The sequence below is a fragment of the Perca flavescens genome, chromosome 1, assembly GCF_004354835.1.
Source record: "Perca flavescens isolate YP-PL-M2 chromosome 1, PFLA_1.0, whole genome shotgun sequence".
In the NCBI taxonomy this organism is placed as follows: Eukaryota; Metazoa; Chordata; class Actinopteri; order Perciformes; family Percidae; genus Perca; species Perca flavescens.
In genome coordinates this window covers 10,402,917-10,475,005 of record NC_041331.1, presented here as the reverse complement: position 1 = coordinate 10,475,005, position 72,089 = coordinate 10,402,917, and the positions used below count along the sequence as shown (strand labels likewise).

The 72,089-nt window shown below is 41.2% G+C and overlaps 4 protein-coding genes and 1 long non-coding RNA gene across 5 annotated transcripts in view; 3 read left to right on the top strand and 2 right to left on the bottom strand.

Annotated features, from left to right (window-relative positions):
* The window catches only part of LOC114555321 (uncharacterized), a 4,716-nt gene extending 4,357 nt beyond the window's left edge, over nucleotides 1-359 (bottom strand). The window contains exon 1 of the mRNA XM_028577639.1: nucleotides 65-359. The gene's annotated coding sequence lies outside the window, so the exon portion shown is untranslated. The remainder of the gene's footprint in view (nucleotides 1-64) is intronic.
* Nucleotides 360-7,758: 7,399 nt separating this feature from the next.
* On the bottom strand, nucleotides 7,759-8,541 carry LOC114561465 (uncharacterized). The gene is made up of 4 exons (XR_003693364.1): nucleotides 8,492-8,541; nucleotides 8,075-8,142; nucleotides 7,935-7,983; nucleotides 7,759-7,901 (listed from the first exon to the last, which is right to left on the bottom strand). It is a non-coding gene; the product is annotated as an uncharacterized LOC114561465 (long non-coding RNA).
* An 8,714-nt stretch (nucleotides 8,542-17,255) lies between these two features.
* On the top strand, nucleotides 17,256-22,891 carry fgf3 (fibroblast growth factor 3). The gene is made up of 5 exons (XM_028577606.1): nucleotides 17,256-17,362; nucleotides 20,810-20,992; nucleotides 21,095-21,288; nucleotides 22,074-22,177; nucleotides 22,508-22,891. Exons 1-5 carry the CDS (start codon nucleotides 17,256-17,258, stop codon nucleotides 22,889-22,891), a joined length of 972 nt encoding a protein of 323 aa, XP_028433407.1.
* A 12,178-nt stretch (nucleotides 22,892-35,069) lies between these two features.
* Nucleotides 35,070-38,612, top strand: fgf4 (fibroblast growth factor 4). The gene is made up of 3 exons (XM_028584281.1): nucleotides 35,070-35,505; nucleotides 36,991-37,094; nucleotides 38,420-38,612. The coding sequence occupies exons 1-3, from the start codon at nucleotides 35,109-35,111 to the stop codon at nucleotides 38,594-38,596; spliced, it is 678 nt and encodes a 225-aa protein (XP_028440082.1). The 5' UTR covers nucleotides 35,070-35,108; the 3' UTR covers nucleotides 38,597-38,612.
* A 31,955-nt stretch (nucleotides 38,613-70,567) lies between these two features.
* fgf19 (fibroblast growth factor 19) overlaps nucleotides 70,568-72,089 on the top strand; it is a 9,068-nt gene continuing 7,546 nt past the window's right edge. Inside the window, exons 1-2 of the mRNA XM_028587528.1 lie at nucleotides 70,568-70,778; nucleotides 70,904-71,007. Of these exons, the coding sequence (XP_028443329.1) occupies nucleotides 70,568-70,778; nucleotides 70,904-71,007 (315 nt within the window). The remainder of the gene's footprint in view (nucleotides 70,779-70,903; nucleotides 71,008-72,089) is intronic.

Sequence of the window (72,089 nt, the reverse complement as noted above, 5' to 3'; positions counted from 1 at the left end):
CCAGGTAACAACCTAGGTAACTATATGCAGTGAAGCAAAAAAAATATGGCGTTAGTTGACTTACCTGACCGAGGTTTGTAGCTGAGCCACAAAGAGTTGGTACTGCACCAGGCTTTAACCTCAGACGATCAGCAAGGCCAGCTTTGTATTGGCCCAAGTTGAGGAAACTGTCGCACACTAAGAGAACTTTCGGGATTTCTGTCGTCGTATTTACAGATGTTTGGGTTCTTCTGAACATCCTAACACTGAGCAAATGTTATGCTTCCCTCGTTTAGCATGATGTTTCTCGATGAAAAACAATGGCGCGCGTACGGTACGGTGACTATCTCTTTACCCCATGCTCTACCCTGGAAATTCTAATGGGCGGGGCCCAAATGCTCTAGGCGGGCAAAGCAGAGAAAGGGGAGGTAACCTCGCTCGTTATTACGACATATCGAGCGGATTCCTGAATGGCTCATCTAAGCTTACTTTTTTTCAAAGGCAGAGCAGGATACCCAGGGCTCGGTTTACACATATCACCATTTTAAACCAATTGGGGACCATATAGGCTGGGGGAACTCATATTAATGTTAAAAAACCTCATAAAATGAAATTTTCATGCCATGGGACCTTTAAGGTAGTTAGGAGCAGTGCAAGATGCTAGTGACCGTGCAAAACAACGTTGTCCGCAAACCACCGTTCATGTATCAAACTTTTTCTTGTAGCTCTTCAGCAGCAGCCGCCTCTAGTCCGGTTTGCTTCTAACAGGAAGAGCAAGGCCCAGTAACGTTACCAAGCTCCAGTCATGAGCCCAGCACACCAGAATGGGCAGGTAGGATTGTCACTCAGAAGAACTAATAGTAATGAAGAGCCCTGCTCAATGAAAAATGCCCTGAGATAATTAATGATACCTGATGATTCAGCAATACATTAATGAAACTGACTTGACTTGATTTGTAAAAAGGGGATATTTGTGGTGACAAATAAATGTAAAAAATTTAATTTAGTGTCAGAAACATAGCCAGGACCCAGTTGTGAAGAGACTATAATGTGAAGACACAGGTAAGCTGCTGTTGTACCAAAGTGTGTGAATAAGCAAACATTATCACTGAAAGAAAATGCTTTTCTTACTTAGTATCTTATTTGTTTCCAGTTCAAATATCAAAATATTCTTAATTCAAGATACATTTACTAGACAAGTGAAATGGCATAAGAAATGATGTCTTGTTCTCTGAAAAAAAAAGAAATTAAGTGATTTTGTTTTTTTGTTGTTGCTTAAAACAAGCTATATCTAAATCAATAATTTTTTTTTCTTACCCCATTGGCAGACAATGTAGCTTGTTTTAAGCAAAGAATCACTTAATATTGAGGTGTTTTTTCATACTTGTTTCGGAAAAATGCAAATAGACTTATATTCTGAGGTTTTAATTACATTATTTTAATATAGTCAGTCGTGAACTAAAGTATGCCGGTCTAAGGCATGAAACTCCAGGGCTGAAAATGAGTCCCAATCCGGCCCTGCTGGTATCCCTAAAAATAAGGTTCACATTGGACACATCTGCAATGCACAATTTACAACCAGTGCCAATGTTCAGTGCTAATTAAAATTAAATGCAAGTAGCGTGTACTTTTTGTAGCGAAGTGGGAAGCAAGGGCGTGGAGGTCGGTTGGTTGATAGGTGTGGGAAGCATATGACTTTCGTGCAGGAGACCAGAGTTTGTGTTCTGTCACAGACCTGCGTTTTGCTTTTTAAAATGACGGTACCATGATCTTTCCCTACCATAAGTGTTGTTGCCAATAATCATACCATAGCTGCTATGTGCAATTACTGTAGAAATAACTAATAAAGACATGGAAAGGCATGGAAGATTAAACAATGTTGTCATTAAAAGCAATCAGGGATTTTTCAGAACCATCAAACATTCTCCTTTGACGATAGGTTTAAGAGGTGGTTGCAAGTTACATTTGAGCATAATTCCAGGCTTTTTAAGTAACTACTGCCAAGCAGATGTCAACATATGTCTGCCGTCTGTCCATATTTTTCTTTTTGTCCTTCTTACTTTTAAAGTAGCAATGCACAACGTAACACTGGCTTTATGTTTTTTGTCAATGTTTTTTGAAGATGCACATCTTCCATCCATCTTCGTCCGCTTATCCGGTGTCGGGTCGCGGGGGGAGCAGCTCCAGCAGGGGACCCCAAACTTCCCTTTCCCGAGCAACATTAACCAGCTCCGACTGGGGATCCCGAGGTTCCCAGGCCAGGTTGGAGATATAATCCCTCCACCTAGTCCTGGGTCTTCCCGAGGCCTCCTCCCAGCTGGGCGTGCCTGGAACACCTCCCTAGGGAGGCGCCCAGGGACATCCTTACCAGATGCCCGAACCACCTCAACTGGCTCCTTTTCGACGCAAAGGAGCAGCGGCTCTCTCGAGCTCCTCACGGATGACTGAGCTTCTCACCCTATCTCTAAGGGAGACGCCAGCCACCCTCCTGAGGAAACCCATTTCGCCGCTTGTACCCTGGATCTCGTTCTTTCGGTCATGACCCAGCCTTCATGACCATAGGTGAGGGTAGGAACGAAAACTGACCGGTAGATCGAGAGCTTTGCCTTCTGGCTCAGCTCTCTTTTCGTCCAACGGTGCGATAGATTGAATGCAATACCGCACCCGCTGCGCCGATTCTCCGACCAATCTCCCGCTCCATTGTCCCCTCACTCGCGAACACAACCCCAAGGTACTTGAACTCCTTCACTTGGGGTAAGGACTCATTCCCTACCTGGAGAAGGCATTCCATCGGTTTCCTGCTGAGAACCATGGCCTCCGATTTAGAGGTGCTGATCCTCATCCCAACCGCTTCACACTCGGTTGCGAACCGATCCAGTGAGTGCTGAAGGTCGCAGGCCGATGATGCCATCAGGACCACATCATCTGCAAAGAGCAGCGATGAGATCCCCAGCCCACCAAACTGCAACCCCTCCCCACCCCGACTACGCCTCGATATCCTGTCCATAAATATTACAAACAGGATTGGTGACAAAGCGCAGCCCTGGCGGAGGCCAACCCTCACCTGAAACGAGTCCGACTTACTACCGAGAACCCGGACACAGCTCTCACTTTGGTCATACAGAGATTGGATGGCCCTGGTAGAGACCCCCTCACCCCATACTCCCGCAGCACCTCCCACAGTATCTCCCGGGGACCCGGTCATACGCCTTCTCCAAATCCACAAAACACATGTAGACCGGTTGGGCATACTCCCAGGCTCCCTCCAGGATCCTTGCGAGTGAAGAGCTGGTCCGTTGTTCCACGACCAGGGCGGAATCCGCATTGTTCCTCCTCAACCCGAGGTTCGACTATCGGCCGAACCCTCATTTCCAGCACCTTGGAGTAGACTTTACCAGGGAGGCTGAGAAGTGTGATACCCCTATAATTGGCACACACCCTCTGGTCCCCCTTTTTAAAAAGGGGAACCACCACCCCAGTCTGCCACTCCTTTGGCACCGTCCCAGACTTCCACGCAATGTTGAAGAGGCGTGTCAACCAGGACAGCCCCTCCACACCCAGAGCCTTGAGCATTTCTGGACGGATCTCATCAATCCCGGGGCTTTGCCACTGTGTAGTTGTTTGACTACATCAGTGACTTCCGCCTGGGAAATCGGCGACAATCCCCGTTATCCTCCAGCTCTGCCTCTAACATAGAGGGCGTATTAGTCGGATTCAGGAGTTCCTCAAAGTGCTCCTTCCACCGCCCTATTACCTCCTCAGTTGAGGTCAACAGTGTCCCATCCTTACTGTACACAGCTTGGATGGTTCCCCGCTTCCCCCTCCTGAGGTGGCGAACAGTTTTCCAGAAGCACTTTGGTGCCGACCGAAAGTCCTTCTCCATGTCTTCTCCAAACTTCTCCCACACCCGCTGCTTTGCCTCTTTCACGGCAGAGGCTGCAGCCCTTCGGCCCTTCGGTGCCCTGCAACTGCCTCCGAGTCCTCCGGGATAACATATCCCGGAAAGACTCCTTCTTCAGTCGGACGGCTTCCCTGACCACCGGTGTCCACCACGGTGTTCGTGGGTTACCGCCCCTTGAGGCACCTAAGACCACAGCTCCTCGCCGCAGCTTCAGCAATGGAAACTTTGAACATTGTCCACTCGGGTTCAATGCCCCCAGCCTCCACAGGGATGCACGAAAAGCTCCGCCGGAGGTGTGAGTTGAAAGTCTGTCGGACAGGGGCCTCCTCCAGACGTTCCCAATTTACCCGCATCTACACGTTTGGGCTTACCAGGTCTGTCCAGAGTCTTCCCCCACCCCCTGACCCAACTCACCACCAGATGGTGATCGGTTGACAGCTCTGCCCCTCTCTTCACCCGAGTGTCCAAAACATACGGCCTCAGATCAGATGAAACGATTACGAAATCGATCATTGACCTTCGGCCTAGGGTGCTCTGGTACCAGGTACACTTATGAGCATCCCTATGTTCGAACATGGTGTTCGTTATAGACAATCCATGACTAGCACAGAAGTCCAACAACAAACAACCACTCTGGTTTAGATCAGGGAGGCCGTTCCTCCCAATCACGCTTCTCCAGGTGTCTCCATCATTGCCCACGTGTGCGTTGAAGTCCCCCAGCAGAACAATGGAGTCCCCCAATGGAGCCCCATGCAGGACTCCAGTCAAGGTCTCCAAGAAGGCCGAATACTCCGAACTCCTGTTTGGTGCATATGCACAAACAACAGTCAGAGTTTTCCCCCACAACCCGCAGGCGTGGGGAGGCGACCCTCTCGTCCACCGGGTAACTCCAACACAGCGCGCCAGCCGGGGCTTGTGAGTATCCCCACACCCGCCCGGCGCCTCACACCCTGGGCAACTCCGGAGAAGAAAAGAGTCCAACCCCTATCCAGGAGTATGGTTCCAGAACCGAGACTGTGCGTAGAGGTAAGCCCCACCAGATCTAACCGGTAGCGCTCCACCTCCCGCACCAGTTCCGGCTCCTTCCCCCACAGAGAGGTGACGTTCCACGTCCCCAGAGCCAGCGTCTGCCGCCTGGGTCTGGTCCGTCGAGGCCCCTGACCTTCACTGCCACCAGTGTGGCATCGCACCCGACCCCAACGGTTCCTCCCACAGGTGGTGGGCCCATGGGCTGGAGAGATGGGAGCCACGTAGCTTGTTCGGGCTGTGCCCGGCCGGGCTCCGTGGCAAACCCGCCACCAGGCGCTCGCCCGACGAGCCCGCCGTCTGGGCCTGGCTCCAGACGGGGGCCCCGGGCTTCCTCCGGGCAGGGTCACTCCATCTCTACCAGTGTCCCATCCTTACTGTACACAGCTTGGATGGTTCCCCGCTTCCCCCTCCTGAGGTGGCGAACAGTTTTCCAGAAGCACTTTGGTGCCGACCGAAAGTCCTTCTCCATGTCTTCTCCAAACTTCTCCCACACCCGCTGCTTTGCCTCTTTCACGGCAGAGGCTGCAGCCCTTCGGGCCCTTCGGTACCCTGCAACTGCACATCTTGTTTGAATGAAACATTTTTGGTACTGCAATTGGCAAAACCAGCTGGGTGTGTATATGTTGAGTTTGTGCACCCACATCATGACTGGTTGAGCAAACCGTACAGTGAAAGCATAAAAGTTGCATATTTAAGCCGTGCAGGAAGGACAATTCAGAAGTGTAGTATACAATGTCTGCTTATCTTTCTTTATTAGTGCTACACTATTTTGGATTACAATGTTAACACATCTCACAAAATAAGATATTTTCAGAGGAAGCCACGTCGCTTTACTTCTTCTTCTTGGCCCTAATTTGAGATCCTGCTATCTGCCCTGACTGCTTCACTATGTCACCTCATGTCAAGTGTCATTAGACACAACATTACCCCTCTAGCTTAGAAAGCACACCTTTATTGAATTACACACAACTCCCAAACCACTGGCTTAGTGTATGTGTGTGAGTTAGGGAATGGTTCTGGAAAACGGATGTAAGCTTGAGAGTTAAGGGTGAAGGAAGCATAAGTGACCTTTTCTTAACTTTATAGCAAAGTTATTGCACTTGAAATTAAATTTACTATATTTCTTCTACATGTTTCTTAGGTAACATTTATATTTCTAGCAAGAAAATGCAAATAGGAAGCCTTTAACCTCAGCTGATTTTATGAAGGAAACAGTGAATACATGGAAACGGTCCAATTTAAAAAGCATCATGCAGCTATCAGTAGCTTCAGTCTAAAGCATATTAAACCCTATACTGCTCCAACCCTCCATGAGATTAGTTCTTGCTGTGTTCAGACCACAGGTTTTCTCCCACGCTGCCTCCCTCCTCTCTGCTCACTCATTGTTCCTCCCTCTCCGCCCAGCTCCTTTGAATCCCCCTCAACCTCACCATCACCGATACGTGCCTCCTCCCCAACCTGTTCTCCCTTACCCTAACCCCCCCTTTTCATCCCAGCGTGAAGCTAGTAGTGTTTCAGTGTCACAAGCTGCAGCATTCAGGTGGATATGGTCTTGGACTAATACTGGCCGTTAAATATCATTAGTCAGCCATCACAGCTACACGAAAACAGCTAGTTAAATCTGAAATGACACCTGATACCCTTCTCATATTTCAGTTCATTTTAAGTTTAACTGAAATTTTACATTTCAAAAGAGGATCAAACTATTTCTGGAGCTATTTGTGGCCTGGGACCTCTGAGTGGCCATGTCCCATGACAGCATGCTGGATGTGCTGTTATCTCCAGTGGTGCACAACTACCCTCTGAGATCTACCTTTTCAACACACAGATCTTTTTATTCATGGCCAGGCTGTTGAAGTTGTAGCAGTACAAATATCTGGGTACAATTGTAGACCATAACCTGATATTTGATGCCAACGTAGTAGCAGTTTGTGCTAAGGCCCATCAGCGTATGCACTTTTATCTGAAGTTAAGAAGCATTGTGAAAATGTGTAACAAAGTTGCGGGGATACATTTTGAAGAGTTATTCCTCCTATACAGAGCCAGAGCCATGAGGAAAGCCAAATCTTTCATGGCTGACCCACTTGTCCTATGAATACAGGCTGCTGCCATCTGGTCACAGGTACATTGTACCGAGGTGTACGATTAAGAGATTTAAAAACTAATTTGTCCCTGTTACCATTGGTCTCATTAATACATTGATGTGATTTGTCCCGTATGATTCTGAATATTAGTATTTGTACATTTGTATGTTATGTTGTCTATGAACTCTTTTTATGCTCTGCTGGCTGTAAAACAAATTGCCCCCCACAGGGATAATAAAGTTTACTTAACCTTAATAAAGTTTACTTAACCTTAATTGACTGGTGAGCATCATACTGTCTAGCCTATAAACGTCGAAACAAGCAAATTAATTATTAATAATTAAGGACATTCTACTTTGAGAAGTCTATATCTACGACGTTCCACTTCCAATTTCACTCTTTTTGGCCGGATGTTACCTTCCCATGGGCGTAAATCCGATCTAACAGTAGGGGGGGGGGACAAGAAACATAAAATTTCTGAAGAGCAATTTTTGAAGGGGACACAAATACTACAGCCACAATTATACTTGTAGAGGACATGTGTACACAGAGGAAAGCCTTAATACTATCATTAGTGTAGCATGGAGACTGTACCTTATCCTTCTTTTCAGTGTTTCTCTTGATTCAATGAAAATGCTGACTAAATTGACCAAAATATTCTTCTTTAAAACCATGTATTTATTTTTAAGTTGTTTACAATCAAGCCACAAAAATACCTTAAAACATAATGACTTATTTTGAAAAAGTGTCCCCATATAAAAGAAATACAATACTTTTGTACACTTGTTAAATTAGCTGATCATAATGTAAATTAGTGAGCCACTAGTAAAGCTCATCTGCTAACCCTGACAGCCACACACCTCCAACAATATGAACTAAGCTCAACACACTTACCTGAGACTCTCCACCTGACTGTCCCTGGTCTCCCTGAGACTCTCCACCTGACTGTCCCTGCTCTACCTGTTCCTCAGTTCTTTCTGTCTCCTTTGCCTGTGACATGGTGATGTTAGTATTTCCATAAGCACCCATTCTTATAAAGATGTTACCAAATTGTCTTGATATGAGGACTTATTGTACTTACTTGGCGTTTTGGTGTAGGCTTACTGAAAAAGGATCTTATGTCTGTTTTTCCTTCCTCTGTCATTTTATCTGGGCAACAACAACACAAATCTTTAAGGTCACATGTCTAAATATGAGTTAGTTTCATAGGTTCTTCATATTGAGCAAAACGCAACTGTAGATCTTCAATATTAACCCTAATATCAGTTCACACACATAACATTAGGTTTATTGCCGTGGTAACGTTAGTTGTAGTGGGTGCATTTCTATCCAACAAGCTATTAAACAAGCTAGGTAACGTTAGATTATATTACACTAACATAGCAAACTTTTTTGTCATGACTAATTCATTAATTACTCAGCGTCATATTTATTTGAGAAAAGAAAAACTTAATCTGATGTTTAATGTGAATAAAATAGCCTTGAACCGCCTACTTACTACATTCCTGTCACTACCCGATGTGACTGTGTGTCAGTGCAGATCCTACTAACGTACAGCAGGCAGTGGACCAAACCACTGTGAAGCAAGGGAGGGGGGACTCAAAATGTTTCTAAACTTTTTGGGGGTTTGTATTGTTTTACTACTTACACAGATATTTAAAGTATACATCATTATGGTATTTACAATACACAGCATTGTTTTAATGATATTTCTAGGGGGGGACAACTCTTAGATGGGGGGTCCTAACCCCCCAGACCCCCCTGGGATTTACGCCCTTGTACCTTCCTCTTTCTTTGAGTTGGCATTCTAAACTGCTGTGGATTTATGAGGACTATGGGTTTCTCGGCAACGTCATCACTTCTTGCGCACGCAACCGGGGGGCAGAAAGAAGACGTGTTTTGTGTAGCTAGCTAGCTAGTAGCGGCATAGCGTAAGTCAAAATGCCAAGGAGTTGTTGCGTAGTTAATTGTACAAACAGAGCTAGTGATGGGTGCCTGATGTTTAACATACCTAGGGGGAAGCATTCTTTTGCCAAAAAAAAAGGTTATGGCTTCAAGCCGTAAGAGGGACAGATTGGGGTCATATGCAAGAGTCAAGCTCCCATTGTATCAATCAGAAAAGTTGCAGCTTGTGGTTGTTCAGCTAAGTGATATCTACCTGTCAGGGCTGTGGTACTCAAGTCCGGACCATAGACAATTAAAGGTCCGGACTCGAGACAAGTTTAGACAGCTAGCTAAAGCTACGCCGATGTTTTGCTAACGTTAGCGCAACAGTGTTAGCCTAGCCTACTAGGTAAATATTACGACTGCCTTCGGAGTTTACTATATCGATATAGTAAACTCCAAAGGCAGTCGTCTGCGTCCACGTTGCCAACATAGGACCTGTGGCGTTAGTGCTCCTTTTGTACATAACTTTATTGAATGAAATATTAAGGTTCGCTCCTCTGAGATGGGTGGGTTTTTGTTACGTTACATACAAAGCTAACTGGCTATAGTTAGCTTACATTAGCTAGCGGACATTAGCTAACGTTGCCGAGACAGTGGCAGTAGAGCTTCGGCGAGCTAACCAAGACAGTGTTGTCGCCCTCTCGCCCACAATCAACCTCTGCTGCGAAAAACAATCAACCTGCAGTGATGTTTTGAAACTAACATATCGTACCTTTTCCCAGAAATCCTGGCCATTATTTTAAGACATAAACCAACCATAAGGGTACACTTAGGAGTAACCCTGCTGCTAACACGGGCTATTACATTAGCCTAAAATGATAATTATAGCCATACATATATATTACAGTAACACTGCAAAATTAAAGACCGACAAACAGATCCAACTAAAATCATGTTTTATTGAGTCAGCAGTTATATACAAACAATAAGGAAAGCTTAAAGGAATACGCCACCGGAATGCATGTCGAAATTCTAGCAGTGATGTTTCCCCATTGGAATGAATGGCAAACAGAGCTATAGCTAGCTTCTCATAACGAGAGCTCTCCAGCTCACAAAAAATGATTAAATTGTAATAGGTCAAAAACATTAGCTTTGTAAGACCATAGAGTATGTGTTATATAAATACCATGATGAAATTCAAAGTGTAAATATATGCAATGTATGTCGAAAGTCTAGCCGCGAGGTTTCCCCATTGGAATGAATGGCAAACAGAGCTATAGCTAGCTTCTCATAATGAGAGCTCTCCAGCTCCCAAAAAATGATTAAATTGTAATCGGTCAAAAACGTTAGCTTTGTAAGACCATAGAATATGTGTTATATAAATGCCATGATGAAATGAAGGGACTAAGACAATGTGCACTGAGACAAAAATGCGTTTGCATTATTGGACCAGCTCACCAATCTGGCTTTCTGCCCCTGGTATGCGCACGCACCCTGTAATGTTTGTAAACAGGAAACACGTCTATAGTTAACTGCTCCTCAGATCTCTGCAGGGTAAATCCAGACAGCTAGCTAGAGTATCTGTCCAATCTGAGTTTTCTTTTGCACCACTAAAACAACTTTTGAACGTACACATGTTCTATCAAACAAGTTCCTTCCCGAGGCTATTCTGCAGAGACACCGTGGCTCCGTCCGGCACTGAGCACTGCCCAAGATGATTGTGATTGGTTTATAGAAATGACAATAAACCGGATAACATTTTTCTCCCATCCAGGAATCACCTTCTCTTCCCCTCCCAGACTTTTAAACCGCTGCACTTTGTTGCTCATACAGTATCTCACAAAAGTGAGTACACCCCTCACATTTTAATAAATATTTCATTATATCTTTTAATGGGACAACACTGAAGAAATTACACTTTGCTACAATGTAAAGTATTAAGTTTACAGCTTGTATAACAGTGTAAATGTGCAGTCCCCTGAAAATAACTCAACATACAGCCATTAATGTCTAAACCGCTGGCAACAAAAGTCAGTACACCCCTATGTTAAATTCCCATACAGGCAGGCAGATTTTTATTTTTAAAGGCCAGTTATTTCATGGATACTATGCATCCTGATAAAGTTCCCTTGGCCTTTGGAATTAAAATAGCCCCACATCATCACATGCCCTTCACCATACCTAGAGATTGGCATGGGGTACTTTCCATAAAATCATGTCTCAATGCAAATCAAACTAGCTATTAGGCTAACTGACATAAAACCATGCCAATCTCTAGGTATGGTGAAGGGTATGTGATGATGTGGGGCTATTTTAATTCCAAAGACCAAGGGAACTTTATCAGGATGCATAGTATCCAGGCATACTATGCATCCTGATAAAGTTCCCTTGCAGTTCCATGATAAAGAGATGATAGAGAGATGATTTTATGGAAAGTACCCCATGCCAATCTCTAGTGTCAAAAAGTGTCATTTCTTCAGTGTTGTCCCACTAAAAGATATAATGAAATAATTACTAAAATGTCAGGGGTGTACTCACTTTTGTGAGATACTGTATGTGTGTATGTGTGTGCGCTTGTGTGAGAATCTGCCTGATTGCAAGGTAGCGGTGAAAACCTGGTACATTACGGAATATCATTGATTTGGGCATTCTCTCAATAAGCAAGCACAATGATTTTGATAATGAAGCACTGACATACCCTCTGAAAAGAGTGAGTTGATATGACTGATGCTCTAAAAGTGGGGCGAAATTAATAATTTTAATTCCATCCCATTTAATGTAAAGTACAAGTACCTCAAATGTTAAGTACAGTACTTTGATAAATGTATTCACTTTCCACCACTGGTAACTGAGTTGAGAAGTTAGCTAATGTTACCTAGTTTAGCTAACATTACATATGAGGAAGTTGCCTTCAAACCGTCCGAAAAGAGTTTTACTTTGCATTGTTCTGTAAGGCAGCAGCTACTGTGCTGCCACTTTAAATGTTGGTTGCAGGTTAGGTAGGCTGCAGGTAATCAAACCTGACTCACGGCAAATTTTCGCATGCCATGGACAATCATTCTCATGTAATTCACTTTAGTCTGAGCAACAGTGCAACAACAATGCATGTTAATATTCGCTACGAAAATAAAAGCTAGACACATTCTCCAAGGTCAAGGGTGGAGGGTTTCTTCTAGCGAATGTCACATAGCAGACAAGATAAAAGTTCTGATTTGACCATAAAAATGCCACAGAAATGGTATTTATTGGCTCCAATAAGGTTAACGCTAGCTGAGTACTCAACACTTGAATGCAGGTGAGAAAAACACTTTGGCAAACTGCTTGGAGAGCCAGCAGAGAGGCCTTAGAGAGGCATTAACATAGCTGCAGCATGTAAGCTGAAAGACGAAGGTGAACAGATCGCTCCCATGAGTGCCTTCAAGACAGGCGTCTGTCATCTGGAGAACTAGCTCGCTGAGTGATAACAGCCTCGTCTGACAGGCAGAGAGTCTGAGAGTAACCTGGTGGAAAACGCTCACTGACTGTGTTCTTATGTTGTGCAACCCAAGCTGCATCTAATTCACTCACACTCACCTCCAATGGTAGCATGAATCTCTCTCAAGTGAAGAACTTGCGTAAAACCACCTCATCCATCTTCCACTCACTCAGCCAGCAGCTATTTCACGCAGCGCCCCCTGCGGAGCAGCCAGGGTTTGTCCTCAATAGTCCAAAGGAAACACCATTCAGTTTCAAATGAGCTCCTTACAGCAGCTCCTTCATCACTGTCAGCTGGAGGGAGCATCCACCCATCCATCACTCGCTCCTACTGTTTGCTACATCCTGAGGAAAAGAGATATGCAGGTTGTATGTGAGTGTTTCTATGTGTTAACATCAGCTGTGAGTCCACTGGTCTTAACAAAAATGTAAGAAAGGAATGCAATTAATATACTGCAGACAGCATGATCAAAACTGAGAATGTCAATTAAAATGTGTATGTAACTTGCAGGTATATTAGGGCTGGAAACTAATCATTATTTTCATTATTGGTTAACCTCTCAACTATTTTTCAATTGATCGTTTAGTCTATAAAATATCAGAAAATAGCAAAACTTTCATCTCAGAATTTCCTGATTAATCAATAATCAAAATAGTTTTCAGTCAATGAAAGAAGGTGATGCGTATTTTTTTCTGGCTTTTCCATAAATCTGAGCTCTTACTTGAGAGATTTCCCTCTTCAGGACTCTTAAAAACTATAACATCTGAGAAGGGAGCATCAAACACATCAAACCTCAGTGTATTTGTATTCCATGTTGCACATGATTACATAATATTTTAAAAACTGTAAATGTGTCTTCACAATTACAGCATAATAGATGGAGAGTTGCTACATTCTGCTAAACCACTAATTAGACAACAAGTCTGAGTGATATTTATCATTTTGATTGATAACCAATTTAATAATGAACTAATAATTGTTTCTGGGGAAAGAAAAGCTTCAAAAAGAGCCTGCCACATATAAACTGCTATTTAAATACTTAACACCACAACTAATTTACTGTTCTCCACAGTGACCGTCCCACCCCAACACTCACATCGATTGTGTGTGTGTGTGTGTGTGTGTGTGTGTGTGTGTGTGTGTGTGTGTGTGTGTGTGTCTATCACAGCCATTGATGGCCTCTAGAGTTTCATCCTTCCACAATCATTTGCCTGTTGGAAGGTGCAGCCACTCTGCAGGCATCTGAAACCTGCAGCTAACAATCAAAGAGCTGTAGGAGTATAGGACAGACCTATCTGGTTACAGAGGGAGAGCGAGTGAATGAGAGACAAAGAGTGACAGTGCGAGAATGAGAGAGAGAGAAGCGAGAAAGAGAAAGCGTGTAAGAAAGAGAAAGGGAGAAAAACATTACCATGGTTGTTATTTTCATCCTCTTCTCCAGCTATTTCAGCATTTATCTGCTCACTCACATTTCTTCTATTCTGCATGACAATCGATTTATTCCACAATGAATACATGGGAGGCACAGACTAGTCCCACTGTTTGCCTTTCTCCCCCATCCTCATAAAGAGATTCCTTTGACTTTGATGTGGCAGAGAAGCCATGTCTGCTACTGTCATGCTACTATTCAAATATGTTACAGTGTTAACTCCAATATCACTGTTAATATACACATTGTTGGGACCTAAATCAATCATGTATTGCCAGTTCAGTTAACCTGCACCAATGTGACAGTTGTGGGTATTTGGCTCTGCCGACCCAGTGACTTCAGAAGAGCTCTAAAAATGGAAGTGAATTAAATTAAAGATCCCAGTTGTTGTTTTTTTTTTTTTTTACAATTGCTAACTCCAATTTTTCTTTTTCAAAAGACACAGACATTCAATTCAATTTTATTTATAGTGTTAAATCATAACAGAATTCATCTCGGGACACTTTACAGATAGATTAGGTCTAGACCACACTCTATAATTTACAGAGCCCGAACAATTCCCCCAAGAGCAAGCATTTGGTGTGACAGTGGAGAGGAAAAAACAGGCAGAAACCTCAGATCCTGGCTCTTGGTGAGTGGAGAGAGAGAGAGAGAGAGAAAGAGAGAAAGAGAGAGAGAGAGAGAGAGAGAGAGAGAGAGAGAGAGAGAGAGAGAGGGATAATAGAATGATGAACAGTGGCAATTAACAATAAAGATAATAGAACTATGACTAGTAATAATAGTAGTAGCAGTGCAGGGCGTAGTAGGGTGTAGCAGGGCGCTGAGCAGGACCACAGCAGCAGCTGCAAACACAATCCAGGTGCCACCACAATCCAAGGAACCCTGTGATTTTGGATGGGAGATTAACTGTTGTGCTGGGCTGCATCAGTCACTATTAACAATATTAATCTGAGCCTGTCTGGGGCAAAACAGAACTTTTGTGAAGGTAAATACAAGCTGGACAATTGCCCTATTAACTTACATTGCAGCTTGTGTCACCGCCGCCGACTGCAGTGTTCTTGTTTAATACTGGACCAATGTCAAAGAGTTGTTCCCATCAGTCACTTAGACACAAAAACATAGGAAAATAGGGTTGAGGGTCACATGAATAGTGTGACCAGCAGAGCTAGCACTATTGTTTGTAACTTTTCCACTGGCTCTGATTAGCTTGTTACAATATAATGTTAGTGTAGTTAGCAAGGCTACCAAAAAGTAGCCTCCAGATGCCTTCATCTGTCTCTGTCTTTAATGTGTAGCAGTCCCTCAAGATTATCCTACATGTTTGATGACAAGTTCATCATATTGAGGTCCAATAAATATGGGCAGAATCAAGATATGGAGAACATTTCTACTACAAAGGCCCCATAATCAGATGTCATTATTTGGATCATAACAGATCACATGGTCTAATGTGGTCAAAATGGCATCCTTCAGAAAGAGAGAATTCCAAAGAATTCCTTATTAAATTAACAAACTTTTTTAATTTAATTTTAAATTAATAGAATAGAAACATAACAATGGAATTGGCACTCTTTCATAAGATATTCTATCATTTCTAACAACTGCTCAAAAAGATACTGAGTATCAGTGCATTCACAGTGCCCTTTACTGTGAGAAACTGAGAAAGAGGTCAGCTTTAAGATTTAAAATGCCAGCATAGCTAAATGTCTGCTGCTGAGTGACCATCAACACAAATCTGAACTTATTCTACCAAATTGACAGTGGCATTAACAAATATTTCATCCCAAAAAATGACCAAGGGTTTCTGTGTGAAATTTTATTTTGTATTTTCATTGCAAAAACAGGGTTGCACAGTGAAATGCAGTCCCTTTATGCTACACTAGAAAACAAAAGACAAAACAAAAACAGTACTGCATTCCTGTAGGGAATCTTCTCAATTTGCATCAGGAGAAATGTAAACCGCAGCAACACCAACACTGATGAATTCTCTGGGCAAATAAAATGGTCTTAACAATAAAAAATCAACATCAGAGAAAAATTTTTCATCAACTTCGACTACGTTTGAGCGTGAAGCATCATTGATGTAAACAGAGTCCGCCTCCCCTTGTCCCACCGGAGTCCTGTACTGTTGGCGGGGAACACGCCAACACGGGATGCCACAATGGAGCCAGGTCTCTGCAAGATGTGGGCACAACAGTCTCCGATTTCCAGAGTTAGGCTAGCCTGAGTCCTATTTCATCCATTCCACTTTCCTGTGACCGGACATCAGCCAGGAGCAGGCTGGGTACTGGAACAGCCTTAGATCAAAGCTGGGCCAGCCTAGCTCTGTTCCCAGCTCTCTTCCCGGGGCGGTCACACTGCCCTCGGTGACGCTTGGTCCAGCCGCTCTGGCTGGGTGGTCGGAAGATGCTGTGGGAAGTGTTCGTCTCAAGGTCCGCTGCTCTTAATCCAAACCCTGTGCTTCCTTTTCAGATGTTGATGAGTGTATGTCTGTCATACAGCCGTACGTACTCCAGTAACAAAGGCCACAAGACAATAAATTAAAACAAAAATGTATCAAAGTCCATGGGAGCTCCTGGCCACCTCATCTACATGCACCGCCTTCACTGTGGTAACTGTTGTTGATTCTCTTGTTAAGACTGTGCTGTGGCAGTGTTCAGGGAAATGTGATTTCTGGCAGGATGACATTCACCTGCAACATCTTTTTCAGACCAGAAAGTGTGGCACTCTATACCTAGTCATAGAGAGATGGTTGGGGTGAAGATTGGGGTTCAAGTCTTGCATCCCACTTTAGATTTAACCTCTTGGTTAAAGTTAGTGAAAGGTTGAGGGTTTTAGTTACAACAACACATAATTTCTTCTGCTTCAAGTCAGCATTAGACCACGTCCTTTCACGAACCTTAACCAAGTGCTTTGAGTTGCCAGTTGGTATGAAGGGTTGTGTGACTTTGCAGACTTTCAATAAATGTTCTCTTTATGCAGTTTTTTTAGAGTCAAGCAAGAATAGCAAAGACAACAGTAGCCATACCTTTACACTTTTAATGGCAAAAAAAGATCTGTAGATAGTGTTTTCCCTCCTCCACTAAATTTAGAATTTTTTTCTGTTCTTTTTAACTGTAATAACAGACACTGAACATCACATGCCAATTTTTGTTCATCCCAGGAAAGCTTAAATCTCAACCTTAAGTCAAATGAATTTTTACCTTTTCTTTTTACACCGGTGGGATTTTTTTTATGATATTGTCCAACTGAATTATTCTAAACTGTGATTTTCAGTTGTATTTGGAAGCTTTGGAAACACCATTCACCACACCAACATGCCAATATTGAAGACTGAACAAGGTGGAACAGAAATAAAAGAGAGGGAGAAAGAGGGAAGCAGAATAAAATAGTTGCCAATTTGTTTGCTGTGTGCTGGAACTGTACTAGACTTCTTTCTGAAGCGCCTGACAAGCAGGTGAGATCAAAGTCATGGGGACAAAAGAGGCTCAGCAGCGATTTGTCAGGAGACGAGAGGCAGCGGCTGGGTTCAGCCCTCTGATCACCGCCTCACTAAAGAAATCTGTCCATGAGAAAAAGTACAGCAGAAAGGGTTCAAAGGTCATTTTGATTTGCTCTGGATTACTGGTACCTCCTTTTTCCTCTGCTAAAAGTGGGGTGGGGGGGGGGAAGAAAAGGACCTGGCTAATAACCTTTGTATTATTGCAGAAAAGAAACCCTTTTGTACCAAGAGGGTTTTTTGGGGTAGCGGTGGGGGAAGAATTTTGGGGAGGTCAATTAAAAAAGGAGCCCTGAAATTCTTGCTTTCATTCATGGCTGGAGGAGAGAAAAGGGGGAAAGTTAAAATGTATGCTTTTGGGTTTTGTCTCAGAGCACTTCATGTGGCTGGGTTTGGATTCATTTGTCAAGTGGATGATGGCAAAAGGAATGGTTGGAATCTGAAATATAATAATCACCAATAATCAAGAGTTGGCCAAGCTTCTTTCTTGAAGCTAAAGCATTTATCATTGTTTATTCTAAACACAGGTGTAAATACATCCAAAATGCATTGAGGTCTTGATCACTCCAGCCACATTGGGAGGCGGTCAGGAATGCAAGTGTGCAGTGTAATGTGAACTCGAATGGCTCCCTGACCACATTGAAGGACCAATTAGTCAACTTTGTATTGTGTAGATAGCAGAACAAAGCTCCCAAACACAGTTGATTTGCCTCTGCCAAATAACTCGGACAAGGTTCTGAAGTCTGTACCCGAGCCGAGGCATCAAACAACTGCTACAACCCTCTTACAGCCGATGGCTGAGCACAAATGTGTATTTTTTTTCTGTTTAGCTGCAGATGAAGTTTCCCCACATTCAAAAGTGAGCAAGGAAGCAAAATCTAAAAGTGCCCTAACCCTAACCTGACCCCAATGGAGGTCTTCAAGGGTCCACTTTGTTCTCAGTAATCGAGACCCAACCAGGGACTCTTGTCCAATTGGGTTGGTAGGGTCTTGTTTCACTGCCACAGGTCTCAGGTCTGTGTGTCAATATGTTTAATACTCGAGTGGATCAGAACAGTCCTGAGTGGGTTCCACATGAGCTCTGATAACATGGCAACGTCCATGGTACGGGAGAAAATGTTTTAGGAAATCAATGCTTTGCAATCACTTTCTATGAAGATTCGTTCTAGGACAATATTATTATGCTATATTGCTGCTGTGGCAATGTTGGATTGAACGCTGGTCTCAGCCCAGACAAACATTTTATCAAAAAGTAAACTTCTGTGAAAACGTGAAGATACATTTGAAGATGCAACCCACTGCTGAAAATATGCAGATTAGACTTTTCCACTAAGGTTAGTGTAGGGAAGTGTCAAGACTCTGAGTAACCCGAAGCCTGCAATCCTGCTCAATCTGAAAATAAGATCAGAATGAGGCCAAAAGCTTGGATTCTGTTTCATAATTGACATTTTAACTTTCAAAACTTTAAAACAACAAACGTATTCTAACGTAAAGACGAAGAAGTGTGTGTGTGTGTGTGTGTGTGTGTGTGTGTGTGTGTGTGTGTGTGTGTGTGCTTATTGCTGGGATGCTTTGTGGGCGGCGTGGAGGGGAGCGTAATTAAAATAGTTTCTGAGAGAAACAGCAAGCCACATCAGAGGTTCCACCCTCTTCCAGCATTTAACCACATCAAGAGCGTCTCACTTAGAATTGGCCACCAGAGCAACCGCTGATACACACGGCCCGGCTGATGTTTTGGTGTGCTGTCTGACTTGGTCTTGGAGGCATAATGTGCACACATTTGTAATTAAAAGAGAGCTGCCTTTTCTGATCATCGGGGTAAATAAAGTGACAGAGGCAGCTAGCTGGGTGATGTATGGGAGGGGAAGACAAATTAACCGTTGACTCTCTGGGGGATTCTCAGCAGAGGCCTTCATAGCAGCAGTGGAGCAGCGCCAAAGGGCAGAGAGATTTGTAGATGATGGTGCTAATTACCAGAATGCAAACCATAATGTGACCAAGATGGAAGCAATTTAGGCAGTAGTCATTTAGCCTGCTGCTCTTCCGCCCACCGGCTGCTGCCTAGCCAGAGCCGGGACATTAGGATGGGAAAAGTCTGGGACAATCCATTGCTCGGGTGAAGGAGGAAGAATTAACGCACAGCAGAAAGGCTCTGTGGCAGGAGGAGCACATGGAGAGAGCCCTGGGACAGAACATTCATTTGTCTTGTCTTTCGTAAGCTAACATCAACAGAAGCTACCCTTAACATTAGCGGGCAATGCTTGCAGGTCAGGAGGAGGAAGGAGCATCAAATACTTGAGAACAAAGTAGGCTGCAAACTTTGAACTGCTGAGAGAAGAGGTTGGGTTTGATTAACCTGCAGTAGCAGCCTGTCACCACCTCTGGAAGACCTCTGTGGATTTCCGCATCACGTGCTGGACTGTGTGGCCATCATGGAGCTGTAATTATGTAAGTATTTAGATCATTTATTTAAGTAAAATTACCATTACCACACTGTAAAAATACTCTGTTACAAGTAAAAGTCCTGCATTGAAAATGTTTCTTAAGTAAAAGTGTGTAAGTATCATCAGAAAAATTTACTTAAAGTATTAAAAGTAAAAGTACTCAATGCAGAAAAATCCTCATGTTTTAGAAACTGGAAAAGATCAAAACAGTTGTGTGTTTAATGGTCTAATCATTTCAGCTGATCAGCAGTTATATTGGTGGGCAGGTTCATTTATGCTAAAACATCAGATTTTGTGTGCAAAAATCTTGATTTAAAGTAACTAGTAACTAAAGCTGTCAGATGAATGTAGTGGAGTAAAAAGTACAATATTTCTCTCTGAAATGTAGCGTAGTAGAAGTAGAAAGTGGCATGAAAAGAAAAGACTAAAGTAAAGTACAAGTACCTCAAATGTGTGCTTAAGTACAGTACTGGAGTTAATGTACTTAGTTACATTCCACCCCTGTATGCCAGTACCTGTTCAATTGGGACAAATGTATCTATACTTCATGTAAGATGTGGACCATCCAAAAGTCAGTTCTTAACATTTTTGTTACTTCAAAATGCTTCCTAAAATGTCACAGATTTGGAAGATAAAGTTGTGTCTGAGTGGCCAAATGAAATCCTCAGTGTGATGGATATGAGGGATACAGCCTCAGGTTATAATCTAAATATCTGAATTCAACAGAGAAATGAATTCAGTAGAAAAAGCAGTAGTAGGCCTATGTTCAGTTTTGTGAAGGTTATGGTAGCTCAATGATTCATCAGGACATCCAGCAACAGTCTTATTCCTCACCTGTTGCAGTGGCTGCCAGGCTCAGGCCGCCTGTATAATTTGCGATGTCTAATTGCTCTTTCAGGATATTTCACAAGAGGAGTTCAGAGGAGAGAGCTGTTCCGCACTCAGCCACTGTGTAATTTTATCCACGCCGCAGTCTCTCACTTCACACAGAGCTGATACCTTTTGCCTCCCCCTTTCCTTGGTATCAATTGGTCGGAGTTCAGCCTATTGTCGCCACAAGCTTCTTTTATATGTGCGCTCAGTCTGAGCACAGGCTCTCAGTCAGATCCGCAGGAGGGATTTCAGCTGCTGCAGCAGAGGCGAGGAACGGATCCCAGCTCGGGGGCGGCTGTGCTGTCAGCGGTGTCTCTCGGGCTTGGATGTGCGCAAGGCTGGCCCTCTCGAGCGTTGGGGCCCCGACAGTTTAATGGGACCCCGAGAGTCGGGTAGGAGTTCTCCATTTTTCCCCCACAATCGTTGCTCCTCGGCCATGCCACAATGCTGATGATACCTGTGCTGGTGTTGCTGAGCCTGTTGGATCCCGTTAGTCCCCAGGCCCGCTGCGCCCCGGGCCAGGCTTGCGACCCCCGGCAGCGGAGGGACGCCGGGGGCCGCGGAGGAGTGTATGAACACCTCGGTGGAGCGCCGAGACGCAGGAAACTCTACTGCGCTACTAAATATCATTTACAAATCCATCCAAACGGGAAAATAGATGGATCACTGGAAGAAAACAACCCGTTAAGTGAGTATTTATTGGGTTTTACGCACAGAGAACTGCACCAACAAACAGACTAATATAATATATGTATATGTATGTATACGTATGTTTTTTTTTGTTTTTTTTTTATCAGTGCCTTAGTGCACATTTTGATTACAAATGTGGGGTCAACTTGTTTAATGATAGGGGTTTTAAAATACAGATTTGTGGAATGAAATGAAATACTTTAAGTTGTACTTAAATTAAATATATGCCTGAAATGTATTCAAATGTGCAGTATTTAATATATGTGTAAATGGTGTTATTTATTTGTCTATTTTAGTATATGATTAATCTGATCAGTTTCACCATCAGTTACTCAGTGAACGCGTCCGTCCGTGTGTGTGTGTGTGTGTGTGTGTGTGTGTGTGTGTGTGTGTGTGTGTGTGTATGTGACATTAGAAGTATTAACATCCAGGCGGGACAAAGGCGCTGACCTGACGGATGTATTTATCTAATCAGCGACCATAAGAGGCTTTCTACAGCGCTGAATAGGCCATTGACTAATCAAGCACTGATTCAAAAAAAAGCCAATAAACATCCTGAATGGGGCGGCAGGAGGTGGCAAACACAACCGGAAATTAAGTGACAAAGGAGTTTTTGTGTGCTTTTCATGTTTTATAATTGAGTCCACCTTCCAAGATATATTGGTGGGGTGATCAATAAATCTACAGAGCAAAAAAAAAAAGATCTTAAAAAAGAAAAATTGACTAATTTTTCTCTTAAACCAGCCATACGTCATTAACGCTTGTATATTTCTCTGTGTCCAGGCATCATGGAGATCACAGCAGTGGATGTGGGTGTTGTGGCCATAAAAGGGCTTTTCTCTGGCAGATACCTGGCCATGAATGATAAAGGCCGGCTGTATGCTTCGGTGGGTACAGATGTCATCTCATCATCTAATGTGTCACTATTGTGTCTCGTCAACACACAAGGCAGCTCCTGATTCGCCTACAGGCAGCAGGTTAAAGGCCTCCAATATGACAATGCAGAAAGAGTTTCACATGCTGTAATGTTTACCTGCTGTAACATGACATGTTTCTCTGGAATAAATGGTATTATTGTATGACTGATAGAAGTGGCAGAGGGTGTCATGGGAGGCCACACAGAGCTGAGCGGAATGAGGTTGTCCTGTAAATCAAAAACATACGGCAAGCTGCAAGACAAATGTGGCTCACTGTTTCCTTCCTTCTCATCTCCCCAGGAAGTGTTCAACAAAGAGTGTGAGTTTCTGGAGCGGATCCATGAGTTGGGGTACAACACGTACGCGTCCCGCCACCACTCCACCGAGCAGCCGCTGCCACCAGGGGGCGTCAGCAGCAGCAAGCGCCGCGCCAGCGCCAAGCGCCAGTGGTACGTTTCCATTAACGGCAAAGGGCGGCCACGTCGAGGCTTTAAGACCCGAAGCACGGACAAAGCCTCACTTTTCCTGCCTCGGGTGCTGGGCAACAAGGATCATGAGATGGTGAGGCGGCTGAGAGACAGTCAGAGTGCACAGCACCAAACGCATCACCATGGCAGCCGAGGAGACCGCAGCAGACGCCAGCATCGTGCCAGGAAAGGCCGGGGCAGACGGCCAGATGACTGAGCAGCTGACCCCTATGGCCCTCTAACTCATTCAAACATGGACCCCTGATCTGGGGCCAACTGTAGCCTAATGACAGTGGAGGATGTGGAAACGCGGTCAGGCACCTGCACTCTGGATTAGCACAAGGTTTTGTTGTTGATGCACAGAGAGAGAAAAAAATCCATAGAAGAAGGAAAGACAGAGTGTTGGGGAACATTTATTAAATCTTTCACTTTCAGGAGACTTTGACACACACACACACACACACACACACACACACACACACACACACACACACACACACACACACACACACACACACACAGCTGTATAATCTTCAAAATGCTACTGTCCTGTAAACAAATGTATTAATATAGTTGAAGACTTCCATCTTACTTTGTAAAAAGTTATACTTTTGTATGAAAAATCATTTACTATCAACTTCACACAAAGCAAAAAGCCTTTCAAAAGTGGTTCTATTATTGTAAATACAGTATGCACTATGCATGGACCGTGACTTCATAGCTTTTCAGTTGTCAAAAGCTTAAATGACAAACAGTTTATTATACAATATTTAGCTAATTGGAAGTGCTAACAAATATGACAGATATTGAAGAGAAGACTTTAATCAGCAAAGCACTTTTTGTCAGATTCACATTAAGAGAAAAGGGAAACTCAGTCTGAGACGGGGTCTGCTGTATTTTTGTTACAATGTGATAGTCTACTGTCTGTAAACTGAAAGATGTTCTTTGTATATTTTTTTTTACTAATGATATGAATATTTATTTGGTGCCTGTGTTGTAAGTTATTGATAATAATATTTCACCAATGTTGCTGTTTGTTTCATAGTTTTCACTCACCAGCTTCCAATATAAAACACAATGGTACTGACCCAAGGAAGCAACTGGCTGATTTGTTCCGACTTTCCTTTAATTACTTCAAAGACGTTTTTAAAGCCAAAGTTTGTCATTACAGACCCCAAATTGTGTTATTTTCTCTTTAACATAAGAAATGTTATTGTGGTCCAGTAAAGAGATGAATGCAGCTGTGTGCATCATCTGTGGACACGAAGGGAAGCTGAACCTATGTTTGACTTCCTAACATTTGATCTCATTGAAATTATGAGCTTCGATGTTGAAATACTGAAAACAATGTTTTGACATCATATACACCAACCTAAGTAACCAAACCTAAAAATGATACAAACAGAACCCAATTTTATAGTTTAAAAAACACCAGCATTCAAGAAACATGAGCATTCACCCTTCAACATAAAGGTGAAACAATTTCTAAAACCAGAAATCTGTTTTAGTTTTTTTTTAAAGTTAGATTAAGGTTGTATTTGGGGTTTTTAGGTGTGGAAAATGTGTGAGTTGATGAAGTCTCAGTTTCTTCTGTTCTTTCAGCCACAGCTCTTTGAAGGCAGCACCACTTGAAACACACAATGGCACATTTTGTTTTTAACAAAAAGTGTACAACAGCAGGACTTTAACCCAGAGCCAATGTGCTTCTCTATTTTTCATTAACTATTAATTAATTTACATTTTATTTAACTATGAAATAAAAGATACTGTCAATCCATTGTAAATGGTTAAAGTTTAAAGTATTTAAACCAGTGTAGATATTCCGGTTAAATAGAGAAAAGCCTGCTCAGCCATATTACTCCTATGGAGAGCTGTTGTAGACAGGTGTGGCTGTTACACTGGGTTAGCTAGGTTTATTACAACTTGGGGGGTTGGCACCCCTTTCTCTCTCTCTCTCTCTCTCTCTCTCTCTCTGCATTCTCTCTCTCCACATTTGACATTATCCCTCTCTTGCTGGTGCGGCTTATTTGTTAAAGTGCTGCACCTCAGCCAAGCAGAAACGAAGACAACCATCAATGCAAAATTTGTCACAAGCAGCATTCAGACTCTTTTGGATGTTCAGGTTTTGCCTTGCCTCGCTCCCATCTATAGGTAGCTGCATATAAAGCCTTGTCATTCTATACCTGCGGGCTGGGGAGGTTTCCTGGCCCGGACAATAGCTCCTCCCAAGGGGGACCTGGGAAGCGATGCCGCCTGAGACTTTTTTTTTTTTTTTTTTTTTTGAAACACCGACCAAAAGCCGCAGAGTCGATAAACAAGGCAGGCCTTCCTGAAAGCAAAAACTGTGTCATACAAAGTATAACACCTTGCTATGACTTGCTATGAATGCCAAACTCTAATATTACTCAACAGGAATGCGGGACTTCAGAGAGGTTAGGGCATTTTGTGGCCCCTCTCCCTGCCTGTCTGTTTCATTTAACAACATTTATCTTCTGAATCTCTTCATACATGCCTTTTCAATCCATGCCATTGATTTAAGCTGGGCAATAAAAACGACATTCATCTGCAATATCCCCTGGGCTGATGGGGTGCAGGGATAAAGATTCCTTAGAGAGCATTTGATGTGAATTAAATATTATCTGAATGATTCTAAGCCCATCATATAGAGAGGGGAACAGAGGATCCTTTTCCCCCTAAACTGGGAATTATGGCACATCGCATTTAATTAAAGTATACATTATTTTTACATTTTTCTCCTTCTAGGTGTTCCGTAGAAAATCTGTGTTCATGTAAAAAAGCTATCTCAGAGCCTCTCCGATAAGGCACATTTTAGAAAGTTTAGAAAGTTGTAAGTAATGGCCTTATAATAAATAAATAAAAAATGTGCTACGGTGGTAACAGTTATACATTTATAATAAGATATAGGAGATAGCACATTTTGGGTTGCCAAGTTTAAAAAGTCCTTTTGCCTAAATGTGTGAACACATTCTGGCTGCAGAGGATCTGGACCAAAATCTATTAATTAACAACTTATTAAGCATTTATTAATGGATTACCAATTTATATACCAATTTATAATTGCATATTTACTAGAAATCCAAATGATTCACAAATTCTACCTACAAAGATGTTCATATTAAAAGGACCTGATCTAAAATAAAAAATAAAAACTATTTATAAACCATTAATTAAGTTGTAATTTACAATTTATAAACCCATTAAAAATAGTGGCTTATTAGAAAATGGTAATGTTCTTTCTTACACTGACCTTTCCTTTAAGTGCACCCACCTTTCACACAAATGACTAAAGGGTGTTTGTCATGCTGTCATCATGTTACATGTGTATAAAAATAGACTAATGGTTCCAAGAGAGAATCATGTTTGTACTCACTCTCTGCTGATACTGAATGTTGCTGATGTGTCAGAATGCCACTTTTTATCTGACTCTCAGCTAGCAAAGCAGTCTTACTACAAATGTGTGACACAGAACTGAGGACAGTTCTTTCATTTAGTTATACACATAAACATGTCCCTGAGCTCAGAGCGGCTGACTGCAGTAGCCTACAGGTGTGTTCACTTGTAAATAGTGACCCCTAGAGGCAGATAGCTGTCTCACTTCCCAACAAAGTCTCACTCCCTACTCGTCAAATGTCTGACGCATGGTCAAGGACCCCTGGCGTCAAGTTCCAACAAAAGAAGTGTAATTTTTGCGTTGTTTTTCAACATCAGGGTCCGTCAGATAGACATTCATGTTAATCCCTCACCATCGTATATAGACGAAAGAAAAAACACGGCCCCTTAACTCGAAATCTGTGGCATTATTGGTATTTTTAATCAACATTTATTCACAAGATCTTATCAAGGTTTATATGTATTTCTTTTAATGTTATTATTTCGGGTTATTTCGGCCAGGGAAGCTGGATTGCTTTGTTGTTTATTGATATTTTTAAAACTATAACGCTACAGCTATCAACATTTATTTAGATGTTATCATGGTATTAATTTATTTATTTTAATAATATTATTTCGGTCTTATTACCGGTGAAATATTACAGTATGCTGTAAAACAGAACACTATGATATGATCCGAGTGGGGCGCGTTGTTAAAGGTCCCATGACATGGTGCTCTTTGGATGCTTTTATAGAGGCCTTAGTGGTCCCCTAATACTGTATCTGAAGTCTCTTTCCCGAAATTCAGCTTTGGTGCAGAACTACAGCCACTAGAGCCAGCCCCACAATGAGCTTTCCTTAGGATGTGCCATTTCTGTGTCTGAAGCTATTGAGGAGGAGAGTGGGAGGGGCAAGGTGGAGGGTGGGGGTGTGGCCTTGACCAACTGCCACTTTTCTCGTTTGAAAGCCATGCTGTCTCTCTCTCATGGGTTGGCCAAATTCTCTGGGCGGGCAAAGCAGAGAAAGGGGAGGTAACCTTGCTCCTTATGACCTCATAACAAGCAGATTCCAAAACGGCTCATCTGAGCTTTCATTTTCTCAAAGACAGAGCAGGATACCCAGGGCTCGGTTTACACCTATCCCCATTTCTAGCCACTGGGGGACCATAGACAGGCTGGGGGAACTCATATTAATGTTAAAAAAACTCATAAAGTGAAATTTTCATGCCATGGGACCTTTAAGACTAGAAAAGCGCTATATAAAATAACAGTCCATTTAGGTAGCCCACACTGCAATGCGGGCAATCACATCAGAGAATTGGACAGCGATAAAAGCATCAGCTAAATGACATGTAATGTAATGTAATGATGAATGTTAATAGCAAAGACTAAAGGGAAAAAACATGAGCATATATATGTGTGGGACTTTGATTTAAAATCACAATGCATTATTAGTTGTTTTAAATAAATTACTTTTTTGAAATATCAAATTTATTGTAGACCTAACATATTCATTATTATATTCAGAAGATGATCCTCATATCAATCACCATGGTTACAGCTTGTAGCAATCCTAACCTTTGTAGTCTTTACTGAGACTACCTTTTCAAAATTAAAAAAGTTTTAGGAAGCATTTTTAGGAAATTAAAAGGATAAGCAGATTGTTGCCAAGGTTTTTATTCACAGAGTAAGATGTATATAGCTTTGTATGGCTATGTGTAGGCTACATATACAACATGTGTTTTGGCATTTTAGGCACACTTCTACCTCAGCCTATAGTGCACACAGACACAAGTACTTTTGCATTTCTGCTGAAATAGAGACCTAACCTAGTGGTGCCATGCCAACAATCTCATTCAACCATTTCACAAACTGAGGAGTTGGTCGTGACATGGGTCAGAGGGTATCAGAGGTCATAAATGATGAACCAATCAATCGGCTCTGCTCCTATAAGCACCTTGGTGTTCATATGGACAACACCAGGCAAAAAGTGTGTGTTATCATTTAGAGCAGACACTCACAGTGAATCAGAGGGTTATATTCATTTGTCAGAAAGCATGGTGATAACTAAAAACATCTCATTTAAAGCTTGCTTGTCAGGTGACTGTCATGAAGGTTGTGGAGGGAATAGAAACCAGTCTCTCCAGGCAAGCGCAGAGAATATGGTCTGATCTATCTTTATTCTCCATGCCAGATGAGCTCTTGTCCTCTGGCAGAAGATATAGGGTACCCCAATGTAAACTTAACATTTAAATAATGTTCCTTGAGGCTGCAGGGGTTGTGCAATAGCTTCATGATATAAGGCATATAGGGTTTTGTGTAGGTTGCTCTTGTCACTGTTTGTAAAAGATGAGCTGTGTGATGTGCTTCAGTCTGACTACATATCACTTTGTTTATGTTGTTTTTTTATTGTAGGTATATGTCAGCTGTATGATAAAACAATATGTCAAGTGTTATGTGTGAAGCATTTGAACTCAAGGCAAATATCCCTCTGGGGACAATAAAGCATCGCCTGCAAAGTCTCCATGATATGTAAAAATTAAAACGTTGTCGTAGGACTATAGCAAACACATCGTTGGAAAGGTCTCAACCTCGCCAGTAACATATGTCAATCTGAAGAGGATACATGACCTCTGAACCTATTTAACGATTCGATTTTTAAATTCTGATGACACCAGTGTGTTCCCCATCCCCCAAAAATCCCAGGGTGTATCCAAAATTCTATACTGCCAACTTCTACTTCAGAAATATACCAATATATTTTAAAACTACAACTCCCACTAGAGACCCGCCCCAGAACCTGTTAAAAAGCTAGTTCACTTGTAGTTCTTCCTGGGTGGGTGGCTGGACTTGATCAACTCCTGTGTTTCTATTGTCTGCCATGAATGGGCTTCATTCCATTTCAGATTGCTGCTGCCCACCGGCCGACCGAGCACACAATACATGAGACAAATACATGAAACTGTATTTTATTATTATTGTTATCTTTATTGTTTAAATCCTCAAATACAACGTTAACAAAAACATCAATATTACGAATATTATGTATATTTATCTTCTTATCCGCTGAGCGGTACATACTACGTCACTTCCAGAGTATTCCGCAGATTTTTTTAAGCGTTATTACGGTGCATAACTTACTGGAACAAAGCTGAGCAACGTGTTGTTAATAGTGACAAAACCACTGATTAAATATGTACATTTAAGCGATACTGTCGTTAAAGACCCGCTGACCGCTGTCCGATTCTCTGATATGATTGCCCGCATTGTATTGTGGGATATGGGCTTCGAATTCCCCCCTTAAATTGATTGATTGATATTGTAGTGTTCTGTTTTACAGCATACTGTAATATTTTACCGGTAATAAGACCGAAATAATATTATTAAAATAAAGAAATTAATATCATGATAACATCTAAATAAATATTGATAGATGTAGCGTTATAGTTTTAAAAATATCAATAAACAACAAAGCGATCCAGCTTCCCTGGCCAAAATAGACCGAAATAATAGCATTAAAAGAAATACATATAAACCTTGATATGTTCTTGTGAAATTTTTTTGATTAAAACAGCGGTTATAGGGCTACAAATACCAATAATAAAACTGCCACAGATTTCGTGTTAAGGGGCTGTTTTTTTTCTTTTGTCTATATCCGACGGTAAGGGAATAACATGAATGTCTATCTGACAGACCCCCACGTCAAAAAACAACGCAAAAGGTACACCTCTTTTCGTTGGAACTTGACGCCAGGGGTCCTTGACTATGCGTCAGACATTTGACGAGTAGGGTGTAGTGTTGCACTTCCAGACACCAGTGGGAATGTGCATCTAATTTAACCAGTGTCAGTTTGGCAGATCTGCTCAACAGCCAGTAAACACAGGAAATATTCAATAATTTCAGACTTTTTAGTAGTAACAAAATAAGCAGAGGACATAAAAAGTTTTGTGGCCAAGGTGTAGTTTCAGCACACATCAAAATGTTTAACTTTTCACCAACAGAATGCAAAGTTTTCAAAAGCTCAGCTAAAGTTAAAACAAAACCTTGAACTATAGTTGAACACAGTTACAAACAATGTTGCCATATTAATTCATTTATTTATTATTATATTTATTTATTTATAATAATCTGAATATTTAGAAAAAAAGTGCCACTTTAATGTTTAGCTTTTTAAAACTACACATCAGTCTGGATAACAAATTATTCCACAGACGACCTTCTTAAGATGGTATGTGGCAATAAAAGCTAAGCAGAAGCAACTTTGCCAATTTTCCACAGGGTGTTACGTAATGTAGACAAATTCATCGGTACAAGTCGCTTAACCAGTCCAGTCTGGCAGCAGTTCAGTGACAGCTGTCAGGCTGGCCAGCATCCAACTGTACTGTGCCAACAATATCAGAGGAAATATCTCTCCTCTGTGTGGACACACAGAACATGACACTGGATATACATATTCACTAACAGGTAGGACACCTTTTCAAACCTTGGATGGATTCAATTCTGCCACGATAAAGGCTAAATTAGGTTTTAATTAACACAACATTCAGAAAAATCTACTCACTTTCGGTACACCATATTTTCAGTGCTGGAAGATTACTTTTTATATGAGGTTATTTCAACTTTAAATGTTGATTTTTGGTTGGAAAAAATGCTTGGGGCAAACAAAAAGACAAAGGGAGAGTTGCAGTGCTTGGTTCATGGTTTCCATAGTTATAATCAGTGATAATATTTTTTGATTCAAAAGTTAATTTGAAAATCATTGTCATTACCATCCATTTATGAATTATAAGAAGATGCAGTCCATAGCATTGGAAGTGTAGAATAAACAAGTCTGTGAACGAATGCTTGCGTCGAATGTTGAGACATTTTAAGATCTGAATTGCAGCTGTCACCCAGTGAAATCTAAAACCTCTTTCCCTCAGCATAATTCATTGCGTACATGCAACCTTAAACCACAATGACTTCAGTACAACATAAACAAAAAATAAAGCCGTACATAACTTACAAATCCCAGCGTGACTGGAGAGAAACATCTCAACCTAATTTTGTTTTAAAGTGATAATAGGAGATTACAGAACCATGGACAGCGACAACACAGGAGCTGCTGCTCTGCTCAGCTCAGCTCACACACTTCTTCAGGTCTTCAAGAACACTGTGAAGCAGCCAGCTCAGACTACAGAGGTTCAGTGTTCCATCCTGGAGATCCTGTGGTACATAAGCTACACAGAAGGTTCAATGGTTCTCTGATTCAGGGATTCAGGACTGATCAATTGTCCTGGTGGTCAAATGACTCATCAGCTGTCCTGGATGCCTGATAGATTTTCAGCCATCCAGCGTATTGGTGGAGCAGATGTCCCACAAACCATCAGTTTCTCAAAGGTTTAAAGGTATGTCAGCCATCCTGTTTCCTGCATGTGATGTGATCCAGTACTTTACAGCTACACTAGAGCTCAGGAGTCCATCAGCCTATGAGGTCCTAGGGGTCTAGCAGCCCATACGCTGTCTTTGAGGTCCAGTGGTCCAGAGGTTGTCCTGGAGGCCGATTGGTTTTATATGATGGCCCTTATGCTGGTCCTTGTCAGCCATACTGGAGGTTTGATGGACTACTGGCATGATTTTGGTCCACACATACTGAGAGGGTCCTTTGGTCCACAGGCTGCCAGACTTGGTCCTGTTGGCTGGCTGGTTTGTCAGCCATTTTTTGGGGATGGCAGGCATTAGTCTATATCAGTGTTTCTCAACGGGGGCGGTTGGCGCAGCTCCGTGCTGCCTTCATGGAAACGGGACGTAAGAGCATCATCTTAAATGAGCTCTGTAGCTACTAGTGAAGCTGCGTTCAGATAAGAAAAGAAAAAAAGCAATCGCCGCTACGTCCTGTTGTATTCTTTAACCCCCCCTCCCAATGTAGCACAAGTAGACTATATTTCACAGTAACAGTTTTTCGTCAGATGGTTTATAGAACACAATGTTTCCTACTGTACCTGAATGCAGCTTCATTTCACAGAGAAAACGAGAAAGAAAAGAGACGTGCGAGAGAGATTGACTGTGCTTTGTTGTTTGGCAAACATTTAGCTGTTCCATACACTCCCGGCCAGTTGAGGGCTTGCGTTTGGTGTTTTAAAACTTTCTTATGGAAGCGATAGAGGCAGTGATGTTACCGTGTACTGTACGGGACTCTCACACACGTCCACAAAACACAGCGCGATGTGGGGTTGCATTTTCTCCAAACGTTTTTTCTGCTATTTACTCGCAAGACAGGCGATAGCAAACCTAGACTCTTCTAACCCTAAAAAACGGCTCTCACTAACTTTTAAGGTTGTAAACTTATTTCCTTTCGCCAGTAGGTGTCGTTCTTCAAGTCGTTTGTCATCACCAAAATACTTTTCTGCGTGCGTTCGTGCGTCTTCTGCTTTTACCCTTTGATAATTGCCAGCTTGTTTTCCGTTGGAACAATTCGATTTTAGATTTGAATGAAAACTAGATTTGAATGTTAAATTGCTAGCTGTTTCTGATTGGCTACTGTTAGTGTTTGTAATAATAATAATAATAATAATAATAATAATAATAATAATAATAATAATAATAATAATACATTTTATTTAAAGCGCATTTCATGACACCCAAGGTCACTTCACAAACAAAAAAGGACATTCAAATTATAGTCATCTTATAAAGGTGCTGAGGTTCACACCATGCAGCAGGACTTTTGATAATACCTAATTATAGTTTGAATGTTATCTAGTCTTGGCTAGATTGCCTGCTGTTATTTAATTTGAATGTCAAATGGTTGCATTTTTTTTAAAAACCTGTAAATATATAATTTCTATTCTCATGGCTTCTTTGATACCTGGGAAACTAATACATGTGTTGTTTTGTCATTCAATTTGATTTTTTGATTATTTTTGATAACAATAGTAACAACAATAATAAATGTAAATGTAAATAATAGGCCTATATTAGGGCATAATCATTAATATTCTGGGCAATTAACATACATAATATATGATGGGGGGGCGTTAGGGACCTGGATAATGGATAGGGGGGCGCTGGCACAAAAAAGGTTGAGAACCACTGGTCTATATCGACAACATTTCATTTTTACGGTATTGTTCCAGTGCTGCCTGAGGTTCCGCCAGATGTCTGTCCCCTTCCTCTTTCTTTGTATTGGCGTTCTAAACTTTGGTGGATTTATAAGGACTATGGGTTAACTGCTCCTCAGATCTCTGCAGGGTAAATCCAGACAGCTAGCTAGACTATCTGTCCAATCTGAGTTTTCTGTTGAAGGACTAAAACTACTTTTGAATGTACACGTTTCACCAAAACAAGTTCCTTTTTTTCTTTTTTTTTATAATTATTTTTATTATTTCCATCAAGAAGCAAAACAAGTTCTTTCCCGAGCCAATTTTGCAGAGACAACGTTGCTGCGTCCGGCACTTAGCACCACCCATGACGATTTTGATTGGTTTGAAGAAATGCCAAAAAACCAGAGCACGTTTTTCTCCTAGCCAGTGTGGACTAGCCAGACCCTCCTCCACAGCGCAGTGGAGATAGAGCTGGCAAAGCAAGACTAGGTAGGCATCAACCAGGCGCCTCGACACCACAGGATTGTGTCTAAGATCAGAGTGCATTCATAGCACACAAAGAAACAATGTTGTTGTACATTGAGGATCAGCCGAATGTGAACGTGAGAAAACGTTTCATGCGTGGTCAATGAGGAGCAGGACGGAGCCACCCCGGAGATCAAAGGACTCTTTCTCTGGGCTGACCTTCAGTGCTCCAATATACAGATAAATAATAGGACACTCAACAGAGAGCGTAAATGCTAGTGCTCAACATATCTTTGGCAGGAATAATAGCAGTGATAAAATGGTGAAACAAAGGGAGGGTACACCATTTAGTTTGGTTTATTTCAATGGACGTCAAAAGCATTGCACCAGTGCATCTGAATGACTGTCAAGCATGACACATCAAAGACATGCTGCCATGACACCAGTTGGTTATTAGAATTCAAACAACAAATAATATAAACAAAACATTTTTTATTTCAGAGAAGCATTTATATTGCAGAAAGCACACATATATTGCAGCAAATTTATACTACTAACTTTGATGTAGGCCTACAAAAGTCCAAAGGTAATATCTGCAAATAAGATGGTTAGCACACTGTGTTTCCCTGTATTTGCCATCAACAACATCCCTAAATATAAAACAGAAAGGGCCTGCTTTTAACACTGAAAATATATGCTACATCAAATGAAATAATAAGAATACACAAACAAAACAAACTTTAGGGTGTTAAATTCACAAAAAATTCTAAAAAGTTTCTAATGAGACACTTTTTCCAAGAGGTGTAACCCGTATATATATTTACATCATACAAGGTTTGTTTATTGATTACAAAAACGGATACATGGTCTATTTACACATAGGTTATGACAGTTCACAAACTTGGCACGTGATTCAGTAGTAACGTCAGAACTGTGTAACGTTTTGGCCAACAATGACAGCCTACTTATCATGCTGCAAACTCTCTATTTAGTCTTACCATTGTTTTCTATAAGGGCCCGGGACATGATTTCCCTTCTACCAGTCTTAAGTTAGCGCTTTTTTCATTTGGTTGAATTGGACCTGTGTTTTTTCCTGTTATTGTTCATTTATAGAACTGTCTCCTGTCTCGACACCACGGTCTGTTAACTGGGCCGTTTCCTATTTTACATCCTCCCATACATAAATTATGATATTCTGCTGCTGATAATGAAAGCCTCGCACAAAGAACTTTTTGTTAATCATAATAACGCCTTTATTCTTGTATTTTCTACAAACTCCATTTGCTCTCAGATAAGGCAGCTATTATTTGATTTCAATAAAGCCTCCAGCTCTGTTTGTGCGCCTGATTGTGCAAATGTAGTTTGTAGATTTCTTCTAAGTGTGGAGCTGTGATGTAATGTGTCTGCAGGTATAAATATAGCGACATGGCTGCACAGCGTCCATGCAGATCAATGTCGCTCCGGCGCTGAAGCTTGCAGTGCGCCTGTCGGTCTGGGAATGAGCGCAACTTCCACACGCTCCTCTCTGCCGAGCCGCTGCTTCTTCTTTTTATTCTCGCTTCATTGGAAAGGCAAACGCCGGGAGGCTGCTCACAGAGCCAGACGCGGGATGGGCTCTCTGGCCGCCCTGCGGACCATCCTGGTCCTGGGCCTGGTGACCGGACTGGCGGGATGCGCCCCCGGCTTGAACGGCACCGCGAACCGCTGGGAGGCTCTCTACTCCCGGTCCCTGGCGCGGCTCCCGGGGGAGAAGCGGGAGGAGATCAGCCGGGACGGCGACTATCTCCTGGGCATTAAAAGGTTGCGGCGCCTCTATTGCAACGTCGGGATCGGCTTTCATATTCAGGTGTTACCAGACGGCAGAATAACGGGAGTACACAACGAAAATCGCCACAGTAAGTTGTGTCTTAGACTATTAGATATAAGCAGCTGACTTTTTATTTTCTCACTTTTGACACGTTTATTGTAACTGACAGTTTCTAACAGTAATTGTTGGTATTAACAACAACAACAACAACAACAGCAAAGCTGAGATTTTTTTTATAAGCTTTGAAGAAATAAACTAACTGACTAAAACACTATTATTTTGAGCATGTTTCCAGTAACTGACTAAACAAGATGTTTCAACACTGCTTCCATCTGATCCAAACCTTCATTTATCACCATACTGAATGAGATGCTGCTCATGCTGTCAGCTAGTGAACACCTTACAGATATTGATTCATGCGTAAGGCCCAACATCTGGAGTTCTACTGTTCGGTAGTGCCGCTGAGCATAGGACTATCTGTGCCGCTGCTGTCCGCCTTGTGTGTAACCAGAGCCCGCTGTGATCCAGGCCAGCGGCCAGCCAACACCTAAAGTTAGGACACAGCGCATAGACCCATCTGTTAAGACAGATTAACCCCAGCAGTCTGGCCAAGATAAAGTCATACACTGCCTCGCATTTGCAGACAGGAAGAATAACAAATATGTATTTACCTACCATGTCAAATCTAATCCCTGTCATACCGTGTTTATGCAGCGGAGTGACAAAAGGCTGCGAGCTTTGAAATTGAAGTGTTGCCTTGGAGAACTTAAAGCATGTTGTTTTTTTTTTTGTGCCTCTGTACTATTTTGAGACAAGGCATACAAATGTAGGGAGATACATTACAGAACATCTCTGTAAGGAATTCCAGCCACTGTAAAGCATTTTAAAATGATAGCAGGAACAAAGGAGAGTTTGCTAAAACCCACCAGCTTGCCGAGGCCAAGTGAGAAGCTGCATCAGTAAACCTTGTGCCTTTAATGCCATTACCCTCCACAGACTTACCAAAGAATACAATAATTACTGATGACTGACAAGATATGTACATGTTATCAACCAAACCTCAGAAGAAATATTGTTCTTTTTGTGACTTCTGAACAAATTGTCACATCATATCAAACTAAATATGACAGCCCTATTATATATACAATATTCTGAGATATGTTAGTACTATTTAAGACCAGTTTGTGGTTAGGTTAGAATACCTTGGTTAAGCATACAATTTAAAATTCACACTGTTTGAGTTCACACAGTGCACAATCTTTCACCCATTTATTGGCAAGAAAACCTACATTTGTGTATGATCTACAATGAGATCAGGCTCAAACAGTGCCACACTATAAATTAATCTACATCAAATAGTTGACACAAAGTATCACCTGTAAAATGTTAAGACACAAGTGCTCGTCAGCATTTACAGCTTGAATCTCAGCTAGAAACTGAATTCTTTAGCTCTCTATGCTCCTGACTTATCCAACTCATCTTCTGGGACACATACAGTAATGTCAGTGTCTGTGTGGAGAACTCCATCAGACCAGTATGTTTCAGTGTGTGTGTGTGTGTTTTTTTCCTGAAGGTCTTCTGCAGATCTCTCCGGTGGAGAGAGGAGTGGTCACTCTGCTGGGCGTTCGCAGCAGACTCTTTGTGGCCATGAACCAGCGAGGAAAGCTCTACGGATCTGTGAGTGAACCAACGCTGTGACTGACATTATTTATTTGCTGTAATTAAGTCACAAAATGCTGGAATTGGCATATTGAATATCACCATAGTCCTTCCAGATTCTCCCCCCTTTTACGTAGAGTGAAGTTATTATTATTATTATTATTATTATTATTATTACTGAGTGTTTATACCCAGTGACTGCTAGGGGCAACTGTTACTTAGCTATCAATGGACAAAACCTGTGTTAGCTGCTGCTGTATGGCCTGTTTATATTGAAGAGTAAAGGCCCTGACACACCAAGCCGACAGCCAAGAACTAGTGGCGACAAAGGGCGACTTTGGCGTGGCATCACTTCGGCTGTTGTCGCCTTTGTCTTGGCCAAAAATTAGCACTGGAACACACCGCAGAGACTACAGCTGACGGCCAAGAACTACGTACGTTCTGCACACGTGTGCATAGAAATAACTCGCAATACCAGCACGTGGCGGTAATCTCTTCTGAAACGGGATACCCACCCAACGTTGCTATGATACCCATAACAAACAGTGTTTTGCCTGGATCAATAGCGGGAAAACCGAGCTGTCATCCGTTCTCTCTGTAAAGAATTCTCCTTGCGGTGGGAAGCGGAGCAGAGGGGCCATGCAAACGCTGGCGTTAGCTTGCTACTTCCACCCACCTAACATGCCTTTATGCTACACAGAAAATGAACCGAACAAAGTTGTCACTCCAGCAATAGCAATGTGCTTTCCTATGATGTGACAAGAGGGAGTGAATAAAACATTAAGTTGTTACATTTGACTAATTTAGAGGCCGGCTGGCTAGTTAGCGTGATTTCCGGCAACAACCCACCCACTATCAGAGATAGGGCCAACGTTATGGTCTTAATCTTTGAATTTCCCTGTAGAACATTCATTTATTAACACAAGTAGTTATGTATAAAACAGCACATCCTGATTATTTAAAGAATTCAACACCATATACGAATCAAGAAACAGTCTAAGATAAGTTCCATTGGAAAGAGCCTTATGATTCCCAGCTCACAAGCTATTATTCCACTCAGTGCAATCAGAGCCTGGTGTCCTGAGGCCCGCCTCACTCACATCATTCATCATTTGACAATCTCATTTTTTGTGGAAATCTCTGAATGAAACAGCTACTGTACAATAGACTTGCCCTCAGAAATAAAGCAATTGTTTGATATTAATCACGACAAACACTATGGACTTGAACCTCCTTCGCCCCTCCACCCCCTTCCAAAAAGTCCCGGCATCTTTGTTTTGTCTCTGCCTTCAAACAATTAACATTTTCAAGTAATCCTTATATCTCTCTCTTTTCTCTTTCAGTTACACTTCAACAACGAGTGTAAGTTCAGAGAGAAGCTCCTCGCCAACAACTACAACGCCTACGAGTCGATGGCCTACCCGAGGATGTTCATCGGCCTGAGTAAGAACGGCAAAACAAAAAGAGGAAACCGAGTGTCCCCCGCCATGACAGTGACACATTTCTTGCCAAGAATATAGTGGCCTCATAAATAGACTTCACTTCAATATAGAGACAGAGGAGGTGTGGGGGGGGGATCCAAACCATGATGCACTTTCACTCCAAACTTTATGCAAGTGTATCATATTTGATCTTTTGCTTTGTGTATATTAATTTTTTTATATTTATGTTTAACAACAGTTTTGTATTTTTTTAGGAGATGTTGTCTTTTCCCTGTGTGTGTGTGTGTGTGTGTGTGTGTGTGTGTGTGTGTGTGTGTGTGTGTGTGGGGGGGGGTGGGGTTCACGCTAAACACGTTATTTATGTTTTAATTTTCTAATTTATCAAATATTTGCTGCTACTCAATGAAATCCTGTCTTCGGATGTTGGTTTCCTTTGCACTGATGGGAAAGTACGCAACAGTGCACTGGAGATTTATATGGCTATACTATGTTTTGTTTTTTGATTTGTTTTTTAACAAAACAGAACCTCTTTGAAGTCTTAGCCTAAAAAGTAAATGAGGCACGAGTGTCTTTGGTGTCAGAAGTGACACTGATTGCCAAATGCTCCAGCTCCTTTGTGTGGCACTGGAGCCTAATTGAAACAGTATCGTCTTACTGCTGGGGAAAGAGAGAGAGAGAGAGAGAGAGAGAGAGAGAGGTGGAGTCGAAGAACCCCCACAACCTCCGCTAGTCTGTTTATAGCTCTGCCAGGGGGGGATGAACTCTGAACTTTTCTGCTGTCAATCTCAGTCAGACCTATAAGACTACAGATAGAGAGCGGCATCCTCTTTGATATTATATAAGTGGGGAATTTGGGGCTTTAAAGGCAAGGTCAAAGTGCTGAAATGCAATGGAGAAACTGTAGCCTTGACTTTGGAATACAACTATTCTTTTTGTCAAGTTATGTCTGATTTTCAGGTAGCTGTTAGACTGGAAGAAATGGCTCTGCATTCTGAGCTTGAATCAGAACAGAAGAGAGCGTTTGGCAGCATCGCTCGGGAACTTTGTGCCAGTTGAACAGATATTTACCATTTTGCCTGTGTCGTGCCAAAATGTGTCTCCCCTAGAAAATGGCTGTTCATGTCGTCATCTTTGACTTAACTTAAAGTGATACTATGTATCCTTTGAAAGAAGTTATAACAAAGTCTTTACTCTTACAAACAAAATTCATAGACAATAAAACACTCCAAACTCAGTCCAATAAACGTTCAACTTATGCTGCTGTAATTTTCATGTTTAGCCACAGTGGCCGCTGTTCTGCAAAAGTTACACAGTCTAGCTTTAAAGTCAATTAAAATGTTTTTGGATTTAGGAAAACAGTTTGGCTTTTGGGACATACATTTATTGGCTTTCTTGCCGAGAATTAGTCACTTTTTAGGTCTGTACAGTAAATATAAAGCTACAGCAAGCAGTCTGTTAGCTCAGCTTAGCGTAAAGACTGGAATCATGGCGAAACAGCTTGCCTGGCTCTGTGCAAAGGGAACACCAACAAGCACCTCTAAACTACTAATTAACACGTTAATTTCATTTGTTTGGTATGTATAAAATCCTAAGTGTAAAAACAAGTCTTGTCATAGAGTCTTGTTGACAGGAAGTGAGAAACAAGAAAGCAAATAAGCACATTCCTCAAAATGTCAAACTATTCCTTTAATGATCTTAGTATCTTGAAGCACAATCTTATGTCAGTTTCTAAAAGAGTTTCTCAGGCTATACATCAGTGTCATTTACTAAGTGCATTTCCTCTCCAGTCATTTCCTTGTGCAGGGACGAACAACAACACACTCAGGATAAAATAAGATCACAAATACATTTAGTTGAGGATACAAACTTTGGCGCAGTTCCGGTACGACCAGTTTCCAATTCGCTCTTGTGTATCCTCTCATTTACTAAACCAACACCCCTTTTCAAGCTTTATTTTAACTTCCTACAGCATTAGCCACCTCATGCACTAGCTCAGTGTAGTGTATATATTTCCCAGACTCCTTTCTTGTATCTGTCTCCTCTCAGTCTCTGTGAGTCTCTGCAGTTGACTGCAGCCCAGCTCTGGTAGCCATGTTGTCCTAGTTGCGCCTTGTCACGTTCCAGCTATCTTTACCCTGTGATTTACTTTTAGAAAGGAAATCATGGGAGAAATATTTACAGACAGCTGTTGGACTGTACTATATGCTAGGGCCAGTAACCCTATATTTTTCTTTATATATTTTGTAAATATAACCTCTAAGTAACTGAAGGTGCTGGTATTCCATTTGGGGGGAGGAAAGTTTTAAACCAACAGAGCTGGATGGAAGTTGCTGCTCGCTTTGGCAACATTGATGAATAAATTCACCAATCATCAATGACCCAGGTCAAAAAATAGACAGAAATTTTACCCATTTTCTGTTTGTATTTTGCTATACTGTTATCTTGTCAGTCTTTTATCTAAGAGGTTTGAAATCTCAGTTTCAACATTCCACAAACAATAGCATATATTGTAACCAGCCCAACTCCTGTTTGGGATTGTACTGTGTTTTCTCTTTTGGGTGAGAGTGCCTTAAGGAGAAGTGATGAGGCCAGCCACGGCAAACGCACACGCTAGGTATTAAGTTGCAAATACCTCAAGCAAATATCATGCAAACTGCCACTGTATTGGCTTTAGGCTGTGATTCCTGCAAACCTGAAGGGATGTGGAGATTGAGCCAAGCTGGCTCAATACTGAGATACATGTCAAATTGTCAGAATAGGTGCAAACGTCACTGTCTGCTAGTCCTGCAACATCTCTTATTACAGTGGGGCAGTGTAAATCTCCTCTCACACAACTCAGCTGGTCAGAAGGGATGCATGCAGGTATACTGGTGTGTCTGGTGCTCACAGCTGTGCTCAGTGTTCTCCGGTATCACTGCTTTGCATGATGGGCATCAGGTTTACATTAGAATACCTTTCTACCCTCTGTCACTGACCCAGGTCCAATCCTCTACTCCAGCTGCTCATTTGGTTATTCAGCTATAGTCCAAGCAAGACCAATGTAGTTCTTAAAGTAAGAACAGCGTCTGTGACTGGTGTGTCCAAATGGCTCACATTCACATGCAGGTTGACATGTGGAGTCTTACAGAAATGCCGCTATACACTGATCACAGATACACGCCTTGATTTTATTATACTGCCCAACAGCACCCCAAATGTCTTCCCATGTCACTGTTAAAGGGCCAATTCATCCAAGTTACAAAAAAACATGTTTTCACCTACCTAGTGGTATATAGTCATGTAGGTAGTTTTGTGGTTTTGAGATATCCCTATCTGTGACCTCCTCATTGAAACATTAAAATAATCCACAGAACAATCAGTTTTGACTGGAACTACTTTCTAGTGAAGATATAGTCGCTATGAATGCTGATAGTAACAGGCACACTGTTTCTAGATGTTGCTGTAAAGTTATTTACATGTAGTTGTTTTTTTTATTCTGTAAGCACAGGCAGAACAAAATCAGAAAAAAACAATATATTTGCATTGTTTGATGTTAATGAGAAAATCCTTTTTGTAATTGGCTTGAAATGACCATTTAAAGTAAAAGCATGGACAGTGAGCTGAGTGGAGATCATTTTGCAGTGAAATTGGGTGTGTATCAGGGAGTGTATCTGTAAACACAATCCATTCAGGACAAAATGTAGTAACCCATAGCCTATAATTACAAAGCTGACTTGATTTCATTACTTAAACTGGTTCTGACATCTATGAACTGTAAACTGTTAATATATTTCTTTCTAACTCTGCGTACTGGACATCTGCGTTCAGGGAAAGGATTTTCTTTTATGTGATGATATGATACTGTACTATCTATAATTCTGAGTCCTGTGGTCTTATGAGTTTTGTAACAACTACTTTTATCCGTTGTCCTGTAGTTTTATACAGGGCCTAATAAAATGTCACACTGTATGTGCTGTGCACAGGGCTAAAGTCTATCTTAAAGCAAGTTGACAATAAAATCATGATCCCATAAATGTAAGGTGTGTTTTTATCTTTTATCATATAGTATTTTTTCAATAAAATTAATGTATGTATGTATGTATGTATGTGTGTGTGACACATTCATATTTAGGGGGGAATTATAAATAACATAAAGCAACATTCTGTAAGTAATCAAGAGAGCCAAGTTTCATCCCATGGAGCAAAATAATTACATATACATGCATCTGACTGCTGCTTAGACACACAGATGCAGCAAACACTATCCTTTTATCTTGTCACAAGTTTGTTTGGGAGGGCTTTTCTGTCATTTGAATTTTAATATATTGTAAGGATGTCCCCTTAAAGGAACACGCCGACTTATTGGGACTTTAGCTTATTCACCGTAACCCCCAGAGTTAGACAAGTCGATACATACCCTTCTCATATCAGTGCGTGCTGTAACGCTGTCTGACGGCTCCAGCATTAGCTTAGCCCAGCACAGATCCTGCAGGTGAATGGTTCCAGTAATCCTACTGCTCCAAATTGTGACAAAAGTGACAAAATAACGTCATCGTGTTTCTATTTACATGTTGTGATTTGTAGAGTCACAGCGTGTACACAAAACAACGTAACATGAGACACAGCCATCTTCTAACCGTAAACAAGCTGGGAACTATATTCTCAGACAGGCTTGCTGCAAGCATATCACTCCACCAAAGTACTATATTCTTCCGCCTAAGAATATAGTTCCTGGTTCTTTTAGGGAAATCCAGACAACTAGCTAGACTATCTGTCCAATCTGAGTCTTCTGTTGCACAACTAAAACAACTTTTGAATGTACACGTTCCACCAAAACAGGTTCTTTCCGAGCCTATTTTGCAGCGGCACCGCAGCTTTTCTCCAGTGCTTTGCACCGCCCAAGACGATTATGATTGGTTTAAAGAAATGCCAATAAACCAGAGCACGTTTTCCTCTCATCCCCAAATGCTATGTGGATTAGCCAGACTCTGGCAAAGCGAGACTACGACAAAGCTAATTAAGACTATCAGCTCCACACAACTCTCTCTGTATTTCTCAGTATTGCTATGTTTATTAACGCTCTACCAGGTGATCAGATGCGATTGATTGGTTCATCATTTATGACCACTGATATCCACTGACCCATGTCTTGACCATTTCCTCAGTTTTTGAAATGGTTGAATGAGATGGTTGGCATTGCACCACACAAAGTTCTCTATTTCAGCAAAATAGGCAAAAGGACTTGTGTTTTTGTGCCGTAGGTTGATGATAGAAGTATGCCAATAATGCAAAAACACAAAGTTACTGTATATACAAGACTTTGATATTTTATTATGTGAATAAAAACCTTCAGAACAATCTACTTGTCCTTCTAATTACTTAAAAATGCTTTCTAAAACTAGTACCTTCTTCCTTAAGAAAATAGAAGATAAAAATAAAGGCTACAAAGTTTAGGATGGGTTCAAGCTGGTAGCTATAACTATGGTGATTGATGAGGAATATCTTAAATATAATAATTAATGTAACCCCATTGTTCTTTCAAGAAAGTAATTTCTTTAAAAAAAAAAAAATGTTATATTAAACAAAGTGCCACACATAAATATACACTCATGTTTCTTTTATCTTTTGTCTCTAGCTATTAACGTATTAACCACAAAACTAGCACATTGTGTTTTTAAAGAACGTGTATGAAAAGAAAAATGCTCCTTTTGTAAATAGTTTATTTTTTGTTTTTCACAACAGCACAAGTCAAAATACAAAAATATGTTTCACGTGACGTTGGACCCCAAAGCACTGGAACAGTTTGGTAGATGCAAAAAGTTTATTCAACAAAAAGAGTCTCAAGAAGAAGCCATAGGGGCAGGAGATATCCTCAGAGGCCGAGTGGAAACCAGACGTCAAATCACAGGGAACTGGAGAAGGAGTGGAGCTGTGGACACAAAATAATCCAGAGGTAAGAGAACAGGAAAACTGGAGGTCTGACAGAAAATACGTACACAGGTTTGCAGGAACACACAAGCAAAGAAACCGCAGAGCACTACCAAACATGACGGAATTAGTGGTGTGAGGACCAGGCTTTTATGGAGCAGGTTGATGAGGTAAGTGGAAACAGGTGTGCCTTGCCTGCTTCCTGGAGAAGCCAGCCACGCCCCCTGCCACAGAGAGCAGAGGAGAGAGAACAAAACACAACAAAACCAGAACACAATCATAACAGGACTTGCTGAGCGGTAATTACTACTTCACTTCGTGATAGCATCCCAGCCGGTTGGAGACAGGTTACCATGGTGCATAACTTACTGGAAAAACTCAGCAACTTGTTGCTGGTGACAAAATCACTCATTTAGATATTTGATGCAATATTGGCGTTACAGAGCTGCCTGGTTGCCATCTGATTCTCTGATATAAATGACCGCATTGCATTGTAGGATATGCCTAAATCCGCTTGTTGTGTTCTTTCTTACAGCATTCGCTAATATTTTACTGGTAAAACCGACATAATAACAGCTGGATTAAAACTGTCAGCAGACCAGCTGTGAGAGAAGCATTTGATAATGTCAAAAAACCATCCTACATTATTCATTTAATGTGGAGTAGGCCTATTTTATCAGTGGCATTTTCTTTAAGTTGGAGTAGGCTAATAACTCATTAAAAACAAATTGATAATAAATACACAGTAAATTGTGTAGGCCTATGTGCCGTATATGGCATTGTGAATTAGTTATTATTTTATGTATATCAAAAGCTCTAGTTCACAGAGCATTTAGGAACCTGGGGATCGAGTAAAATACTTTTACTAGCTGTAGTCATGTTGTAATTGTTCTTTATGATATATATATATATATATATATATATATATATATATATATATATATATATATATAAATTCATGCAGTTCAATGTCTTATTGTACTCTGAAATTAAAGAATAGAACAAATAAACAATTTAAGTTAAAAAATAAATCATGGAATCAATTTATAAACCAAAATGTATTCTAAATTATATATATCAGTATTCAATACTGTTCAAATAATGCTCACGAAGGTACGGTACCACAGTGTGTTCCAACAATACTTTTATACAAACAGAGGGGTTTGTAAGTAATCCAGACAAGTTGGAACACCTGTGGGAATTGGTAGCACCAACTTTCAAAGCTTGATCAACCTCCATTGCTGCAGAACAGCTTTACATTGTTAACCCATTTCTTGTTCCCTTAAAAAGACCTTTTTGTAAAATTCTGAAATGTACATTATTTTTCAGTTTTGGGTAACCTTACTTTTTTTTTAACCTCAGGCAGTTCACCACTTATCTTTGTACCATTTCAAGCTATTCATTGGACTTGAACTGCTAAAATTTCAATAAAAAACAAAAAGAAATTGGGGTGTTCTAAAACTTTTGACCAGTAGTGTATATATACACTGTAAAATATTACAGACCCATTTAGTTATGTCCACTTATTTCTTATTTTTAACTGAACAAGCTTATACAAGTTGTGGATTTTGAACTCAACTTTATGAGTTTTTGAAAGTCAAACATTTATTCATTGGTCGACTATTTAAAAAAATGTACGTGTTGATTGAACTTGGGTATGTAAGTTAAGTTATCAGTTGAAAAAAAAGCGTGTGTGTGTGTTGCAACAAAAAAAGAGTTGCCTTTCGAGTTTAAAATAACCTGTCTTCTTTCAGGGAAAAGTTAAAGCATGGACACATTAAATTAATTATACAACGCCAATAAGTGATGTAGCCTATTCAAATTTCTACTAAAATATAACACGTGTTGTAGCAAACAAGAAAGCACTAGTGCCCGGCAGAGGGAGTACCTGTCAACAACCTGTGAATTTCACTCTTCTCAAATTGAAATGGAAAGTTCTTTTCAAAAGTCAAACATTTAGCTCAGCCCACATTTAGCCCAACCCCGATCTGCGTTAGAGCCCTGCACGGGCCAAAAACTCCAGCCCTAACCTGGCCCCTGGCCCATGGTGTTCAAGCCCTACCCGACCCCAGCCCGACAACGCCTGCAATCTTTTCAGCCCGAACCCGGCCCGACCCTAGACCAACATCAATCACTTTAAGCTCTCTCTGACGCGCGCTCTCTGATGCGCGCTGTCTTTGCTACACACGCAAACACACACGTCACACGCTACTAAGATGGGCACAATGAGGAGAGAAGCTAAAATAAGCCAGAGTCCGACCCGAGCCCGATCTGTAAAAAAAAAAATGGCCCGAGCCCGGTCCGAATGGGCTTAGCTTGTCGGGCCCCGACAGGCTTGCAGGGCTCTAATCTGCGTACTGAAGTCAGGACTGCAATTGTTTCATTGGCTGGCCAATTCCCACGATGCAAGGCGGTAATAGAGTTGTGTTAAAATTTGCTGAAAAGTTTGCAGTTTGTTTGAAATACAAAAGTAACTTTATGAATTCCGTTTATGAAACGTGTCTGCTTAGAATGTAGTGTTTTGTTGCCTGGTAATTGTCATTGTTGTGCTGGTTTACATTTGTAACCATGAGTTAAGTGACTGTTATGTTTGATAAGAAGAGCTGGAGTATTATATATATATATATATATATATATATATATATATATATATATATATATATATATATATATATATATATATATATATATATATATATATATATATAAATATTATTTATGGTACCAAATCATAACATTAGTTATCTTAACCAGAATCATTGAGAGCAGCCACAGTCTAAAGGTCAACTGGCAGCATTAGTGTCAGTGTTCAGTTTTTTTTTGAGCAATAGCCCCTCCAAATGTCTGTGCACATCCCTGTTTGTGAATGATGAATAAAATATTTAAAATCAGGTAAAAGTTAAATAAATACCAACATATACATTTTGAAAATTTAAAAAAAATGTGTGTCCCTACTCAGACATCGTGTTATGATTTATTTTAGGTCAGAAAGTTTGCCTATCAACTCACAGTGGAATTCAACATACAGCATCCACAAACCTGGGATCAGAAGAAAATGGCGGGGCCTGATTGGTTTAGCTCGTTTATGAAGCGGAACCCCAGACTTTCAGTGAGGAGTCTGCAGGCAACTAGCCTTTCAAGAACCACCAGTTTCAATTGCGCTAATGTTGAGCTCTTCTTCAGTCAACTGGGGGAGGGGATTGATAAAAATGGGTTTGATGGCAGTGACATATGGAATGTCAGCGAAACCGGCGTGACAACTGTCCAGGCACCATTCCGAGTCGTAGCAGGTCGGTGCCATGACGTCGGGGGAGAGGGGCACACTTGTTTCAGTTGCATATGCTGTGCAAGCTCTGTGGAATACCATTCCGCCATTATTTGTGTTTTAAAGATCACTTTGTTCAGAGCGGTCCATTGGGGAGTGCAGGAAGTGCTAATTAATCAGGCTGGATGCAGGAAGAGGATTTCCTATCATTCCTTTTTCACTTTGTGAAGCATACAGGTCAGGTCAGTCCAGAAAGAAAGGTATTGCTCCTGCTTGATAACCACTCTTCCCACATCTCGGTGAGAGCTGTGGATTTTTCCAAAGGCCATAGAATTGTACTACTTACGTTTCCACCACATCGCAGCCATAAACTCCAACCACTTGATCGTAGTGTGTTTGGTCCGTTTAAAAGGATGGTGAATTCGGCGAGCGATGACTGGATGAGGGGGAATCCAGATAAAACTATGAGTATTTATGTCATTACAGCCGCAACACAGAAAAACATACAGGAGGTGTACAGGCATATGGCTTTACAATTTTAAAATTTTTCAGGACTGCGACTTTGTGCCTTTGCGTTCCTCTCTATCTCACCTGCCACCCGGCTCCACTCCAGCTCACCTGCCGCCCGGCTCCTTTCCAGCTCACCTGCCACCCGGCTCCTCTCCAGCTCACCTGCTCTCAGGCTCCTCTCCTCTGTACCTGCCGCCCAGTTCCTCTCCAGCTACTCATGCTGTCCACCTGCACACCAAAGCGATGCCAAGCACCTCGGGGTCCATCGTAGGTTAGTTGTTCTGTCGTTCTGTCGTTCAGTCCATCACTCATTAGGCCATTTCCAAAAGCAGGCCCAAGGAAAGAGACAGGGAAGAAGAGGCGCTCGGAAATCCTCATTGATACACCAGTGAAGCTGGCATTGGAAGAGGAGGAGCGTTGAAAAGGGAAAAACATCAGAAAAAAAATATTGGGGAGTGAGAAAAGCAAAAACAAGAAGGTAAAAAAAACCTGCCAGGAAAAGGGTGAAGGCTGATAACTCCTCTTCAGCAGATTATGTAGATTTATGTAGCTTTTGGGCCCACCAGGCATGCACTCCAGGCCTGACCAATTTCATTTGTCACCATTGTGACTCTGATTAACAATGCATTTAATTTGTTTGTTCTTGTCACCATTGTGACTGATAAAGAATGCATTTCATTTGTTCGTTCTGTGGAATGGGTGTAAATATGTTTATGTTAATTTGCTCTCACTCTCACACACACACACACACGCACACACACACACACACACACACACACACACACTTACACACAAATACACCCATATGAATGTGCACGTACAGACATGCACACACAAACGCACAAGTGTGCATGCACAAACACACACAATATGGACATACGCTCCCCATATTCACACATATTTTATTGTTTCAGCCATTCATTTAAAATAAAACTGTTGTTGTGGTATATCACTTGGAGTACCCTTTGTTTTTGTGTATTTTGTCTACCTGTTACAACTTACCCCAGTATGTGTTACAACCTACCCCAGTAGTGGGGTAGATTGTAACAAAGGACCACCTTGTATTTTTCATCATCTCACAATATAGTATATATATAGATATAGTTAAAGAAATTGTAATTGTTGCCATTTGTAGTAGACAAATGTGGGTACTTTGCCTAAAAGTGACATGTAGCTAAAAAAAAAGGTAGTTTTAGGTGCTGAAGAAAAACGTGTTACAACCATACCCTATTAATTAGAAGACCAAAACATATGTATGTGGCTACTTAATATGCCCGTGAATGATGCGATCGTTACGTTTGCGTTCTTCATTCTTGATGATGACGCGAGTTGTATTATTTTGCAACAGTATAATTTCATTGCAAATGAGGCTTACAAGACGTATGCGTAGCCTGCTTATCACTCCTTTCATCATTAAAACCTGGGTTTTCCACTTCAACTTTTCGCTTCAGCCTCTTTGACAGTGACATTTTTGCCTGACAACAGCCGGTTCTTTCTGCAAGCATTTTCCACTCAGGACACTGCATACTACAACAACAATGTTTCCATAACCACAGACTTTAACCATCAGTCCTCAGTGAACTGCCTCCTAGTCTGAGATCATTTTCTAGTTAAAGAACCAGTTATCATTATGGAGTTTCCATGTTTTTTAGGAGTTTACTCACACTATATATGTATATAAATGTAAAAAAATTAAATAAAGCATTAATTCAGTAAGAAAGTGAAAATATCAAACAAGAATAGGTGTATTAGGTATAAATACATTTTCTTTTCTTCATTTGAAAGTCTGAGTGTCTGCTCAGAAAAATTCTGGCCCTTGGAAAAATGTAGTTGATGACCCCTGGACTAGAGTGTCCCGCGCACAAGCACCCCTTTTTGTTTACTTAAATCAAAAAAAATGTTGGTTATGTAATCACAGTGACATTGCGGATAATAATAATTGTGCAGCCTCCTCTGAAGGGGAACAAGACAGGGCTCACCTCTTTCTCCTTTGTTGTTTTGTTTAGCCATAGAGCCTTTGGCAGCAGCCATAAGGTGGAGACTAACTTCCGAAGTGTCATGGTAGGAGGGGTAGTGCACAAACTTATGCTTTATGTGGATGATATATTTAGGGACAGCGGTGAAGGCCCTATTAAAACTGAAGGAATTATTATTCCTTCTTTTTCCCGGCAAATGAATTGCCTTTTTGAGGGGCTTAACATACTCAAAAACTCACCAAAATTGGTGGTCGCATGAAGGTGAAAATTTACGTATTTTAAGGGTTTCGGGAATAGGCACAGAAAAATGTTTCACTAGCACCCCATACATAATTTTAAAAAATGTAGCCCCTGCAGTACGTTTAGCGTAGACTAACGAAATGTGATACACATATGTAGCATGTCAAGACGTACAAAATAGCTCATTGGAGAAAATACCCTTAATGCAACAGGACGTCCGCCATTTTGAATTGAAAGTTCAAAATTTGTGCAATTTTGGCCAAGTTATTAAAAGATAAACTTTTTGTCATGGGGCATGGCCGTGGCGGGGCGGCCAATTTGTGCGTTTCGCCATCAAAACAGGAAGTGGGTGTAACTTGATTGTACATAGTCCAATTGGCTCAAAACTTTTCAGGATTCATAAGACTCTGACCCTGAGGACATCTACTGGCCAAAATTGACTCAAAGTCATAGCGCCCCCTTGTGGCAACAGGAAGTAGGCCCAAAACTATAGGTGCTATACTTTAACGAACTCCTCTGAGAGATTTTATCCGATCATCTTCAAATTCGGTCTTTGTCATCTAAAGACCACAATGATGAAAAGTTATTAAAAGCAAAACTTTTCGTCCAACGGTGTGGGCATGGCGGCCATTTTGAGCATTTATCGATGAACTACAGTATAAACTTTAGTGTACATTGTCAAATCTGCCTGAAATCTCTCACGATGTTATGGTTGTGTATGTTTCTGTTTCCTGTTTTATTTTGGTAGTCTGGTTTTCTGTCTTGTCTTGTTTTACTTCCTGTCTTTTGGTTTCCCCGCCCTTGTGATTGTCTGATGTCTTTCACCTGTTTCCAAGCCCTTGTGTCACCTGTCTCTTGTTAACTTAATTAATGGTTAGTCTTAGTGTTCCTGGTTGCTGTGTATTCTATTTTGTCTTGGTCTTCATTTTGGATTACTTTTTGCCTTATTAGGATGCATAACTTACTGGAACAAAACTGAACAACATGTTGTTGCTGGTGACAAAACCACTGATTAAATATGTACATTGAAGCGATACTGGCATTAAAGACCCGCTGATCCCTGTCTGATTCTCTGATATAAATGCCCGCATTTCATTGTGGCTACGGCTCATATCATAGTGTTCTGTCTTACAGCATACTATACAGAAATAATATTATTAAAATAAAGAAATGAATACCATGATAACATCTAAATAAATGTTGATAGATGTAGACATTGACATGTGAACTATATAGTGATATTGTGGTTTTAGCTGCTTGCTAATGTTAGCTTGCTGGCTCACTAGCTAGCTAACTGGTCTCTGCATTCTAATCAGCGATGTTGTTTAACAATAACAACTACAACTCACATAATTCCACGCAACTTTCCAACGTCATCAAAAGTCCGTGTTTACCATCCATTGTTTTGTTTTTCTTAAAGATAATTTTTTGGGAATTTAATAAAATAATTAACTTGTGATCATGAAAAATAAAACTAAAGCTATTCATTATCACAGATTTATTATTTTATAACCATGGCCTCTGCAGCCTTTTGCCTTTCATAAAATACCTGTAGTGGCATTCTGTGAACCCCATCATTCTGACATCAGCTAACATCTATCAAATGCTTTGCTTCCTGGCACTTTGATGGTGTATCTATTGCCCTGTGGCCTTGCCCAGAGCAGGACAGATGTCCGCATAGCTTCTCAATGTATTTCTGTACCTCCATTCAGCTGCAGCCTGGGCTAAAACAGTCTTGTCACAGCCTGAAAGAATGACAGAATGACAGCTTTCTACTTGCTGAAACCAAGACCGGCCTGGTTAAGGTTAAAGACTGTAACCCAGACTAAAGATAGAGCCCAGCCCCACATCCTCTTTCCTATTGTCTTTCACAGTGCACACTGGCTGTACTCGAAAATGCCTACTACATACTACAGACAAACGCAGTATGTAGTATCAACTGCATACTGCGTTCATCAGTGGTGTATGCAGTATGAAACTGTTAAATTGATTTACTCTGCAGTATGCTAGGCCAGCTTCAAACAAGCTCTCTGGACAAAAATATAAAAATAACTCATACCACTATTGCAATTGAAAAATATACTTATTGAGCTTTGGATTCTTTTGTTTATGACCAATGTTATGTGCATGTATACATGCCCAGGGACAACAGATAGAAATTATCATTGGGCTATATCTGATTAAATAACAATTATTGTACACTGTCCCTGTTTTAAATAAACCAAAAGATTAATGGAAATTATACGCTTTGGTGTCTCTTATACCACCATAACATGTTATCACTTCATGTACTGTTTATTTTTCTACCATATAGACTGAAACTCAATTTCTAAAAATATTTATGTAAGAAAAGCAAATACACCAAACAATAATCATAAACTGAAATAATAAATCTAATGCATTTACATGTTATAATTTATTTAAAAGTCTCTCAAAGAGAGACAGGTGTCTCTGTAGAGCTGGCCGACGTAGAGCTCAGTACGTCGGCCAGCGAGCTCAGTAGCAGGCGCTTGTGGAGCATTTAACTCCGAAAAGGCAGATAACCACAGGTTCCTATTTATCTGAAACAGGACATTTGTGTTGTGATATTTAAACAAATGATCCGTCAACGGGGAAATAAAAGCCTCATGTCACCGGCAGGCGCGGATTAATGCACAGGCTTTTGAGGCTGCAGCCTAGGGGCCCCACGTGTGCAGGGGCCCCGGATTAGCCAGACAATTTGTTATTATTTTGAATTTACTTCAGCGCGAAAAAAAAAGACCCTAATTGGCCCATAAGAAAAATTTATTTTTTAATTGGCCCATTGTTTTTTCAATTGACTCTGGGCTGGCCAAAAACACTTTAGTCAAAAATATCACATAGACTATTTTTTTCCATACGCCCCCTACTTTCAAATTGAAATGGACTAGTCCATAACGGTGCGCGACGCAAAAGATAAACACAGTGACAGGAGAGCTGGGAAGTACACAAACAGAGACGAAGCAAGATGAGTCTAAAAAAAGAAAAAAGATGGCGATAAGTATTTGGCAACGCTGACAAAGATGACAAACTTTTTTTACGACTACTGTTGGGGATACAGATATGAAGAACAACAGTCCAAAGCAATGAATATGCTGCTACAGCAGCGGCTAGCTGTAAAGTGGCGCTAGGTGAGGATAACGTTAACCAAGACAATGAAGAGGACAGCATATCTTTAAACAGCACCGTCTTTGGGATTTCTGACTGCATGCAGTTTCGGGTGTGCATCTGCCAGGCTAGAACAGTAATAGAGATTATGGAGAAGAAACGCAAAGGAGGTGCTGAGAAGCTGCGTGAGAAAAAAAACGCTGCCAAATGTGTCAAATGGACATGTTTTGGCCAGTAGCAGGACCTTCATCAGCTCCCGTGGCCGATGATAGCGGTGCTGGTGTCGGCTACAGTGACATGCACAGTGAGGAGGAGACGCAGGAGGAGAGGGACAGAGATGAGGGAGTGAGGCTACAACCGGCTGCGGTAAACACAACTCCCCTTAAAACACTTAACCCCTTGATAAAACTGAGTGGTGGACAAACTTTTGATGATAACACTACAACAATAAAAGAAATAGGCATGCTATACTGTATCATTGCATTAGTTTGGCTACGTGCGCGGGTATCTGAGTCTTGACTGATTATTTTCTCACCGTTTTATTATTATTAGGCTATATTAGCCTGCCTTTCATTCAACAAAGTAGCCTACATCTTAATAATAAGCAAAACACCACCTTAAGGTTCATCAAACCTTAAGCTTGTGCTTGTGCATTTGTGTCCTTAAAGTAGCCAAGATAAACGTTGCACATCATGCAAGCTTTCTTAATGAGAATTGTAGCTTTTCTATCTGCATTGGCAGACAAAAACTCATGCTAGACCTCTTGAAAATAAAGCACAGGGCCTCTTCATTCGTGAAATGATAATATATATATATATATATTGTTTTATGATTCATGAGGAGTATACCGTTTTATTACATTAATAAATGGCACTTTTTTGTATTTAATGTTTAATGTGTCAACTCTCAATGATTCTTGCTTACCCCTTACATGGCGTTAATAGTTTTAAGGAGTAGGAGTTGCTATACACATTCAGGGGAGAGCAAGGACGGGTGGTATTTGTGATCTTATGTGGTGTGCCGGTCTGGGCCAAAATGCCAGGGCCAATTTTTGGTCCCAGTCCGTCCTTTCTACTACCTATAACTCGGATACTGCATCTGAATTCTAAAAAAAAATTCTAAAGGCGTGATGATTATGCAACAATATGTAGCCTACATGTTGTGCTGCTGTTTCATTATTGTTGTTAATAACAGTGTTATGTGCTGCTGCTGCTGTTTTTTTTATTTTTATTTTATTCACAGTTTAGTGTATTGCACAGTGGTTTGTGTCTCAGTAATGATCAGTGGTGGAATGTAACTAAGTACATGTACTCTAGTACTGTACTTGAGTCCAAATGTTGAGGTACTTGAGTCTTTTCTCTTCATGCCGCTTTCTACTTCTACTCCGCTACATTTCAGAGAGAAATATTGTACTTTTTACTCCACTACATTGATCTGGTACAGCTTTAGTTACTAGTTACGTTAGTTACTCCACTACATTGATCTGTTACAGCTTTAGTTACTAGTTACTTTAGTTACTCCACTACATTCATCTGTTACAGCTTTAGTTACTAGTTACGTTAGTTACTCCACTACATTCATCTGTTACAGCTTTAGTTACTAGTTACTTTAGTTACTCCACTACATTGATCTGTTACAGCTTTAGTTACTAGTTACTTTAGTTACTCCACTACATTCATCTGTTACAGCTTTAGTTACTAGTTACGTTAGTTACTCCACTACATTCATCTGTTACAGCTTTAGTTACTAGTTACTTTAGTTACTCCACTACATTCATCTGTTACAGCTTTAGTTACTAGTTACTTTAGTTACTCCACTACATTCATCTGTTACAGCTTTAGTTACTAGTTACGTTACACATTAAGATTTCTGCACACAAAACACATTTATAAAATGTGATGTTTGATTCTATCTAAACTAGCCAACAATATAACGGCCTACAAGTCAGCTGAGATGAATAGACCATTAAACACTAGTTGATTGACAGTACTGTTTGGTTTGTTTAAAAAATATGAGGATTTTTCGACATTCAGTACTTTCACTTTTAATATTTCAAGTACATTTTCCTGATGATACTTACATACTTTTACTTAAGTAACATTTTCAATGCAGGACAGTATGGTATTAGTACTTTTACTGAAGTAAAAGATCTGAATACTTCTTCCACCACTGGTAGTGATGTTGTGATTTTGCCTCAGTAAAACCAGGTGTTCTGCACTGCTGCAGATGCTGTAGCCTACCTGTTGGTTTATAAAGATACAAGTGATGAACTTGAACTGTGAATCCAGGGAATTCCGCTGCTTTGCTTATTAGTAACATTTTCATTGTAATTGTTTTGGTGCTGTGGTGGCAGAGGATAATATCTGGTATTCTTTCCACTTACATCTCTGTTGATGTTAGTTTTATGATGTAGTTTTCTCATTTTACCTATGTGGTGTGGTGGTAGTTGGTGTGTGTGTGTGTGTGTGTGTGTGTGTGTGTGTGTGTCAGTTAAAATTATTATTATTATTTGCACTAAATACATTTTTCCAGTAAAGCACAATGATTTTTGTAAAACTGCCCATATTTGAAATGTACACAGTTGATTTCTAGCCTGAAAAGTTCTCAGAAGTGAATTTAGTGATGAAATAGACAAAAATTGTAAAACAGTTCCAGTTGTGCCGATGCATACTGGAGATTTTCTACGAATCAGTATGACATCTGGGTATTTTGGCATACTGTAGGTCTTGCTTTTGTTTGCATACTACATAATACAGAGAGAAAGTTAGCGTCTGTGCCAACAGAGAAGTGTTTAACAGATTGGTGTCTGAGTATGCAGAATGTGAGGATTTCAGGTCAAATACATCCCCACCCACTCCCACACACACACACACACACACACACACACACACACACACACACACACACACACACACACACACACACACACACACACACACACTTGTTTTGTATTTTGAGAAGTACAGTAAAGATGGCTCCACAGCAAGGCGAATTTGCCTCTCAGGCAACAAATGTGTGGATCTGGAGTCAAAGATAAACTAATGAGTTGGCCTTTTGTTACAAACAAGTGCCCTCCAGTCTGTATGCTGGCTGACAGCGTTATTAATCCATCATTTAGCAGAGCAAACAAGGCCAAACTGGTGTTGAAATAGCTGGCTGGTTTCTGGATCTAGTCCAGAGGCAAATCAGGTGCTTACTGGGAGCATTCAAATATCCTCACCGTCTCTCTGACAGCACACCTGCTGCTGCTGCACACCCACACACACACACACACGCACGCATGCATACAACACACACACACACACACACACACACACACACACACACACACACACAATGCTCACAACGTTTGTTATTAACTTAGCTCTGGGGAACTTATTCCCCGGAGTCATTATGTTTTCTCGCCCTGCAGTTTTCCTTGGATAAGGGTGGTACGTAAATCATGGTTGCAGCTGTTGCCGTGGTCCTGCTCGGCACCCTGCTACGCCCTGCAGTGCCCTGCTACGCAATGCTACGCCCTGCAGTGCCCTGCTACGCTATGAACTACTACAACTATTAATTCTAGTCATAATTCCATTATCTTTAATGTGACTATAATTGCCGGCACAGGCAGAAAACCGCCTACCAAGAGACTGGGTCTGTCCAAGGTTTCTGCTTAAAATTAAGTTTTCCTCACCACTCAAGGTTTCTGACTAAAAGGGAGTTTTTCCTCGCCACTGTCGCAATAAATGCTTGCTCTTGGGGGAATTACGGGAATTGTTTTTTTGTAAATTATAGAGTGTGGTCTAGACCTACTGTATCTGTAAAGTGTCTTGAGATAACTCTTGTTATGATTTGATACTATAAATTAAATTGAACTGTGCAAAACTACTATTACATATATATTATACAATTTTTTCTCAATTGTTAACAAACATTTTCTGAAAGATACCTCATTCTCAGAACTTTACACACAAATCCAAAAATGCAATCACAAAAGGCAAAACATCCCTCTGCCAAACAATGTTATGTCTTTTCAAAATGTCATTTTGTGTTTAAATGACACACACACCATCATTTTGGCTACCGGGAAATTTTAGAACAGATTTTAAGACATCACTGATCACTTTTAAGGCCTGTTCTGGACTTGAACCTGAGTATATCTCAGATCTTACGTACCCAGTCGTAGCCTGAGGTCCTCAGCCAAGGCTCTGCTAGCCATTCCATAATTCAGGCTGAGGACCAAGGGTGACCACGCTTTTTCTGTCCACTCTCTGGAAAAATCTCCCCAAGGAGATCAGATCTTTATCCTCTTTAAATCCCTTTTAAAAACTCATCTTTATAAGCGCGCTTTCACAGATGTTGTGGCCTGAAGGTATTTTTATCTGTTAGAACCTATTTTATATATAATAGCATTCTCTTAACCTTTATTCTATTAATTTGTTGTACTTATTCACTTGTGTTGCTCTTTTCTTAATGCTGTAAAACTTTATTTATTTTTATTATTGTTTGTCATTGTTTGTCTCCTTCGTAGCCTATACATCCCAACAAACACAAAGTTGGATGTGTAAAATAAAAATAGGCTGCATTCTGTCTTCTGTTTGGGTCTGGCCACAGCACCTCATCAATATTGTAGCAACAGGGGAAGGTTGGCCTAGCATGGTTAATCCAGCCTGAAAAGCTTCTACAACTATATCTGCAAAAATGCATATTATTTAGCTTGTAGAACAGGTATACACATATGGGGATTGTGGTCATGTATGTTACTGTGAAGCTGCTGTGTGGGGACATGCGCTGCCATGGAGATGATAAAGCCGGGGAGGAAGCGGCTAGTTTACGTGGCTAACACGGTCAACAACTATCGGGATTACTTACCGAGGCTATAGGGGAAAAGCAATGTTTTCCAGCACTGTTTACCGTGTTAGCACGTAGCTTTAGCAGTCAAACAAGTAGAGCCGATAGCCAGTGCACGCCCAGCCCGGGTAAAGTAAGTGCACTTAGCCGAGCGGCGATGGGCATCTACCCAATGTAACACAAATACCTTACTAGCCACTGAGGCATAATGTGAAATAACCTTAGCTGATGAATTGGAGGCAGAGGAAGAGAGGGCAGCACCTTTTTCCCCTTATTAGCCTTGCCTGGGGAGGAAAAGGCAGAATGTCCCCTCCGACCCAAGTAGGGCGCCTTACATTGCTAACATTATTAACATTACCTAACACAAAATGGCTAACAGTGATTACATCTAAACCAATCTGAGCATCAGAAAGTGCATCTCTTGAGCCCATACAAAATGTACGCCTTTTATTGATAAAACAAGGGGATTGTTGGTGCTGTTGCCTTCTCCTCAAAGAGGCGACCTGGCTGTCTGTGTCTGTGTAAGTGCCGCTGCTTTCAAGTGCCGCTCCTCTCACAGCGCAAAGCAAGCACACTTTGCTCCTCCTCCCCCCTCTTGTAGCAAGCAAGCAGCCAGGCCTGGCAGCAGCACACACACACACAAGCAGGACAGAAACGGAGCAGAAGAACGGCAGAAAGGAAGAGGAGCGCTGTGTGGATATATTTTCAGGTCAAAAATAAAAAACAACGGCAAGCTGTATAATTTGTAAAAAGGCTGTACAATACAGTGTTAACACAACAAATTTACACAAGCATATGACAATTCCGTCCTGGGTTTTAACTCATTAATAATCCAAAGGAAAAGTCACTTAAAGGTCATGAAAAGTCATTCAGATTTAGCAACTTGATGATGAATGCACCTTAATTATTAAAAAGTATTGTATCGGTATCGGCGATACTGGCCCTGTATTTACTTGGTATCAGATCAATACTAAATTTTGCAGTATCACACACCACTAAATAAGTTTCTTTTCCAACAAAAATCACAACTTTTGCAATATTTATCACAACTGTTTCTCGCAACTTCATTGCATCCAAAATACAAAACACTCACAACTGTTATCGAAATTTTTTACAAAAGCTCCCGCAAAATCAGGCATTTTGGGCCGCAACAAGGCTGCGAAATCCTGAAGGGACTTGCCCGAAGCTCTCTGCAGGTTATTGGTGCTGCCGAACCCGCTGGCGGCACCACAGCCACAATCAGCCTGATTAACATGCTGTTTCTTAGCATTTTTTCTTCCTAAGTTCCCAATTTCCGAGTACAATGGAACACAGCATAACCGGCACTGTCAAGCTCCACCTTACATTCATGCTCCACCTGGGCAGATGAGGATAGACGTTCCCCTGCTGACTGGCATAAAAAGCATCACTAACTGTGCGCTCCATTTGAATTTAGGGTGGGAAAGTCACCAGAGACACTCACATCCTATTAATTGACAAAGCAGCAAATACAAGCACTTTCATCAGTGGGTCATATGCTCAATCACCATTGTTTTAACTCATTCTTTGATAGATAGGAACTTTTTTTTTTTTTACAATTAACTAGTTGAAAATCTTACAGACAATAACTTTAACATGCATGTGTTTACTATTGTAGGCAGCCTGCTTTCCTTTACCTCCGCTCTCTTCTTCTCTACTCCTTCTTGCTTATTAACAGATTATTTTGTTTGTACGCCCCCTGGTGTTCGGAGAATACTGCAACGAACAATGCGTTGAGCATGAACGCCTCCATGCACGTTTGCAGCACGCATACCATCTACGGAGGCCCGTACCACGGTGTTGCACATGAGTAGAGGTAGGACCCGGTTTGAAAATTCTCAAAACCCGAAAATCAATAAGGTCCGAGCTTATTGATACTGCTATCGAGACTAGTGGATCAATTGTGAGGTTTAACTAATAATAGTGTGACACATTTTTTTACTGTCGCAGTTACTTAAAGTAGGTTGATAAATCTCTATGGAGGGTTGCCGTGAAAAGATGCAGGCAAAGCAATTTTATGTTCATGTGAATGTTAAAATTCTGTGCTAATATGGCACCGATGCCTAAACAACCGGTAGGCCTATCTACCAGATGGAATAGATTTCGTTGCCACTTAGCTAAATGTCTACGCTGCCTTCTGATGCTCTGACCGGCAATTTCCACTGGAAGCGAAACGTCTGCAGAACGTCTCCGGAACGTCGACGGAGTCGTTAGGTTTCCATTAAAGTCAGTGTGTGTATTTTCACTGACTGCGGAACGTCTGTGTCCCTACTCCGTCCCAGTTCAATCAGTCCGCAGCCCTCCGCAGCAGATACGCAGAGCTTCTATTTTTGACGGACAACGGAGAGCTCCGCAGCAATTCAGCACACAGCAGATAGTGCGGGACAGGAAGTCGAGCACAGAAACAAAATACATATCTGGTTAATTTTCAAAATAAAATACACCGTGCTCACGGCGGATAATATTTCCCTGCACTACACCTTGAAAACACAGCACAGAGATCTTTCCCCTCTCCTCCTCTGGATGGAAACTTACTGGTGTTGGTTTTGTGGTTCTATTCTACCTGAATTCGCGAACTTGTGGGTCCTCGTGACTACAGCTGTCAGTCATGGCCGCAGCCGTTCCGCAACAAATCCGGACCCGGTGGGTATTGACGGACGGCGGAGCACGCAGCAGACATGCAGCGGAGCCGGTCCGCAGCCGTTACGCATCCAGTGGAAATCCCCGATGAAACGGACGTTAGAGGCAGCAGAAACATTGCTGCATGGGACGCTAGTTAAAACTAACTGTACACTTGGGCAGCATGTTGATGTTAGCCTACCATTAGCAAGTAACTGTTTTCAACACGGTTAAAATGCTGACAGCTAAACGGTGTAAAAGTGTGACTGTATTTCACTGTAGAGGATTCCAACACCGGGACGTACAACAGTCTTCCGCTAAAGCTCTGAGCTAAAAGACACAAACTAGCACAATTGGTCACTGCTGTTGTCGGAAAAACAACACAGACGGGACTAAATGCTGCGATTACTTAAAACTGTTAAACCTCGTGGTTTATTTATTTTATTTGTTTATTTATTTGATTAGGACTATGCACATTAATGAAAATTTCTGTAAATGCGCCAGCGTTACCCTTTTCTCATCTGTTTTTGTCGTTTAACAGCACTACTGGTAAAAGAAGTTATTATTGTTAAAAGTTATTGTTATTACATTTTTAATAAATCATTTAAATTCCCCCCCTTTTTTCAGCTGATCTGAAAATTTAACCAATCCGTGCCTCAAAACCGTGATCTGATCCGTGAGTTTTGTGAACCGTTGCACCTCTAGTTCTGTTAAGATTAAGAATTAGTTGTGTCAACTTTTCACCAAATAATAGAAAAATATCAATAATGGTATCCATAAAGACTCAGATTGTTAAGCAGTCTCGAAAATTTTATCAATATCAATACAAATTAATGATCCCCATCCCTACGCGTGAGTATAACCAAACCTTCACAATACTTTTGCCTCTCTCTCCTGTTGGCCAAAAGAGAAGAGCTCACCTGTGGCCCCATTGCTAAAGGTCTGATTACTTATTGAACAATTGTGCAACATATTTGCCCGAGACTGTCCTCCCCCAAAAAAACGCTCCCAGAGGTCGTTTGTTCAAGCATCATTCTGACCTATATTTAGGTTTCTAGTGGCTGTAGTAGTTCTGACAGGAGCAAAGCAGGAAGTATGGTGACTAAGTATAAGAGCGCCAAATCACCTAGAAAGAAGGGAGGTTGTGGGTTGGTTAATGTGTCAAACAAACACAGGACTTTCACCAAGGAGACCGTGGTTCATGTCCTGTTTGAAAAACAGGGAGGGTTTTTTTTACTTTACAAACGTCACATTCAGCCTCACATGTATAACCAGAAGTGAAGTAACGTCTTTTCTCTTCAACGTGATTTTAACCACCATCTTTTTATAAACTCAACTCAGTAGTTTTGGTGCCTAAACCCAATGAAACTGCGACCATTTCACAACGTTAACGTGTTTAAAACCATAACCGTTAACATTACATTCTCTGCTTTAGATAAAATGTCGTATTTCCTGCCACCGCTAGGGTTGCTAATTTATGAAACGCTCCTGTGAGTCGGAATAAACAACCGATATCGTTGTATGGTTTGGAGGACTTGTTGGTTTGCCCAAGTGTGGAGTCAGAGTGGATAGTAGGAAATGTAAGTTCAGCATGTTGAATGGCAGTGTGTTTTATGTGACCACAAGAGATTTTATTTAAAGGTCCCATGGCATGAAAATTTCACTTTATGAGGTTTTTTAACATTAATATGCGTTACCCCAGCCTGCCTATGGTACCCCAGTGGCTAGAAATGACGATAGTGTTATGTGCAGCGGGGAATAGGTGGACCCAAAATGCAGAGAAAAGGCAGGTAGGCAAGCAGCAGGTTAGAAGCTCGAGGATTTATTTAAACAAAGAGTCTATACAACAAAAAGGCGTCCAAAAATCCAGCAGGCAAAACAAACACAAGGAGTCAAAAGAAGCAGGCAAAAACTAATGTCCAAAAATGATGACAAAAACACAAGGAAAAGAGTGATAACAAAACTGAGACTGGAACTACAGACCATTGGGAAGATCCAGAATGCAGGTGTAGCAGTATGAGTTTAAGTCCTAACTACCTGGCACTCTTTTGGCCAATCACGGCTGCAGGGCTCCTGTATAAAAACAGCTAGTTTCTCCCTTCCGCCCTCTCTTGCTCGTTGGTGACGGAAGTGCGTCATACTTCCGCGTTGCTCACTCCGTGTGTGTTGCTCTGCTGCGCTACAGATCTCCGGCTGGCGGGCCAGTCCTTGACCTCGCCATTTCAATCACCTTCAAATAAAGCGGATATCACTGAGTTTGCCATGCGGTTTGGCCGCTGGGAGCTGCCTCCTTCAGGTCAACGTAAACGCTGGTTGATCAGTATGTAGGCTAAATGGGGTAGGATTTATTCTTCAGAATTTTGTGTTATTAACTATTATAGACATATTTTGTTTAGTTTTCTTTTTATAATGAGTTTTCTACCGCTGACAGGGCACGAGGGGCAGGAGTGGGCCTGACCTCTGACAGGGCATGAGGGGCCAGAGTTGGTCTGACCGCCGACAGGACACGAGGGGCAGGAGTCGGTCTGACCGACAAAGGCAAAGTCTCTGGGGGACAGGACAAGATCATAGTCACTGGGGCGGTCTCAAGGGCGGTCACAGGAGCCATAACTACATAACATTGTATAAAAAATGACAGAGCTTCAGAAACATTAAAAAGTTACATATAGTCACTTTAATTACCACTTGAACTCATTTAATAGTCGTGTTATTGTCCTCATTTCCATAAAGGGGAAACACCATAAATGGTAAAACTATTTGCAGTTTGCCTATTGGGGGAGTTTTAAAACAACCAGGCCTGTTTTCCGGTGTCTCGGAAATCAATCAACAAGCTCCAACTCCAACATCTTAACAGGCTGCTGAATGCTCAGACAATTTCAGGATAATATATGTTTGAAATGTAGCCAAGCACAGGTTTTTAACAATAATCAATTAAACACAACATTATAGTCAGAGAAATACTTAACACCAACAGATCTGGAACCAAAATGTATCTGTGAATTTTCTTTTTTGCGTAAATTGAACCATTAGCATTGTTTTTAAGATAATTTTTTGGGGCTTTTTCCCTTTATTACAAGTGACAGTGGATAGACATGAAAGGGGGATGACACACAGTAAAGGGCAGATCTGATTCAAACCCGCGCTGCTACAAGACTAAGCCAACATGGGGCAAATGCTCTTACTGGGTGAGCTAGAGGCCGCCCCAGATCCATTCACATTGTTAAACAAAACAAACATTTGGTCATGGAAATTTGGGGTGGCAGTAGCTCAGTCCTTTAGAAGAAAAATGGCAGTTATAAATATTGTCTGTCAGAAAGTGTTTCCACCTATTTTTACGCATTTTCATATTAAAAACCCTGAGTGGACTGGTTCATTTTGAAGAAAACAATTCAAAAACGCACTCAATATCGCACTTGGCTGAGTTGTAAAAGTTGGTGTATCACTGAAAAACCACTCTAAAAGCCACTCATACAAACATGTATATGCCTGGTATACTCATTTGTTCATCAAGGTATACCAAAATGTAGCTGTAGCTGGCATTTATGAACAGCTTTTGTTGTTCATGTACAACAGAGAAACAGTTAAAGGACCCATGGCATGAAATTTTCCCTTTATGAGGTTTTTTAACATTAATATGCGGTCCCCCAGCCTGCCTATGGTCCCCCAGTGGCTAGAAATGGCGATAGGTGTAAACCGAGCCCTGGGTATCCTGCTCTGCCTTTGAGAAAAATGAAAGCTCAGATAGGCCGGAATCTTGCTCCTTATGAGGTCATAAGGAGCAAGGTTACCTCCCCTTTCTCTGCTTTGCCCGCCCAGAGAATTTGGCCCACCCGTGAGAGAAAGAGACATCATGGCTTTCAAACGAGCAAAGTGGCAGTTGGTCAAGGCCACACCCCGACCCTTCACCTTTTGGCAGTAGCTCAGTCCGTAGAGACTTGGGTTGGGAACCGGAGGGTTGCTGGTTCAAGTCCCAGTATGGACCAAAGTACAGAGTGTGGATTGGTAGCTGGAGAGATGCCCATTCACCTCCTGAGCACTGCCAGGTGCTCTTGAGCAAGGCACCGTACCCCCCCAACCTCTCAGAGCGCTGGTCCAGCACTGGCAGCCCACTCACTCTGACATCTCTCCATTTGTGCATGAATAGGTCCTGAGCATGTGTGTGTGTATTTCAGGCCTGTGTGTGATTCTAACAAACAGAGTGTAAATTGTAATTTCCCCACTGGGGATCAATAAACAGTATAAATTAATAAATAAAGTGTGGTTTAGCTCAAAGAGAAAACACTCTCTCTTTTGGCTGTCTCTGTGGCAAACATTTTTTACCATCTGTCTGCAATGCGCCACACATTGAGCTGTACAGTGAAGATACTTTTAAAGGCCCCTCCCCCACATTTCTCACTTTTATTTCCTGTGTACTAGCTTGTCGTGTATATATGTGACTTTAGGAAATGACATGGACACTAGTATTTGTGGGGCTCATGGTCACAGCTTATTAGAGACTACAGCTCCAGCTGTCTAAGTAACATTCCCTACTGACCTCTATTTTCAACTTCAAGTTATGTCCCCACAGGAAAACTTTGTCAACATCTGTTTTATCTAAAGAGATAAAGGTATGTTTATCTCACTTTAAAGGTCCCATGACATGGTTCTCTTTGGATGCCTTTATATAGACCTTAGTGATCCCCTAATACTGTATCTGAAGTGTCTTTCCTGAAATTCAGCATTGGTACAGAATTACAGCCACTAGAGCCAGTCCCACAATGAGCTTTCCTTAGTATGTGCCATTTCTGTGTCTGTAGCTATTGAGGAGGAGAGGGAGGTGGGGAGCAACTGCCACTTTGCTCGTTTGAAAGCCATGATATCTCTCTCTCATGGGTGGGACAAATTCTCTGGGCGGGCAAAGCAGAGAAAGGGGAGGTAACCATCGGCCCATCTGAGCTTTCATTTTCTCAAAGGCAGAGCAGGATACCCAGGGCTCGGTTTCCACCTATCTGTTATGGGTTTGGTGTTTTTTGTCTTATTTTGGTAATCTGTTTTTTCTGTTTTGTATTTTTGCCCTATTTCCTGTTTTAATTTGACGGTCTTGTCTTCTGTCTTGTTTTACTTCCTGTGTTTTCCCGCCCTTGTGATTGCCCTAATGTGTTTCACCTGTTTCCCAGCGTTGTGTCACCTGTCTTGTGTTTCCTCGTTACCCTGTGTATTTAGTCTTTGTCTTCCCCCGTCCGTTGTCAGATCATTTTGTGTTTTGTGTCCTAGCCCTGTTTGTTTGTTTGTTTGTTTGTTTGTTTGTTTGTTTGTTTGTTTGTTTGTTTGTTTGTTTGTTTGTTCCTTCCTTCCTTCCTTCCTTCCTTCCTTCCTGTTAGTGTGTTTTGCTCTAAGCTTTTAACCTGTTGCTTGCCTTTTCTCTGCATTTTGGGTCCACCTATTCCCCCCTGCACCTAACAGAATGATCTGACCACTATGGACCCAGCAGAGTCATTTGAGGAAGAACTTTGTGACCTAACGTATGCTTATTTGCGCTGTTGGGGAGTGGAGATTTACCAAAGGTTGGGAGACAAAGGAGGCAGTTCTTCAGTCTGCTCGCTGGAGAGTTTCCACTCGACCCTGGCTCAGGAGCTCTCTGCCGGAGTGGATTCAGGACTTTTTGAAGACTCCAAGCTGTGATCCATCACCCCAACATGCTAGCAGGCCATCTTTTGCCAAGCCTGCTAGCAGTCAGCCACCCCTGCTGCCAGTTGGCATCCAGCCAGCGACATGGTCAGTCGGTGTTCCCGAGCTGCCCATTGTCCCTGAGTTGACCTGTGTCCCAGCACTGCCCAATGTCTGAGTTGATCTGTGTCTCCGAGCTGTCCAGTGTCTCCGAGCTGTCCAGTGTTCCTGAGCTGACCAGTGTGACCAGTGTTCCCAAGCTGACGTGCAGCCGCCCAGAACCTCCGCTGATGTGCAGCCTCCCAGAGTCTGCGTCGACAGGGGCGTAGCACCAGACCCTGGGCCCTATGCATAGGCAGTCCTGATGGGCCCCCATGTTCCTCAACATCTGCTTCTACTAAATCTGGCATAACTATAATGTTGACATAATATGTATCTACCAATGAGCTACCAAGCTACCTATGACATTGATTAGCCTATTATTGCTAATTATAGATATTATAGCCAATTCATTTAAAATTAAACCTGTTTTAAATTAGGCTATTACAATGGTGTGTTATATGCAAACAGCATTGTTAGTGTAGTTTATTTATTTAGCCTTTACCTCAAATTACAAGTATAACCAAATTATCATTTGAAAGTGTATGTTCTGCTCTTTATATGGGTTGTCTCAGTTTGTTTTTAGCACGAACAGTCACGCAGATATTCAAGCAGTTTAGCACCATGGATTTCGTTTTTTAGTTTGTGCTCACCTTTCTTTGAAAAGAAGTCAGTTACCAATTGTTTCCCCTCATTTTGTTTTCTCTCCTTCTCCTGTCTTTTATTGCATTAGCAAGAGGTGGGTAAGACCTTAGTCTTTTTTGTATACAAAATGTAGTCAGTCAATCAACAAAGTTATTCAGCCAATACACTAACTTTACATTTCATCTGACATGCATTATGAAATTTAATTTTGAAATGAAATAAAATATATTACAGACTTTTCAAGGGCCCTCTCTCCCCTTGGCCCCTGGTAATCAGTATCGGTTTTACCCCCAGTCCGACGCTCCTATGCGTCGACTGACCTCCCAGAGTCTGCGTCGACTGACCTCCCAGAGTCTTCGTCGACCGCTCTCCCAGAGTGTTCGCTTATGGGCGAACAAGTGATTTTGCTGGTCTCCGGTGCCCCAGAGACTGCCCCAGTGGCTCCCCTTTCTCTGCTTTGCCTGCCCAGAGAATTTGGCCCACCCATGAGAGAGAGACGACATGGCTTTCAAACGAGCAAAGTGGCAGTTGGTCCACCCCCCTCCACCTTGCCCCCCTCCTCAATAGCTATAGACACATAAATGGCCCATACTAAGGAAAGCTCATTGTGGGACTGGCTCTAGTGGCTGTAATTCTGTACCAAGGCTGAATTTCCGGAAAGACACTTCAGATACAGTATTAGGGGATCACTAAGGTCTAGATAAAGGCATCCAAAGAGAACCATGTCATGGGACCTTTTAAAGTGAGATAAACATACCTTTATCTCTTTAGATAAAACAGATGTTGACAAAGTTTTCCTTTGGGGACATGTATGTATGTATGTACATACGTACGTACACACCGGCTCACAAGTATAAACATCAGGCCACTTACGTAGGCTACGGCGAAAGCTCTGCGTGGAGCTTCCGCAGAACCATAAAATGGCCTTTACGCCACTGCTTCAGTTCCCCTCTCTGTGCTGGGACCTCTGTGGTGCTATTTTTACTTTGAAACATCAACACTGCCATCTGTTGGAGAAAAGTAGTTACTACCAAACTAGAAACATACCCATTCTGGTCAAGGATTATTTTTAATGGGTTACACAGGATCAATTTACAAATCTAAAACCCTGCAAAAAAGCTTTTGAAATCTGAGCCTTGGGTAGCATTTTGGTGAAATGTGATGTTTGTTTTCCGTTACAGTTTAACTTGTATGTAAATAAAAGGCCGTGGAGCGGAAGCACAGGCCAGAACGTGATAAGAGCGGAAAGAAGTCTGTTATTTGAGTGTGGAGTGACCTGCTCTCACAGCTCCACTTGGATTCAGACATCTGTAGACTTTACCCTAGCCACAAATAAAACATGTGCTATTTGACATTGAGTACATTTGGTAGCACTTTATGTAACATAATTATGCAACGTGATCATCAATATATGACACATGCAGTCTATAGGCATAAGCCAAGGCTGGAACTGTTCCTTCTGCCAGCCTGCACTAACTTACAACAACAAAAACAAGATTATTTGTACTACTACTCTCTCTATTAATACTACTGCTACGTGAGTTATTGCTACTATTTACTAGGCATACTATATATTACTATTGCTGCAACTCATAACTAATTAATGTTACTCTGACATTGATCTAAGACCTGATAAAGCACATTGTATGACACTGTGTTTGAGATACTACTACTACTACTACTACTACGGTACAGTGGGAGAGGAAGTATTCAGACCCTTTACTCTGTAAAAGTAGCAAAACCACAATGTCAAAGCACATTGTATTTACATCCACTGCAAGTACAAGTACTGCATTGAAAAAGTTACTGAAGTAAAAATATGTAAATATCATAAGCAAAAACTTCAATTCAACTCAAACAACTTAATTTATCCCTAAGGGCAATTCAATTTTGCAATCAACCAATCACATAAGAGCAGACAAGAATAAACACCATTGCACGTCGATCAATAGTAGTATTCACTCAAGCAACATGTCAGTAGCTGCTGCCATCAGCAGCATTTAAGAGAAATAGAAGTAGCTGTTGTACTATTATTGTTGGTGGAGATGTAGTAAACTTTATTTATAAAGCACCTTTTAAAACCATGGTTACAATGTGCTATTCTGTGAAACATTAAGTAAAATACACAGTTAAAATGGAAGGTAAGAATATAAATATAAAATACAACTTAATGAACTAATAAAAACAACAAAGGAAAAAGCAAACAAGAGGTTCAACACTCAAACAATAGAGGTGGAGCTGATCTACAACAGTGCAACATATTTTAAAATCTCATCACGTTTTGGATGTAAAATATAATATTCTAAGTAGGCCTACCTCAGATTTATAGGCTTACTGAAATACAGTCCTGAGTAAATGTACTTAGCTGAAGTCCACCACAGCACTGCTGCTTCTACTATTAACACCAACACTATGACTAATAATAATAATAATAATAATAATACTAATAATACTAATAATAGCAATAATAATACAATTCTGGTGGTAAATGTTGATGGACCTGCATTCATTACATTCATACACATACATGTCTAGTAGTGGTACAGTAGTTAGAATAGGTATAAGTCCCATGAGGCCCCTGGGGCAGCAGGTGCAGCCCCAATACGAGTCGTGTTTTGCATTGACAGTTTATGCCAAACTCCTGTGTAAAAGTGTTTGTTTCCTCACTTATTCACAAAAAAGCAACAAGTTATGACCTTGACTAAATCATTAGTGTCTTCTGGAACATTCTGCATGCAAATTATTTCCCACGCAGCAAAATGAAGTTTCTGAATTTGAAATTCATGCATTCTCCCACAATACTTCCTCACCAGGATGACGTTAGTAAGAGTCACAATGTAATTCTGTTGTTATATATGTATGCCGAATTAAAAAAGGTTTCCTGCCACTTTAGAAAATGTCATGAGTCGTATTTTATGAAGTACGCATAGACATGACAGGGGCTCGCGTCAGGGCTCGTCTAGGGCCAATGGAGAGCAATGACTCAGTTTGATGTCATACAGGGGTGTGTTGTGGTCTGCTTCTGGGAACTGGATTTGGGAAAGAAGGTTATCTGCTGCTGATAAGGGCCACTTTTAAAAGACTGGGTTTGGATGAGACTAACTTACTTCACACTGCCAACTGGAGGGAGCAGCAACAGAGCCCTTACAGAGGATTTAACAAATCATGCTTCTGCTCGTTTTCACCGTATCCATTGCCAATATGTTTTTTGCTGTTGGAGTAGTTTGCATGCCCCTAACGGACCAGGGCCCCCACATTGCCCACAGCTGGGGCCAGATGGTCCGGCTCAGGCACCTGTATGCTGCCAGGCCGGGACTGCACCTACTGATCAGTGGGGATGGACAGATCCACGGCTCTGCGCACCAAACTCCATACAGTAAGTCATGCATTTTAAAACACAGTCTTGCCACGCTGCAAACTGTTATGCTTGTTGGTAAATCACACTAATGACTGAGTAGGCTTGGTGGGGTTTTTCACTCTGATGAACATTTGAACTCGCAGGCCTTCTGGAGATCCGTGCAGTGGGTCCAGGCTGTGTTGTCATCAGAGGAGTAGCAACCGCACAGTTTCTCTGCATAGAAGCCGATGGAAGACTGTACTCATCGGTAAGGATTTCATATGACAAGGTCCTTGTATTTCTACACCTATTGTTTATTAATCATGTGAAAATTCAAGTTGCAAAAGCGAAAATTATGAAAAGTCACATTTACTGTTAGAATTACTTAAATGGTAAGGTGAGGTGAAAGATCATTTTGTCCATAGTGGTCAATTACCACTGCAGAGTGATAATAATTTGGCTAGATAGTAATCAAATTGATAATATTATCTGATAGTAAAGTGTACAATCCTAACACAAACACTGTTTCTAAAATGTTAGTGTTGTGGTGTATGTTCAGATGTAGCATTTTACAACTGCAAACAAATTAGAATAACTTGAGTATTGAATATTGAGATTTTACACACATAATTTAAGTTTTAAAAAAGAACATGAATCTAATGAATTAGTTACACAAATAAATATAGTAAAATATAGATCTATTATGAAAATAATTGAATTACTTGATATTTGATAGCTGTATTAATGGCTTATCATTAATGTGACTTTGTCATTCCTGTTACCACAGTTTTATTGGAGTTCAGTTTTATTTCATAGTGTCATTATTTACTGTCGTTGAATCTCACATTTTTACTTATTGCTTGCTATTAACTATTGTTACAAACAGTAAAAGTACAACAATAGTAATCTTTCATAAATATGTCTACAGGCACTAATGACCTGAGGTAACCTGCTGCTTTGTATTATGTTGCTAATCAGCTTCCCTGTTCAGAAAACACTGCTAGCCAGTCATTCATTCAGAGAGACAGACGACCAGTTCATCAACCTTTGTCCAGTGTGGTGCAGGGTAGGATGTGTTTGCAAAGTGAAAACCTGAATGAAAAGACCCAGCAGCAGCAACAACAACCTTGGCCTCTGACTGGCTTTCTTTGGTCAAAGTAAACAACTGTCGAAGAACTTGCAGAACCATTTACGTATGTTTTCCGATAAAAGGGGCCTTCTATCTAAAAACCTCCATTCATGCAATCCTAATGTAAACCACTGACATGCCATTCTATTTATGTTTAATTTAGCTGTCTGAACTACTTTGTAAGCTGTCTGGATAAAAGTGAATAGAATCAGCTTCACTCA

Excerpts from the sequence above, each read along its gene's own strand:
- fgf4 (XM_028584281.1), top strand. The coding sequence starts at position 35,109 with ATGAGCGCAACTTCCACACGCTCCTCTCTGCCGAGCCGCTGCTTCTTC. Across the intron at positions 35,506-36,990 it reads ACACAACGAAAATCGCCACA|GTCTTCTGCAGATCTCTCCG; the intron begins GTAAGTTGTGTC and ends TTTTTCCTGAAG. Across the intron at positions 37,095-38,419 it reads GAGGAAAGCTCTACGGATCT|TTACACTTCAACAACGAGTG; the intron begins GTGAGTGAACCA and ends TTTCTCTTTCAG.
- fgf3 (XM_028577606.1), top strand. The coding sequence starts at position 17,256 with ATGGGGACAAAAGAGGCTCAGCAGCGATTTGTCAGGAGACGAGAGGCA. Across the intron at positions 21,289-22,073 it reads GGAAGAAAACAACCCGTTAA|GCATCATGGAGATCACAGCA; the intron begins GTGAGTATTTAT and ends CTCTGTGTCCAG. Across the intron at positions 22,178-22,507 it reads AAGGCCGGCTGTATGCTTCG|GAAGTGTTCAACAAAGAGTG; the intron begins GTGGGTACAGAT and ends TCATCTCCCCAG.